This window comes from Eucyclogobius newberryi, unplaced genomic scaffold, assembly GCF_026437365.1.
Source record: "Eucyclogobius newberryi isolate DKJ021-1_F unplaced genomic scaffold, fEucNew1.0.hap1 SCAF_9, whole genome shotgun sequence".
In the NCBI taxonomy this organism is placed as follows: domain Eukaryota; kingdom Metazoa; phylum Chordata; class Actinopteri; order Gobiiformes; family Gobiidae; genus Eucyclogobius; species Eucyclogobius newberryi.
In genome coordinates this window covers 34,054,887-34,105,596 of record NW_027316532.1, presented here as the reverse complement: position 1 = coordinate 34,105,596, position 50,710 = coordinate 34,054,887, and the positions used below count along the sequence as shown (strand labels likewise).

The 50,710-nt window shown below is 40.2% G+C and overlaps 2 protein-coding genes across 2 annotated transcripts; both read left to right on the top strand.

Annotated features, from left to right (window-relative positions):
• Nucleotides 1-9,699: 9,699 nt before the first annotated feature.
• creb3l3a (cAMP responsive element binding protein 3-like 3a) lies at nt 9,700-21,074 on the top strand. The gene is made up of 10 exons (XM_072439292.1): nt 9,700-9,895; nt 10,454-10,570; nt 14,088-14,334; nt 15,257-15,390; nt 16,595-16,705; nt 16,791-16,897; nt 17,494-17,562; nt 18,487-18,571; nt 19,761-19,854; nt 20,507-21,074. The coding sequence occupies exons 1-10, from the start codon at nt 9,875-9,877 to the stop codon at nt 20,830-20,832; spliced, it is 1,311 nt and encodes a 436-aa protein (XP_072295393.1). The 5' UTR covers nt 9,700-9,874; the 3' UTR covers nt 20,833-21,074.
• A 14,146-nt stretch (nt 21,075-35,220) lies between these two features.
• On the top strand, nt 35,221-36,521 carry rxfp3.2b (relaxin family peptide receptor 3.2b). The gene has a single exon (XM_072438604.1). It carries the CDS (start codon nt 35,228-35,230, stop codon nt 36,425-36,427), a length of 1,200 nt encoding a protein of 399 aa, XP_072294705.1. The 5' UTR covers nt 35,221-35,227; the 3' UTR covers nt 36,428-36,521.
• The last annotated feature ends 14,189 nt before the right edge of the window (nt 36,522-50,710 follow it).

The following is a 50,710-nucleotide window of genomic DNA, read 5'->3' as shown; positions in this document are numbered from 1 at the left end:
GGTTCCGACTCCCACAGCCGAGCAGGTGGATGCGCTTCAATTTGCAGATAGACAGTAGAGCTGGAACCATTAAGGAGGAGAAACAGTTCTTCGAGACAGATAGAGCCGTTGGACAGATGAAGAGCCATTCATCTGGAGTAGATACCATTTCTCCAGATAGTTGGCAGTAAACATGGTGTGTTATGAGCATGCCCACTGCGCAACTAGTGACATGAGAAATAAGAGAATAAGAGATGAGAAATAAACTTTCCGATGCACCTTTTGAGAATGCACCTTTGCAGCATATGGACTCCCCGTTAATCTATGCCAGGATCCTGTTTGTGGACTTCAACACCATCCTCCCCGCTCTGCTCCAGGACAAGATCTCCCAGCTCAACGGGCTGGACTCCACCTGCAGACGAGCAGGTCTGATCATTGCTGACTCTTCTCACCCTAGACACAAACTATTTGAGACACTCCCCTCAGGCAGGAGGCCACTCCCCTCAGGCAGGAGGCCACGGTCCATCCAGACCAGAACCTTCTGCCACAAGAACAGTTTCTTTCACTCTGCCATTGGACTCATGAACACTTCTAAACACCTGTCACTTTAACTATAATTTAATCAATCACTCACTGCACTGTTCACTTTCTGCATCTGTAACTTCAACTGTAAATTTTGTGTACATAGTAAGCCTATTTGTATTTTTATCCTATAGCAGATTTAGATTAGATTAGACAGGTTGTTTTATCATTGTTCATCATTGTATGTTGCACCGAATCACCAAAGCAAGTTCCTATGTTTGTGAATTCTGTTCATTAGCAATAGCAATAAACATTTTCTGATTCTGATTCTGAAACACCCTTTACTCAAAACTTTACTTTATACTTTAAACACTAATTTGATTATTACATTTTTGTGTTAATAATACTGCATTTGGGTCATTTCCACTTTAAAAAATAATACCAGTGTCTTCCTGTACCAGTGCATACTGTTGTGTTTGTGGGCCCTTCATATGCCTTTCCTCCATTGTTGACGAACAATGTGGTGTGAATGACTGTGAATGACAGTGTTTGCGTAAACTGTAATGACAGTATGTGGGACCCCAGGTGGAAATTATCCTATGGTTATCCAGCGTGTTTACATGCATGTGTCTCATGTCCATGTCCTTTCTTTTTCTTTAACAGCCACGTCAAATCAATAACATCAGCAGCTTTTTACCATCTAAAAAGCATTGCCAAAATCAAAAGTATAGTGTCTAACCCAGACTTGGAGAGACTTATCCACCAGCACCAAAATATGTCTCGGACAGGTTAGTGCCATATGAACCGCATAGACTCAGGACTTCAGTCAGGACTACACCCGCGCTGTATTAGTATTAATAAGTATTTTCCCACAAATCCAATCTCCCTCATTTGCACATCGATAAGTAGATGTATTTAGTCACAGAGTTTATGTACAAAAGCAGACAGCCAACATGAAGCATAAAGTTTGATCTCAAAAACAAATGAATAATGTCATCAGTCTCTTCAAATTAACAGAAGTGTCATGTGACCGCAAGCCAAACTCACATACAGTACCCACGCTGGTGGCTCCATCTCTCGTACTCTTCAGTTCTGTGTTTTGCATCTTCCTTAGGAGTACCACAGTTTCTCCTGGTGTTCTGAGCATGTGTTTTTTTACGTATCTCTCAGTTTTCTCTTCCTGAGCTCCTCACAGATGTGTTTGAACCTTTGCCGTTGTTGACGAGCCTCGTTTGGAATATCTGGAGCAAAGAAGACGCGCTTGCCTTTGTACCGGAGGTTTCCTTTAACCCTTGCAGACTTCACGTTCAAGACGTTCCTTCACGCGAGCATTAAGAGACCTCATTATAAGGCCTCGTGGTTTATCAGAAGCTGGTCTTGGTTTGCCCGGGCAATGTGCTCTTTTGATTGTGATGGGGGACTTCAACCATCAAGGAGCCATCAAGGAGCTCAGGAATCATCTTCTCCAAAAAGCTTTCTGTATCATTTCCTTCTTCTCCTTCTTCTAAGCTCACAAGCCCCAGATTAGGACGACGTGATCGGGACTCCAAATTCAGAAAAAAAAAAAATCATATTATTGTTCTCCTCCTCAAGCGTCGTCACCCTGGTCCGCAGCGCCTCCATCTCGGCTCTTACTGTCTTCTGATCGTCCATATTGTCTGAAACACGCTGCTCAACTTCCTCCATGCATTCACCGCTTACTCCCGCTGCCTTCAGCTCAGCGGCCAGAGCATTGGCCGCTATCATTTCCGCTCTGAGAGACACCATATCACGCTGCATTTCGTGTCATATTTCAGACATAATGAGCAATAACTGATGGTTTGTCATATTCTCCCTTCCAATGCAAAAAAGTTGCGAGAATCTCCATCTGGGCCGCCAGGACCTTGTGTCTCCGGCAAGGAGGGACTGCGTTAGCATGTTAGCCATGTTAGCCATGTTAGCCATGTTAGCCATGTTAGTCATGTTAGTCACATTAGCTTGTGATGCGGGCTGTTTTCCAAAGGGATCGTGGGCCGTAAGCTTTGTTTGCTTTGGTCCCGTAGGATTAGGTAGGTCAAACAATGATTTTAAAGCAGAGTTTTGCAGCGCCGGTGGGAGGTGCATCAGCTCACAGCGCCGCCATAACCCGAAAGTCTGTTGCCTTAAAAATTGTGCTCTACAAATAAACTTGCTTTGCATTCTTTAAACAAGAGCAGACAAGTAATTCAAACAATAACATTTGCATTTGAGATGCAAGTTTTGTTCAAACTGTTGATTAATCCACTCATACCCCTGATTCATAAATCTTTTCAGACTCCAATGAGATTCTGAGAAAAGTGACATATTTTCTTACAGCATACAGACACATACAGCCGGTCTTAGCATCATCAAGCTTGGAACAACCGAACTGATTTGGAGTGGAGCTGCACCAAACATCAAACATCACATCTGGGTTCTGTGCCGTCTTGATGTTGGCCTTAACATCAAGAGAGTAAATGCTAATGAGCGCATTGTCACATAGCCACAATAATGGTATGCTAATAGAATTTGAAATCCAGACCTTGAGAAGTATTTTACATGCGCGGGAGATGTAGCACTAACAGCCTCTGAAGTATCAAACAACTGTTTGGGAGGATGTTTTTGCCAGTTTTTCTTGCCTGGACATAAGATGTGCTTTGTTTAGATAAGTCGGTGTAATCCCTCATTCGTCCAGGCGTGTTCCATAGTAGAAAAAGCTTCAGTTGTAGTCATCTGGACTCAGTTAGAAAAAATAGACGTTTCGACTCTCATCCAAGAGTCATTGTCAATAAAAGAATTTAGAATCTCGATCTAAATTCTTTTATTGACAATGACTCGATCTAAATTCTTTTATTGACAATGACTCTTGGATGAGAGTCGAAACGTCTATTTTTTCAAACTGAGTCCAGATAACTACAACTGAAGCTTTTTCTACTTTGTTTAGATAAAGCAGTTCTAAACAGAGACTAAACCATAACTATTAGCAGATCCCAAAAATAGATTTTGGTATAGTACAAATAATAATAAACTGTTGGATAATTCTTCAATTTATCTAAAACAGTATACTGCAACAAAACAAAACCAAGACTAATCTGATATCAGTCCAAGACTCCACATCCCAGCGGTACAGGTCCCGCAGTTTGAAAATACCTATTCTGCATGATTACGGTATGCATGGCAACAGGGGGTCAGCAGCAGTGTACAGTTGTTGTCACATTGACATTTAGTATATTGATTGGTATCACACTTTGGTTTCACCTGCTGACCCTCATTAGCACCGTTTTCCTACACAACCTGACACCAGACATTATTTTTGGCAAAACATCCTGATGGGAAATGAATGCTTCCACGAGTAAATCAACATGCATAACAAAAGGAAAAAGCAGCAGCTGTAGTAGTAGAAGATGTAGACAGAAATTCGGACATTGGCAGATTGACTGTCAAGTGAAATTTAAAAACACAATTATAGATTTCATCAGAAAAATGAAGAGTGTGATATTGAAACAGTACTTCCTCCCTCAGACACTATAAAATGAATATTTCACACTTCTGTCAGCCTCATGACCTTATGGTTCAAGCATGTGGTCTCCCAGGAAATGTATGCCATGTCCGTCTGTGTGTAAGTATGGCATTTGTGATATTTCCAGCATCGATCCCCCAACGCAAAAATTCCCATGTCTATAGGAGCTTCTTATATGATATATTATTTCTATATATAATTGGAGACAGAGACATGGCAAGAAATATGTTGAAGTGAAGAGCAGGCACAATAACAAAGAGATATAGGCAAGGCAAGGCAAGTTTATTTGTAGAGCACATTTCATACACAAGGCAATTCAAAGTGCTTCACAGCAGGAAAAATGCATTCAAATCACAAAGAAATGACAGAAACAGAAATACAATAAAATTAACTAAATTAAAAATTATCAATCCAACTGATTTTCTAAACTAATAAAACATCTCTCAACTAAGTAATATTGCAAGAACCATAAACACATTTTATTATCCATAATAATTTTACTTTTAGTATGTACACAAGCAGCTTGACTTCTTTAGCACCTGCATGCTGCAAGTTGAAACACAAAAATAAGTATCCACACAACAGTTACAGCTCTCAATGTTTTATTCTCACCACATGACGTTTCTGGCCACAAGTTCTTCTTCAGACATGAATATGGAAGAGAGCATACTTGTTTTACTAATGCCTAGTGGTATATAACAAACTGGAATAATGATTACATCTCAAGTGAAATACCACAGACAAAAAAGGGTCTCAGATTAAAGTCCTTATTGAGACGTTTAGGGGGCAATATTCCCAGAGTGTAAATCCATAATGCCTCTCTTTTTCGCCACATTGAGTTCACGTCGTCACCTCGGCTGTGCTGCTTGACATGTTCAATCTGAGGGCGCTTAGACTGGGTTGTTTTTGAGTTAAGTGTACTGCCATAAGACGTTTTTTTCAAAATATGCCATGCCACATGAACCATCCATTGTTCAGGATATTCCCCGCCTATAAATAGACCTTGGGATTCTGAGAAATTTCAGTTAGCTAAAGTTAGTTAACTAAATTACTGGGAATAATTCACTTGAACGTAATCTGACAGTGATAGATTAAGAGACCCAGCATCTTATCGGGTTGTGCCAATACTCTTTAGTTTACTGTTTTTTTAATGTATATGTATAATGTATTTTTTATGGATGTTTGGTACATCCAGCCACAAACAGAAAGTTTTTGGTGTTCAATCCCAAGCGCTTTGGATGTTATAAATATACTGCAGCAGCCCCTAAAATGAGTAAGAAGAGAGAAGAATTTGATTTCAATTGACATGGCTGCTTTGCAATTACTATTTTATAACAGCAGAGAAAAGTAAAAGAGAACAAAAAGTGTGCTTTATGTGGCATGCATAGGTGCACCAAAAGTGGTAATTTGTTGGAACAATACATTAGATATGGAACTTGATCATTTGTGTTTGTCAGGAAACAAAAACATGCAAAAATAATAGCACGGATCAAAATGGGATTAAAGATGCATCAAACTCTTATGTAATTGAGCTTTTGTATAACAAAGAATCAGAATCAGAAACGATTTACTGTAATTGCCAATTAATTGATTGAGTTAGAGGACAGGTCTTGGTGGAGCTTTGTACACCAAACGTCTAAAAAAGAACTTCAACTTTTAGAGAGAAAAACAACCAAGTGGTACTGTTTAGTAAGACATGACATTTACAAAAGATGGATAAAAAGAGCAAAGCAATCAGTCAACAACCTTGAACTTAACTAATTTAGTTCCGACACATTCAGGTGAACACCAGTTCTGATGGCAGATATATTGTTTAATTTTTATTCAGTTCTTATTTCACTCAATTTAATCTACAGCAACAATCTTAAAAACTGATCATTTGTATTAAACAAAGCATCCTCTTTACAGACAAGACCTGAATAAGAATTCCACACAAACAAAGTGCACGAATTTTCTTCGAAGCCTTCTTAATTTACGGTAATCTTCTAAGAATATCTCTTGGGAATCTTTCAGACATTGTGACTCTTTCTGATAGTAGTTGCTGTGTATTATGTAATGCTCCAGCAATGGGAAGCAAACTGCTTAAGATAAGATAAGATATTCCTTTATTGTCCCACATGGGGAAATTTCATTGGTGCAACGCAGGTAGATACAGAGGTAGATACAGAAGAACAGATCACTTATAGGAAGTCTGAAAAACACTTTCAGTAGAAGATCTCCTATAAATAAATAAAAACTCCCATAGACAAATAAATAAATACCATTGCATGTGATCCCGACAGTAATTGCACATGAATATGTGTCACGACAGCACATAGATTGCACATGAATTTCACAGTAATTGCACATGAATTGCACATGAATTCCAACAGCAATTGCACATATGACAGAATTTCACATCAGTATTAGGTTAGGTCAGTATTGCGACGGGATAACGTGACGATCTCCGGGTAAGACGACTGTTCTCCTCAGTTTCATGAGTTCCTCCTTTGTGGAAACGCGGTACGGCGCCGGCCGGGGGGCGGGGCCGGAGCCGGGGGGCGGGGCCGGAGCCGGGGGGCGGGGCCGGAGCCAAGACACATCGCAACGACACGACGAAAACACTCAATCCAGCCGAATAAAGTCAAAACAAGTTAATTTAAAGCGATTCCAATGCGTGTCCCGATCGTTCGTGAAGTTCCTCTTTCATATAAACGTGTATATAAACGTGTATATAAACGTGTACCGACGACACGCCGTACTTTAGCGCGGCCGGAGGGCGCGGGGGGGGGGCTGGTGGGCTCACTCGGAGCTAGCTCACGTCACAACAACACAACGAACGCAACGAAAAACGCTCAAATCCAGCCGAAAAAAGTCAAAAACAATTGAATTAAAAAACTATTCCAGCGCGTGTCCCTATCGTACAGTAAAATAGAAAAAATATACTAACTATATTTACAAAATATAGGAGATAAAGCACAATAAGTGTGAGAAAGAAGAGAGAGCGTTTACACCGGGCTGCCAGCTGTACCAGCGCCTTATGACGCCTTATGAGAGACAAAGTGAGACAAAGTCTCATCCATGAACGTGAACTGACCGTTTAACCGTCTATTGAAACTGCTTTCTATTGTTGCACTGAATACAAACAGCAGTTTTTCTCTACCTACCCTCTCACACACACACACACACACACACACAGACACACAGACACACACACACACACACACACACATACACACACAGACACACACACACACACAGACACATACACACAGACACACACACAGACACACACACACACAGACACACACACACACACAGACACACACACAGACACACACACACACACACACACACACACAGAGACACACACACACACACAGACACACACACAGATACACACACACACACACACAGAGACACACACACAGACACACACACACACATACACACACAGACACACACACACACACAGACACATACACACAGACACACACACAGACACACACACACACACAGACACACACACACACACAGACACACACACAGACACACACACACACACACAGACACACACAGAAACACACAGACACACAGACACACACAGACACACACACACACAGACACACACACAGACACACACAGACACACACAGACACACACAGACACACACACACACAGACACACACACAGACACACACACACACAGACACACACACACACACACACACACACACACACAGACACATCACACCACTCTGAAGTTTCTAGACTGTTGTCCCTCTATTTGTCTAATGTCTGTGTTGTCGTAAAATAAATATTTTTTTTGAAGAAACATGTTGATGTCACCTGCAGAGAACCTTTCCAAATAATAGATTGTATTATCTTGTGTAAAGTCATTGCACCCTCTGACTGACCATTACTGCCAGGGACGTCATGCAAAACAAAAGACAATGATTGCTTCAACGTCAACAATAAGGAAACAACGGTATGAATCGGCTTTCCAATTGAATTAACTAACTATGTTTTTAACATCAATTGAATCAGATGTGAATGCCATTTATATTTAATTTCCTGTGTGACCTACAATATGTTTGTCTTGGTTCAGGACTAGTTCTATGTCTGCTGCTATGATCTAATCTAGTTCAAGTCTGGTTATTCATTGACACTGGGTTGGTTATGCGAGTCGTTTGTGGATGTTGGATATAAATAATATAATTGTGGTTTTGTAGTCTGGCTCCCTGGCAGTTGCCAGGGACGTTGAAAAATCTGGCCCAATGAAAAATATAATTAAATAGCCCTGGTCTATGGTTTTTTTAGGAGCATAAAGTCAAAACTACAACACACAAAATAAATGTTTTAGGATTTATTTATTTTTACTTTAAAATAACAGTGAGTTCATTTTTTTTATATAAATATGGGTTGGAGCAAGAATTACTTCAAAATACTATATGACATTAATGCAAACAATGAAATGTAAGAAATGTATATTTTGTCTAAATATATATCAAGATGGCGTTGATCCTCCTCTAAACATGGAGAAGGCAAAATGGTAAACAAGGTGGTCCTTGTTTACCATTTTGCCTTGTCAAATCAAACATGTGGGGTTTACTCACTGTAAACTGTCTGTACTTAAGTGCTCTGAGCCTTTAACTGCAAACATGATTGTTTTGAACTATGATGCAAGCTGACATTGCAGAAGGTACACTTACATTGATAGATTAGCTAGACTTTGGCCTATGGAAGACAGTTGCTTTGATAAACCCCAAGGGGAGGACATGCAAACCCAATCTGAAACAGCGTGAGGTTTGAATAATTAAAGCAATAATGAATACATTCTTCTCTTAGGGTCTGAGCTTAACAAACCGAGCGGCTAATCAATTTAATGAAAACTACACAAATAAATAAATTAACCAACAATTCTACAGTTTAACCAAGAAAATAAAATCAATAAAGTAGTGTGAAGTGAAGTATATACATTCTGTATTATACTATTCATAAAATTAAATCGTTTTATTCATTAATAAAATCAGTTCATGAGGGCTGGGAAAGATTTTTAGCAGTTTTTTTAATGCACTTTTATCCTGTAAAGCACTTTAAATTACTTTGTGTACAAATTGTGCTCTACAAATAAACTTGCCTTGCCTTTTGTCCACAACATGTCAGGGCATCAACGCATTATGTTGAGCAAAGACAGCTTTTTATGAAAGGTTAACAACAACAAAATGTGCTTCTATTTGCACTAAACATTTGGGGATCTTAGAAATCTGTCAAAGCCTCGATTACTTTCACAAAACATATACTGCTTCATGTTGTGTCCCTGGAACATGGCAACATGGCATTTTGTAATGATTTTTTTTTTATGTTTATTTTTTTTATTTTTTCAATAAACTGTAGAGTGATCCTGAAATATGTCTGGATCTTAATTAATTATTCTCTCATCAATCTGAGATGCCCTGAATGTTCAAACTCAACACTAAAGTACCAAAAGCTTGTAGCCTAAATCTTTCCAATACTATTGTGAAAAGACAGGTAGCATGAGAATAATATAGAGTAAAGTTGAAAGCTACAGTACTTATCACTAAACGAACAAAACAAAGGAGAAGATACTAGAGACTTTGAACTTTCTGATATTGAGCGTCTAGAGACACAATGTTCCTTATTTGCAGAAAGAGTGAGTTGTTATTTGTCAGATCAGATTGTGTCTCTTTGGCCAATAGAGTAAATTTAGCTGGGTGTGTTGCGTTGGAGTTTAAACTTTGGACCCTGTAGAAAAGAGCTGGAAGATAGACACTACGCTTGTCCTGAACAAAGCAAATTGGATATTTTGACTGGATTGCTAAAGCTATTTTGGATTGTTACCCACTTAGAGAAATAATGGACCCCAACCCATATCAGGTAAATACAAAAATGTTTATGGAATTGATATATGGGCCGTAAACTAAATAGGGCCAAAGGGAGCAGAGTCGAACACTTGAGCGTACATATTGTCTTTAGCTGAAAGAACATAAGCACTGTTTTTCCCACAGGGTCAGTGAACTGGACAACTTAGCCTATATATAAAACCGTTCACGGAGAATGTCTGATTTAGGATATTGTTGCACTAGCTATACCTGCTAATACTATATTCTGATAATACAGCAACAACTAGTTACAACTAAATATAGTTTGTATCTAATATCAATACAAATACTAGTATTTACAACTGTGTACATGATGGTAAATGGATCAGACATAGCTAGGGCTAAGCATTTTTTGGGGAAAAGTTTTATATTTTTTTCTTTTTGAAACATGTTGCAAGTGTTGTTTTAACACTTGTAGTTTTAAGGGTGGTAAAATGTTTGTAAAGTTACATGGGTAAGTAATAGGCTTCATAGAAATTGTTCAAATTATAAATGATCAGCAAGTAGTTATAAAAACATTCTCTGTTGTTGACAGCTATTTCTCTTGTTTCAGGGCTGTGAAGACATTGAGCTGCTCGACTGGCTCTTCGATCAGAACAATGGAATCCTTCGTCACGAGGAAACTGGTCATCATGGAAACCACCATAGCTGGCCAGTGCAAGACCCAAGCGTGAGTGACATCTTTATTTTCAGTATTATTTTCTCTGGCATCGATTATCTAATGTGGGTGGTCATACAATTAACCATTTTATATTTCTTATTTTATATATTTTTTTCAAATAAAATAAACTGCAGTCCTATTTAATTATTTACCACCTGAAATACTCACACTCTAATAATCAACAAAAACTTAATTGCATACTGTACAATGTGCAATAATTTAATATTTCATTATTTTTTATTGACTTCCTGGTAAAATAGCTGAGTTGACTGTACCGGGCAGAGGATTTCCATGTAAACATTTTGTGGCCATGCAGTTTTCAACGCGTTAGTTTTGATGCATATTGAGAATGCAGTGCTTGAGTGCTCAAGCCTCAAACATTACATTATAATACTCAAACTTGCATGAATCACTCAACAGTTGAGAGCTGTAAAGTTAATGATAAGAGAAAAACATTAAAACATGGTTAAAAGCTCATTATAAAAGCATAATTCTAATATGTCTGCTTTAACAATTATTTTGACAAAATTTTACAGTTTTTTTACGATTGAATAAACACTAAAATATAAAGTTTAGCCCAATTATCAAAACCTTACACTCAAGGAGCAAAACTCAGATCTGCACCACTGTAACACAATAAGTCAGTTCACACTTTGTGCAAAACAATACACACAGTGATTTACAACTCTGAACACACTTGTGCATTTAGACACAGAAGTTTATCAAGATGTCATTTCCTTGCAATTCTAAAGCACTGACTGTCAAATGACCACACCCATGTGCCAAATGACCACACCCATGTGCCAAATGACCACACCCATGTGCCAAATGACCACACCCATGTGCCAAATGACCACACCCATGTGCCAAATGACCACACCCATGTGCCAATCCATTGAACACTGTCATCAGGCGCGCAAACACAAGATTGCTTAATTGTAGACACACCAAACAGGTTTAAGCACTATAAAAATGCAGCAAGTGAGTTCACCAAACTGAACCAAAATGGAAGGAAGAAGAAGAGTGTGGAGGAGCGGGGGAATCGGAGGAGGAGGAGGAGAAGGCAGAGGCTGTGCCAGAGGTTGAGGTGGAGGTAGAGGTCGAGGTAGAGGTGGAGGTAGAGGTGGAGGTGGAGGTAGAGGTGGAGGTGGGGGTAAAGGTGGAGGTAGAGGACGAGGTAGAGGTGGGGGTAAAGGTAGAGGTAGAGGTTGAGGTAGAGGTGGAGGTGGGGGTAAAGGTAGAGGTGGAGGTCGAGGTCGAGGTGGAGGTAGAGGTGGAGGTGGGGGTAAAGGTGGAGGTAGAGGACGAGGTAGAGGTGGAGGTGGGGGTAAAGGTGGAGGTAGAGGACGAGGTAGAGGTGGAGGTGGGGGTAAAGGTAGAGGTAGAGGTTGAGGTAGAGGTGGAGGTGGGGGTAAAGGTAGAGGTGGAGGTAGAGGTGGAGGTGGGGGTAAAGATAGAGGTAGAGGTGGAGGTGGGGGTAAAGGTAGAGGTGGAGGTAGAGGTGGGGGTAAAGGTAGAGGTGGAGGTAGAGGTGGAGGTAGGGGTAAAGGTAGAGGTGTAGGTAGAGGTGGAGGTGGGGGTAAAGATAGAGGTAGAGGTGGAGGTGGGGGTAAAGGTAGAGGTGGAGGTAGAGGTGCAGGTGTGGGTAGAGGTGGAGGTAGAGGTGGAGGTGGGGGTAAAGGTAGAGGTAGCGGTGGAGGTAGGGATAAAGGTGGAGGTAGAGGTGGAGGTAGGGGTAAAGGTAGAGGTCGAGGTAGAGGTAAAGGTAGAGGTGGGGGTAGAGGTAGAGGTGGAGGTGGGGGTAAAGGTAGAGGTAGCAGTGGAGGTAGGGATAAAGGTAGAGGTAGAGGTGGAGGTGGGGGTAAAGGTAGAGGTAGAGGTGGGGGTCAAGGTGGAGGTGGGGGTAACGGTAGAGGTGGAGGTAGAGGTGGAGGTAGAGGTGGAGGTAGGGGTAAAGGTAGAGGTAGAGGTGGAGGTAGAGGTGGAGGTAGAGGTGGAGGCAGGGGTAAAGGTAGCGGTCGAGGTAGAGGTGGAGGTAGAGGTGGAGGTAGGGGTAAAGGTAGAGGTAGAGGTAGAGGTGGAGGTAGAGGTGGAGGTAGGGGTAAAGGTAGAGGTAGAGGTAGAGGTGGAGGTGGGGGTAAAGGTAGAGGTAGAGGTGGAGGTGGGGGTAAAGGTAGAGGTAGAGGTGGAGGTCGAGGTGGAGGTGGGGGTAACGGTAGAGGTAGAGGTGGAGGTAGAGGTGGAGGTGGAGGTGGAGGTAGGGGTAAAGGTAGAGGTAGAGGTAGAGGTGGAGGTAGAGGTGGAGGCAGGGGTAAAGGTAGCGGTCGAGGTAGAGGTGGAGGTAGAGGTGGAGGTAGGGGTAAAGGTAGAGGTAGAGGTGGAGGTAGAGGTGGAGGTAGGGGTAAAGGTAGAGGTAGAGGTGGAGGTGGGGGTAAAGGTAGAGGTAGAGGTGGAGGTGGGGGTAAAGGTAGAGGTAGAGGTGGAGGTCGAGGTGGAGGTGGGGGTAACGGTAGAGGTGGAGGTAGAGGTGGAGGTAGAGGTGGAGGTAGGGGTAAAGGTAGCGGTCGAGGTAGAGGTGGAGGTAGAGGTGGAGGTAGGGGTAAAGGTAGAGGTAGAGGTAGAGGAAGAAGAAGAGGAAGACTTCAAGCAGGAGGGGGAGGAGGAGAGGGAGTTCTTTTTTGTACTGGATCAAATGTAATGTTCATGAAAACTGGGATTTTTTTATTTTTATTTTGCCATGTTGGCTTCAGTTTATGGAAAAAAATAAATGACATTGTCAACAGCATGAGTCTTGTGTCCTGTGTGGTGTCTACAGTACCACACACAAGTGTGTGTAGTGTTCACTTTCACTGTGTGTGTTGTTTTGCACAAAGTGTGAGCAGACATTGTGTTTCCAGTTGTGCAAATCCGAGCCATGTTTTGCAAATTCACGGTGTACTTCATCCACACGACTTTATGCACTTAGAAGGAGGATTAGCCGAAAGTGTTTAAGGTTTTCCACAGAAGCGTGTAACTGGTGCAAACATAGTTAAGTCATATGCAACGTGTGTGTTTCATATGGTAAAAAAATATGGTTTTGATCAATTAGTGTATAGTTTTTACAAGAGTGTTTCATTTTGCAAAGGAGCTAAGGTGTTTTGCTAATTGGGTTTGTGGTTGTGCTAATTGTGTGTAGGGTTTTGCTAAATAAAACAAAACAATCAAAATTGTGTTTATTCAATCGTAAACTCGTAATATATTTAATATTTTAAAGTTATTATGTATGAAACAAGGAGCCAATGGAGAATCCAGAGCCTCACATCTGAATGTGGGACTGCCCGCAGAAGGACCAACTCTTTAATGAAGACAGGGTGAACAGGCTGTTACAGCAGTCGCAGGGAATTAAATGCAGAAATAAGGATCTCAGTTGTATTGGAGTTCAGCTGGAGATGATTATCACTAAGACTATTTTACTAACAGATCATGCAAAAGTATATGGCATCCACTTCAACGCCACAGAATAATGAATGCACTCTTCACCTCCCAGATCCTGCAGCCTTCTGACCAGACGGGTGATGATTTCCTGAAAGCACTTCTCAGTGGAACTGACTCTGTATCGGGCTCTCCACTCTGGTCGCCCTCTCACAGTGACAGTGGCATCAGCGAGGACCCACATTCAGACCACATGGACAGTCCTCTGAGACCTGAGAGTCCCCCTGGTGGAGAAACACAGTTTTACAGCCATGGGATACATACCAAAGCAGCACTAGAAGCATGCATCCCCAGTGTTGTCAGTAAGTAACCTTGATTGTATTAGCATATAAAACATGTCAACAGAAGCCTGATTGTAATTACGTCAAGAGAAAGATGTCAAGATGACAAACGCCAGTCTTCGGGATAGATACACACAAACTAGTGCTCTGTAAAATATAATATCCATGGGTATCAGAATGATGTGAATCTAGGACTGTTGCCATTGAGATTAACAAAAAAACAAAAAAATATATACATTGTATCTGTTGAATGGGAAAAAGCAGAGACATTAATAGATGTGAAATTCTCTATCTGCCTGTTGCTTGGCTAGCTGATGCTAACCACCGGCAGTAGCCGAGTGGCAGAGTCAGTTCCACTGACTCAGAGGTTGGTGGTGCAATCGCAGCTGGCTCGGTGATCACTGCTGCTGTGTCCTTGGGCAAGACACTTGATGTAAAGTGCTTTGATTGGCTTGAAGGTAGAAAAGCACTATATCAAAGTGACCATTTAATTTAATTTAACTGGAGTAACGTCAAAACAAAATTTTCTTAAGGATACAAGATCAGTAATCTCAACTTCAAGTTAGTTATCCTTTAGCATAGATGCCAGTTTTACACCCTAATAAACATCTAAAATAAAACACCAACAGGTTTACACACACTTTTAACGAGGCTTTAACCTCATGCAAATAGCTGTGACAATTGGACTAGTGTCTAAGTGATTGATAGCACCAGCGAACGGCATTTCTAATTCATTTCTATGTGAAAAAGTCTTCCAACTGTTGCATAAAACAGGAAATACATAGACCAATAATGTAATTGCAGAGCAAAAATGATAACGATGTAAAACTTAACTTCAAAAATACAACTTCAACTCTCGATAAATCAATGCCAAACCAAACATCCGCACACTAGTTGGTCCTGGTCATGTCTTGAGCTAATTGTATTTTGTGTATGGGTGCAGGTGGCTGGGACCAAAGTATCTCAAATGGAGGGCCAGGAATTACACAGTATCCCTCTGATGTTAACAGAGGCCAGGTATCCTCAGGGATCGCTCTCACTGTCAAGGACCTCCTGCTATCAGGCACTCCGGATCCAGTAAGTACTTCCACTGTGTAATAATGTGCAGCAGTGGAGGAGATGTAGGTGGAAGAGGATACTCTGACTCTGAAGGTGTATTTTATGTTCAGAGAAAAACAGATTGCGGCGGGCACACTCACGATTGGATGTCTTTTAAAATCGCAAATGTGCATGTACATCTTATACAGGTGGTTTACATGTGTATCCTCAGCTTATTCTCAAGAGCAGCAGCTTGCTATAGTTTTCTCTAATCAACTCTAAAATTGAAACAGCAATCATCTGAGAAAGCATAAGCCATAAACAGCTTGGCTCTTCACCTTTGAGATATTGCACTGTAAATATGAAATAAGAAAAAAATAGAGGCATATATATTTTGTATTATATATGTATATTCTTTTAACATCTTGTATATTCTTTTAACATCTTACATGAATAACAAATACAAAATATATTCCTTTTTCCAATTCATCCATTATAACATTATAATCTCTTTCTAAAAAAAATAATTCACACCATTTATACACATTTTACAGGGTGGATTGAACAAGATCAGACCGACTCTATTGTATTATTTTTGAAGCTGCAAAGTTATCATTAACAATATTAGTACTTTCTATTGTAGAGTAATGTCTACAGTGAATACGTCAGTGCTTTAAATGAAGTAATAAGTTGACAGAGCTTCTTTTTACTTGCATTGAAGTGAAATGTATCTGTACTTTTACTCATGCCGCTAAATGCAGTACTGAGACCGCTTCTGCCCCATCCAGACTAAGAGAGGATGAATTACAGTGCTCTGCAGACAGAAATGAGAAACTACATTACAGAAAATGAAAGCAAAATGAAATGGAATCCAATTAAGAGAAGTGTGACAACAATACTTTGAAAGCAGCCTTCTATTGTGTAAGAAGCAGTATAAAGTAGTAGTATACAGTGATTTAATTCAAATTATAATCTCATTGGCCCCTTTAATAACAAACAAATTAAATAAACAAATTCAGTGACTCTAATGAATATGTTACAGCCCACTCTAAGTATATTGATCCAATCTCTGCATCTCCATTAATTACGGTGAGGTGAGAGGCAAACGTATGTCCTGGTGCTGTAGTTGCTTGAAGTGCCATGAAAAGTGATGGTGTTCTGATAGTTGAAGGGAGAAGTGAACGGCAGATTTATGGATTTATTTATTTTTTCAAATACTAATATTCATAATACATTCCAATAGCCCCCACAGCCCTCACAACACTCCATCCAGGAGTTGGTTCTGAATGAAGATGAGAAGAAACTGCTCATAAAGGAGGGGGTAACTCTGCCCAGCCAACTACCACTCACTAAGGTAAACGTGCTTCGGAGCCATTCACTAAAACAGAGCCAAAAGCTATTGTTGCAGTGGCTCCAAATCAAATGTTTTCTTTTTGTAGTATGAGGAAAGAATACTGAAGAAAATACGCAGGAAGATACGCAATAAGCAGTCGGCACAGGAGAGCCGCAAGAAGAAGAAGGAGTACATAGATGGACTGGAGAGCAGGTGAGGGTTAAAACTCTCAATAGTTTTACTTTGACTGCACTTGGTAGTAAATCACTTAAAAATCAACTGTAATTACTCATAAGTCGCCTTGTGGGGAGTGGATGGGACAAGCCTCATGCTAATGTGCCTCCCTGCATCAAAACTGGCTTCACGTGTCTTTCCAACCGTGTCATCGCCTATATTTATCTTGAAGGCCAAAAACTGATCTGGATGCACGGGTTGGCCACTTATCACCATATTTCTCAATCTTTCACTTCTACTTTAGGGTAATATGGAAATGCAATTGGAGAAGAGATTTTTAATTAAATTATTTCCTTCACTGATAAAAATGTGGTAATGTGAAATTCATCTTGGCACCTCTCGACTGCCCAGAGGCCATTGATTATAGACATTTTAAATAAATGACACGCATGAAATAGTTCTAGGCTTTTAACAAATCAGAGGAAATTGGAAGTGTATTTGAAGTTGCCTCTAAGTTGTTTGCTGTACTTACTATAAATGTACGTACCTAAATACACAAGTTAGATTGACAGTTTTATTTTGTCTTGTTGCTTGTCCTGAACCTTTTGTCTATTTCTTATTATTATTATTTTAAGAATGGCTGCCTGCAATGTGCAAAACCAGGAGCTACATCGAAAAGTTTCCCAACTTGAAAAATGCAACATGTAAGTCTTTTAGCTTAAGGGCTTATAACTGGTAAGACTACACACATTTCACAAAAATTTAGTAAACATGATTATAAGAAACATTTTGCCTAGTTGTCCCCAGTTTGACATTTTTTTGTAAAGTTACACAGCAGTTATGATTTGAGAATAGATATTATGTGATAACACAATTTTGTTTTGAATGGATATTGATGACATGGACAGAGGAATTCTGTTTTGGAACTCAAAAACTGCAACTTCAAAGATGTAAAACTTTGGTCAATATTTAGTCATAATTTGAAGGGAAAAAAAAGAGGAGTTTTTTTAAGGATTTTTGGCCCATAGGTTTTATTCGACAGGACAGTGTAGAGTGAAATGGGAATAAGACTGGGGAATGACATGCAACAAATTGTCAAGAACCGAATTCAAGCTCACACAACAGGGTGCTATCTTCAACCACGAGAGGCATAGTTCTCCTGTTTTTCCAATTATGACTTAATTTGATGGGCTAAAACCCTAGGTAAATATTTATTATAAGTTTACATCCATGAAGTTGCAAGACATTTTGAAAAATAAACATTTAAGATTAAAACTCTGTGTCTATGTCATTAATATTAGACGTGTCGCTGAATAAAAATGAAGGTGTTATCAGGTAATATCTATCCTCAAATCATAACTGTTGTGTAATTTATATGGATTTAGTCCTTGTTAACAGTATGGTTGCTAGGTAACAGTTGTGGAATTAGCTGTCATATTTGCTTCCTATGTCCAATCAGTAAAAACAACTAAAAACTTAAACCAAAGTGAAATGTGTAACTTGTCATATGCACTTTAACATTCACCATTGACCAAAGCCACATTCATATTTGAGGTGTTACAAAACCGACTCATTCTTCCACACGTTCTTGGACCTTATGCCTCATCATTGACTCGTCCTCTCTACAGGTCACTGATGGAGCAGCTGCGCAGGCTGCAGGCTCTGGTCATGAATACAACCAACAAGCCAGCCCAGACAGGAACATGTGTTTTGGTAAGGTGATCTTACTGTGTATGTTTAAAATGATAATACCACAAAACTCAACTTGCACATTTGTTTCAACGTGGTCAGAATAGTTTACATTCACGTTCTAAAACTTGATGATGTCCTAATTTAAGATGTAGGGCAGGGGCTTATACATTTCTATGGGAGATTTACTATTTTGGCAAATATTATCCACAAATGTGGGTATTATCTTATGGCTTTATGTCAAATTACAACAATCCCATCTTTGGGGCTAAATAATGGCACCACTTGTCTTAACTATTGTGGAAAAAGGATCCTTTTGTGTTAAGAAGAAGAGGATAGTGAACTTTGTTCCAGTTTATTTTTTGTGTGATGTTGATAGGCGCACCCATTACAGAGATATAAACCATAAACCAGGTCAATAAAGCTGTAATGTGACAGTAAAACAGTAAATTATATATATGGATCCATGCAGATTCTTGAATGTTCTGATGTCACATGAAAATAACCTCTTGATATGGCTTGGGGTATGTGTGTACTTATTGTAGATCTTCATTAATAGCATTCCTCTCAGCAGAGCTGTTCCTATTTAGCAGGAGAATGCTAGTTTCTCTCTGGTTTCACCTCACATACAGGTTTCTCAGATTATAATATTCTCCACTAAGATCCTAGCACAAATACTGGTCAAGACAGGTCATGTTTATAACATTATAAATGTATAGCCCACACAACTGATATTTCTCAAATGCTTTCTGAACAAAGATAATATTTCCATACTTGGCCATGGTAAAGCTCACATTCAACACAATCCTGAAAGGAAGGTTGCAAAACAGTTCCTCGAGAGGGAAAGTGAATGTGAAAGCCATATAAGTATGACCCTGTTATCAAAGGAACAGAAATAACATACTGGGTTTATTAAATACACATATAGTCCATGGGCCAGACAAAAATGTTGTATCACTCTAGTGACAAGGGCGACCAGTGATTTTAGTGTGATAGACTTTTCAGAGTTTCAGCAGTATTATCAACCTCTGTCAACATGGGTTTTTTATATTTCAAGGGCTTATAGCTGTGATACCCATGTCAACATTACGCTTCTTGCACATGGACTAATATGTTTCTTACCCCTTTGTAGATACTTCTCAATTTTATTCATTCCATTCCCATTTCTGTGTCCCAATCCGTTTATGCTAATTCTTTCTTCACCTCTCTTTAGGTGCTCCTGCTGTCCTTCTCCCTAATCCTGTTCCCTAGCCTCAAGCCCTTTTCCTCCACCAAGGTCACACAAGGAGACTTCAGTCCAGTTAGAAGTAAGTCCATACAGTCTCGGCAGGGCTGCTTTGTGCACCCACCTGCCAGCACTAATCTGGCCCCTCTCAGTCATGGTTGAGACTGGTTAGAAACGCCGTCTTTATTCATCAGCTGCAAAAGACCATCACTCACCATGCTGGCAGACTTACCGCCGCATGTCTCTCAATGTCAAACTTTGAAGATTAGAGCAACACACTGAGGCAATATATTTTCATTACAGGGTTCCCGTCAGACGCGTTCTGATGAATTACCTTAAATTATTGTTTAAGAGCAGATCACAACATTCCTGAGATTTTCATCTTTTTAGAAGTCTGAGGAAAGGATTACAGTAGCCACTATTTGTTACCATGAGGTGTTTGACAACTTTGAAAAGCAATCTGTGTCAACCCTAGACCTGTGGGGTTTAAACAATACTTGCAGTCCCAGATTTATCAACATTTGTTTACGGCTGAACCCAAGGCTCAAAAGTGCACACATAAAATACATTTGAATACATTTGCAGTGGAATTGCATGTTGTGTCAAAGCCTGAATATTCTCTGTTCAAGCATTGACATTAAATACAGTGTCAACAACTAAGCTCCTTGTAACATTGCTATTAATTGACAGTGTTTGTAAACTCTTAACATTATCTTCTTGATTTTCTCTCACAGTCCAGTCACGGTCACTGCAGAATCTGCAGGCATCTCGTGTTTTGCATGTCATTGACCCACAATACATTACTGAAGATGAATCTGAGTCTGCTTTCCCTCGTCACCGTTTCCCTGGAGATGAGGCCATGAACCACGTTAACTCTTTGATGGAAAAACTCAACATGCACAACAATGATGAGCACGATACAGAGCCGTTCTCCCAAAACAGCACAAGTGAGGACGGTGTGGGTCATTTTCACGTAGATCCTATCACCGGCCACATAGCCAGCGTGACTCTAGACCCACATCGCCCTGCCAAACTGCGACCGCACGCTGATGACATGTGAGAAGTAGTAATCCCATGATAGGGCAAAATATGATGTGTTGTATACATACAATACTATTTTGATCAGTTGTTTTTATTAATAGGAATAAAAGTTAGATGCTGTGCTTGCCTGTGGCATAGTGGTATAAGGTCTTGCACATATGGGGCTATTACCACTAGGGATGTCCTGATTGGCTGCCGATCAAGGCCTTTTTAGAGTATTGTCGTGGATCGGAATCAGTGACTAGATTTGCCTGAAATAAGTTAATAGCGCCGCAATGTGAATCCAAACTTTGGTCTAACTTGTTTAAGAGCATGTGACGTGTTCTTGTGATCTCAGGCTTCGCTCTTTTTACAGGCCTCAAACAGGCCCAAATAAGACGGTGAAAAAATCATAACCTAATATTTAATCTGAAGCTGTAGAGGAGTTAAAAAATGATTATGTTTATTTATTTATTTTAATCAATTATTTATTTTATATTAAAACAAATAATTAGGTAGTAAAAAAATATATTGGTAATCATTTAATTAAGGGAGTGTCTACAGAGCCGCGGCTCTGCAGCCACGCCCTTTAATTAAACCGAAGCAAACTTCAGCATTGCATTCTTATTTTTTTTTATGTCACAGCATCAGACTAAAGTGAGGGTAATAAAAACATTAAATAAGAAGATTGTATCAGATTGGTATCGGAAATTGCAACATTAAACATTATTGGATCGGGAGCCAAAAAAACTGAATCGGACATCTCTAGTGACCACATACCGGCCATGACCATTTCCCGTTTGTCTCTACCTTCTCTATCCATTTCACGCTACAACTAATCACTCTAATCCTATCCAGCAAAGTCATGCAAGAAAAAACAAAAAAAAGATTTAAAGAATAAATCTAAATAAATCTCGTTATTAGGACATTTTTCCCATTCAAATATGTTTTAAGTTTAACTGGACAAATTATATTTAGTTGCAGTACATACCGGTATATAGGGAAGTGGAGTTTTTAGTAAGTTGTATCTTTGTAAACATGTATTTTTGTGCCAGAGGCAATTTTATCTTTCATTATTTCAGTGTCTTTCTACTTGTTTATAGAAATAATTATATCTGTCACCTTAAAACTCAGTTAACTTGCCACCAGAATAGTTTTGTAAACATGTAAATATCCAGGTCTTTTTGTAGCTTTAAGTTTGGTGATTGAGTGGAGGTCTGTGTACACTCATGAGCCTGTTAAAACTTTCTGCCACCTTTGAGGTAAATCCTAATATAAAAAAACAGACAGCCTGTCACCGTATGGTCTAGTATTACTGGACACTCACTTTGGTATCAATATTTATATTTAGAAACAATCGGCACAGCTCTATAGCTGGATATAAAGTCTCTTTATGATTTAAACAAAACATTTACCCTATGAACATTGTTTAATCTGTTTTTTCACTGTAGCCCCTCGAGGCAACTGCTGATTTTTACAAAAATAAATGGAATTGAATTGAATTGAATGAAGCTGATGCTGGGATTTCCAAAGATTATACTCAAAAAACCCAAAAGCGAAATCATAACTGAAGGTAAGCTTTTGTCACTCTCTCACAATACGGTAATTAAATTGACCAAACCTTTTACTCAAAAGGAGTAATTAGAAGTAACTAGTAATCCACCTCTGATGATAGCGTCTTGAAGTATGACAGTATTTTGTATTCAGTGGATAGTGTGCTATTATCTCTTGTTGACATGAACTGTTGCCTTGGCATTGATGAAATGCCAGCATGAAAGTGTTTGAGACTGTTGCTCACTAAATGGCACTCTGATGACATGCACACTTGGGATCTCGATGGATAATTTGGCATCAACATTCTGACACATTCTGACTTGTTTTTCAGTTATCACTTGATTTCTTTTTGTACTCATCAAGCTCCTTTGAGATAAAATGAAATAAAGACTGTAATAATTGCTTTCTTTAAAACCATGTAAACCATGTGCCACTCCCAGTGTCCAGTCTTGTATAAATGGAGATGGGTGTGTCTGAAAGGGCAGCCTCTGGATCATAACATATACATAACAAATATACAGCCAGTTTTGAAACAAAAAGAAAATAAATAATAATAATAAAAAATTATGAAAAGGAACAGCCAGCGGCAGATAATTATTTCAATAATTTTGAACAAAAAGTCAATGTACAACTTCTATTTTAAGTTGTTGTTGTTATTGTTGTTTGTTTGTTTTTAGCTATATTGCAGATGAATTACCTATTTTATATAGCCATTATTGATGCCACCTTTATGTCCGTCAACCTGCTCAGACACATTTATGTTGAAATAGGTTTCAACCTTATACAAGGTAGTGAATGTGGAACCAAAACCAACTGAAAACTGAAAAAAAACATTTTAAAAAATAATAATAATTATAAATAATTATTATCACTACACACTATAAAAGCTGCAGAAAATTTAAAATGGTGTGCCAGCATTCATAATAAATTATGCCTTTTGTCTGCAAATATCAGACATTTTAGCGATGAAAAAAAAGGCCAATAGTCCTAGTCCTATTTTGGACTAGCTAGGTTTGACATACTACTGTCATGGTTTGCAATAAGACCCAAATCAGAACATTTACATTAGTCAAAAACAAAACAAAGAGTGAGAACATAAGAACATAACATAAGGAAGCTTCTTTTTTTACAAGACCATTCATAAAGCAGTGTCTTTCATTTTTAGTAGTATCTGCATTATCTCATCTGCATTATCTCATGTTGCGTTGGCAGATCAGAAGTATCTAGACAATAGTATTTTTGATCAGAAAACTGAAAACACAGGTAAAAATGTGGCGAGGTCTTTTTGAATTTTAAACACGGAGCAGAATTATTTCAGCTCAAATCAGAGCAGTACAGTACTGTACTGAAGCTCAACAGAATGGTATAATGCACGGGTGTCAAACATGCAGACCCCCCTGCGCTCCCCTTGCCCTGACCACATGCCACTGTCACTGTCAAGTCCATATATCTTATATTCTTGTTCCTGCTGCAGATTTGTGCAACCATGTCCACAGATAACTGTTATTAGGCTATATCAAGCTATTTACTTCTTATATCTTTTATTGTTTTATTTTTTACGTTATGTTTGGCCCACGACCCAGTCTGAGCGTCGAAATCTGACCCGCAGCCCAACATGAGTGATGCCGGATGTTCCTGTACAAGCCTTATTGGCACATGACAAACAGTTTGGTGGAGGAAATAGAGAATCCCTGGGTAAAATCTGTGCTTACATACAAACTAAACAAATATGTTAAAACCTTTATACCAAACAGTAGCGACCTGAGATTATGGTCTGGATTACAAAAGGTATTTTGACATGCTGAAGGAATCTTTTGTCTTGGAAAAAAGGACTTTTCAACTGTAGGTATTAACCAATAAGAAGTTATTATAACCAAGAAATTGAGCAAAGCAATGACCATTAAAGCCGCAAGCGGCATCCAACGGCCCTCGCGGGCCGCCGGCCTTCCGACTCTGCGCTTTCGACTTGATAAAGATGGCGCCCTTATTGTGTGTTAAATAAAAAAAGAACTTGACAGACGGCGACACATTGGACATGGCCAATCCAGTGCAAATCAACACAAGTGTCAGTCAAATTTGCTGCGCCGCCGCACAGAGACCGTAGCACTTGGAATAAAAATATGGATAACTTTTGATGCCCCGCTTGTGTAGATGATTTTCCCCAAATATGAGCTTGATCGAGCTATTGCCCACAGAGGAGTTCATTAAAGTGTGAAGCGTAAATGTGAACATTTCAGAGATTTCGCTGTTTTCCCATTTCTGACATATATTTGCGGGTCCGCCACACAGAGACCGTAGCACTTAGAATCAAAATATGGATAAGTTTTGATGCCCCGCTTGTGTAGATGATATTCTCCAAATATGAACTTGATCGGACAATCGCCCTAGGAGGAGTTCGTTAAAGTGTGAAGCGTAAAAATGTGGTGATTTGAGCAATTCTATGATTTTCCCATAAGGATAACATGGGATGTTTCTGTCATCGCTACGGTTACGCCGTACAAAATATGACTTTGGCTCTCATACTTTTGTGATCAGGATGGCAAATTAGAATTTTGTTCAAAATATCATGTCATTTGGAAAAACTCTATTGTTTATAGGCCACTCTGAAGGCCAAATAGTCAGAATTCTGGGAAACGTTTGCGGCTCCGTCGCACAGAGACCGTAAAAGCTATCCTTAAAATTTGGATAACTTCAGATGCTCCACTTGTCTAGAGGACGTACACCGATTTTGAGGTCGGTGGGCAAAACGCACTAGGAGGACTTTGTTAAAGTGTAAAACATAAAAATGTGGATATTCGAGAGATTTAGCGGTTTTCCCATAGGGATAACATGGGAGGTTTATGTCATCGCTACGACTACGCCGTAAAAATTAAGGCATTTGTCTGATTGGCTTTTTTGATCGCGACGCCAAAATAGAATTTTGGGTAAAGTTTAGAAAATTTTGGTAAAACTAATTTTTGACCTTCAATGTTAATTTAAAGGTCACTCTGTAGGGGGCGCTATCGCGCCCATTTCAATTTTGTCATCATAAACTGGTCCAAACTAGAAAGTTGAACAACTGATTCAAATTTGGTCCTAATCGGACTTGTTTTGATCAAATGGGAACAATTTTTAGATCTGCAATATCACAAAATAAGTTGTCCAACTTTGCGGCTGCGCCGCACACAGACCGTAAAAGGTATCTCAAAAAATTGGATAACTTTAGATGCCCCACTTGTCCAGAGGACGTCCGCCGATTTTGAAGTCGGTGGGCAAAACGCCCTAGGAGGAGTTCGTCAAAGTTTGACGTGAACAAAATGGCTAACACAGCGTGTTTTCATTTTCAAAGGAAGATGGCGGGCATAGGGTAATTCTGGGGGCGTGGCCACAATAATATTTGTTTTTTGTCCTCACAAGAGGAATGCGTGTTCCGAATTTCGTAGCTCTACGACAAAGTTGACCTCGGGGCGTCTCCCATAGGCGCAATGTATTTTGACTTTTGTCGGTGGCGCTGTCGCGCCATTTTTTAACGAAAAAAAAAATGGCCCAGAAAAAACAAAATTTTTCGCCGATTTTGAATTTTGGGTAAAGTTTGGTGAGTTTTTGAGCATGTTCAGGGGGTCAAATTAGAGCTCAAAAAGCAGAAGAACAAGAAAAATAATAAAAAATATAGCCGCAAGCGGCAATGATCGGCCCTCGCCACGCCGCCGCCACACCGCCGCCACGCCGCAAGAGGAGGGGGCGCTAACGCGCCCCAATTGTCCTTTTATTACGCCTACTGCTGAATCTGAATCTTCTCCCCTTTGTTTTACCATCAAAAAGCTATTTTATTTTGAATTCTTGGCAAAATGTGCGGCTTTGCCGCACAGACACCGTGACTCTTTGAATGAAAATGTGGATATCTTTTGATGGTCCACACCTGAAGATGAGTCTCACCAAATTTCAGGTTAATAGGGCTGACGCCCTGGGAGGAGTTTGTGAAAGTCTAAAGTGTAAACATGTTCTGGCGATTTCCCCATTGGAATAACATGGAAGGTTTCGGTCATCGTTATGGCAACGCCATAACAATTATGACATGGGTCTCATTGACTTTTTTGATGGGGATGCTAAAATTGAGTTGTGTGTCAAATTTCATATAATTTCGAAAAACTAAACATTTAACCTCCATATAAAATCTGTAGGGGGCGCTGTGGCGCCAAATGAATTTATTTCACTTCAAGTAGGTTTAGGGCAAAGAGTTTAACAACTGATTCTAATTTGACGCAATTCGGACTTTATCCGCGCAAACGGCAGAAATTTTAAATATGGGAGATTTCTGAAATTCTAGCTACAGTTTGCGGCTTCGCCGCACAGAGACCGTGAGAGGTATCAATGTAATTTGGATAACTTTTGATGTCCCACTCCTCAGTAGCATTTTCACCAAATTTCAGCTTTTTAGGGCCAACGCCCTGGGAGGAGTTCGTAAAAGTACGACGTTTGGAAAAACTCCGAAGTCATGTTTAGCCATTTTTGAAGCAATATGGCCGACATTTGGTTGGGCGGACGGCGTTGCCGTAATAATATTTTTTAGTTCTCTTGTCACCATCTACCTCTGCGCCAAATTTCATGATTCTACGATCAGATTTTTTTTGGGTCATTTCCCATCTCTCAATGCATTTTTGGTACATTTGGGGGCGCTGACGCGCCAATTTTTTTTTATTTTAGAAAAGGGAAATAGCCAGAATGTAGAGAGGCACGATTTTTAGAGGTGTGAACATTTTTGTGACTTTTCGTCAATGTTCACTGGGTGAAAAATAGGGGGGTTGGTCCCGAGAAGAAGAAGAAGAAGAATAATATTCCGATGCGAAAACAATGTTTCCCATTTTTCAAATATCATAAACTATACATTTTCGGAAAGCGCTCGCGCTTTCCTACCTCATGGTGTGGGTCCCTGGTCACTGACGGGTACTTTCGTTAATTTTGAGTGGGCTCCGCCCACTTTGTGTTTTTGGCCCTCTATACAGTAATAATGTTCAATTTTTGCATTACATGCTTATATGCACGAAACATGCAAGAGATGGGGAACGTATTCGTGAGCTACTTAGCGCAAATGACTGCTTTATATGAGTGAAGGAGTGCGTTAGAGAGTGTTTGGAAGTGGGCGAGCGCTTCGCGCTCGATTTCGTGCGCACTACGTGCGCACTTTCGCAGCCGTGCTTCGCACGGCCTTACGAGATTAATAGGCCTCTCGCCAGCTTGTGGCGCTCGGGCCTAATAATAATATTTTTAGCAAAAACAATATAGCCGTTTCCACTATAACAACAAATTATACATCGTTTGAAAGCTCTAAGCCTTCCCGATGCCGCCATGGGGTGGAATCATCATTACGAGCGCTTACGCGCTCGTCACTCCCTATTCCGTCGGGATGCCCCGCCCACTCCCCATAGACTTCCATTGATTTGAGCAGATACAAGCATGGCCCATGCCTGCGGCATGGATTCTCGCGTACGGGACGATGCCAGGAGGGTTTTTGGAGGAATGCAGCGCTTCGCGCTGCTGTTGTTAACAATGAGTGAATGGGCTACGCCCATTCACTCATTGTTGCCTATTTCTGTCATAGCAGGAGTAAGTATGCATGATCCATGCCTTCGGCATGGGCTAGTTCACTGTACTTGCCAGGGGCGACGGGGTACCAAACATGCGGGCTGCGCCCGCATGTTTGGTCAGACAGTTGCAACGCTGCCGAAGGCAGCGTTGCGGGAGCAATAGGCCCTCCGCCCTGCTGGGGCTCGGGCCTAATTATAACCCTCTGATTTATTAAGGCATATACATTAGACCTCACTAGGAAATAATATCTAAATTATATAAATGCATTAATAATCTGGATAATCATTCCACTAGATTTGTTAAAAATACCGTAATAGGGAAAGTTTGTTTGTTATTTGTTTTGATAGATGAAGAATGGGGAAATGTATGTACATCTCAATGGAGAACCAACAAATCACAATGGTCACCACTCAGGGATCTGCTGACTGCTGGAGAAATTGTGGTTGTCAAGTGGCTCATCATTACCATGTGTTTTGGGGCTGCCCTATTATTCACAAATACTGGACTGAGATCAATGAGGCACTGCATATTGTCTTATTCCAATGTTATTTCAATATTCCATTTAACTTTAGAACTATGTACCTCGGATATAGGACTCTAGCGATGGAGATGATTGATGGATACCTGTCAAGTGTCATTTTGGCTGCAGCAAAGAAGGCAGAAAGAAATGTTTGACAGGAACTGAACCGAATGTCAAGGACTAGACTGAGATATGGTTGGACAATTATAAAAAGTTTTTCTTTGAACTTAATCATGGACATTTTAACAGACATTGGGAGATGTGAGAACCATACATTGAGGGACATGTGCCTGACTAACATTTTATAACTTGTGTCCTTTTGAGTTTAACTTTTTACTCTCTGGTCTTTTTTTGTTGGTTCCTTCTGTTTTGTTCATACTGTATAAGTTTTAAAGAAACACGGAGCAGATAAACAGATTGGTTTAGTATTTAAACTCGTAGTGGTACCAGACCCTACACACTACTAAAAATGCTGTCTGATCTCTAATGGACTGATGTACATGTGCTTTTAATCAGGGTGAAAGTTTCCAAACCATCTAATCAATGCCCTAGTAGCAAATTGCTTATTCCTGGTCCCTGTGGAGCATAGATACAATCAGAAGACTAAAGCCCCAAAGAGTCGATCACGGCTAACCCTCACATTCTTCTTCTGTTGTTTTTAATCTGCAAATGTTGTCTTATTTTATGGTAGTTTAGACCCGGATTGAGTTAATGCAAGGGCATTCCTGGACCAAACTTTTGCATTAACAAAATTGTTTTCCACTTAGTTTACTTTTACTCTCTCTGATAAGACTTTAAAAAGCAAACGTATAATCAATATCTTGCACCTTTTATAAGTGGTGAAGATACTCACTACTTTCATTTGTATTCTCTCTTTTGAGCTATTTGAAAACATGTCCCTCTCACAGAAGAGAAAGATATGTGTGAAAATAGCATCTACGTCATTTTATGTAAATTTGTACAACAGTGTAAAGTTAAGTATAGACTGGAAACCTCAACCTCCACATATCAGCCTTTAGCACAGGAAATTACATGGGCATATCTTTTGAACGCACTGATAATTGAGGTTAGGCGAGCTCCAGTGTAAATGTGATTAATCACAAGCGAAACAACCATATCAAAAACTGGTGCAGGTTTGCATATGTGTCACTTCCTCATGCATACCTAAATATTAAATGCGGGTATGAGGTCTGAACGTGTCGCCTTCATAGAAAGTTATGCTTTGCCCAGTTTCCTTGTGACATGCACTCAATATCTATGCATATAATTATTTTTAAAGAATGATTTGATTAACACATGAATTCATCCAGCTGAAATAGACTTATGCAAATAGAGCTCCAAATCAAAGAATTGCTTAATTAGATTTACGTAAATGTAACTACCTGTATATTTTACAGCAAGAAACTAAAGCTCTTATGTATTATTGCTGAAAGATGACTTTGTACACTATATTAATATATTATATTTTAAATATAGCATGGTTTATCAACACACAATCTGTTTCCATGATGCTTCTTCAGCACTCACATAGCACTTTTTTGCACACGCACACGCGCACGCGCACGCACGCACGCACACACACACACACACACACACACACACACACACATACACACACACACACACACACGCACTACACATCTACCTACACGATCAAATGAGGATTCTTCTTACAAAGACATCCAAGCAATCGTTTGTATTTTCAGATGAACAAAAAGCTCTGGTGGTGGTATGTTCTTGAAGGACAACTGCAGCGAGTCAATTTAAAGGATCACAGTGTGATGTAGAGAGAAAATTCACATTTGAAGGTAGAGTCTGTCCAAATGTCTCCAAAAGTCATTTAAATTACTCAAGTCTATGATCAGTCTGTCAAGGTTTAGAGGGAGCGCCATATTGTGGTGAGCAGTAGACACCTGTCTCAGAGAGCGTCAACTGCAAATTAACTTTAGCACGCTCTCTACACCCTCTAAATTGCTTATGACTAAATTCAATAGTAGAAATAGTATTATATGTTTACAAGGTGGTAGTCATAAGGGAAATGTTTTTTGAGCGTCAACAGTAAATGTATGTTTTGCATATTGCTGGCATTTTACACCTTGCCTGTGACAACAGTTGAAAACTAGCTGAACTACAACTAATACTGGTGCATTTACAGAAATGTTGATTGATGTGCACTGTCCCAGTTCAAATAAACTAATAATATTAATAATATTATTCCCAGAGTGCAACCAATTGCTGTCAGAAGTTGTACCAGTGTGCAATCTAATCTCAGTATAAATACAGCTGTTCTGTGAAGTTCACAGACGTTTGTTAAGGGACTGTTGGGGAGAAAACAGCATCAAGAAGTCCAAGGAACACACCAGACAGGTCATGGAAGTTGTGGAGGTTTAGGTTATAAAAAGATTTCCCAAGCATCTCCACCAAAACTTACGGGAAAACCAAGGAGAGCACTGATCAGAGATGCAGCCAAGAGGCCCATGATAACTCTGGAGGAGCTGCAGAGGTTCACAGTTCAGACGACCACGGAATCTGTACTACACAAATCTGGCCTTTAAGGAAGAGTCGCAAGAAGAGGTTGTTGAAACTCAGCCATAAGAAGTTCACAGCAGAACGGCCCTAAACATAAAGCCAGAGCTAGAATTGAATGGTTTCAAACAAAACATATTTCTGTGTTTGACTGGCCCGGTCAAGGTCCAGACTGTTGATTAACGCTCTCCATCAAATTGGACTAAGTAGGTAGTGCTAATTGTAATTTTCTCAATACTGGGATATATCTTTTGGACCATCAACAACAGTACCATTAATGGAAAGTTTATTCATGTTTTTTTAGTTTGTCTTTATTTTTCTAATTTAAAAACAAAAAATGGAATTTTGTAAAATGCTAAAAAAGATGCACATTTAGATTTACTGATGTACACCTTATCCAGTTTTATTTGGAGTGTTAAAAATTCAGCGTGTTTCGACGTCAGAGATATTTTCTGGCAGGATAGAGAATAAAGAGATTAGTAATTAAATAAGTTTCCTCTTTTTATTTTATTTTTTGTATAACGTTTTTCTCCATAACCCTAACCCTAACCCTTGGAACATGGCCAAAATCTAAAGTGTAGTGTCTAAACCACTAGTGCATCCAGAACGCTGCTGCTCAGGTCCTGACTATAACCAGGAAACACGATCACATTAGTCCTGTGCTCAGGTCTCTGCACTGGCTCCGAGAACAGACTTTAAAGCAGCTCTGCTTGTGTTTCTCAATAGCCTAGCCCAGAGCCGGGACTAAACATGGAGAATCTGCATTTCAGTTTTATGCAGCTAATATGTGGAACAGTCTTCCTGAAGATGTGAGACAGGCTTCTACTCTGACAATGTTTAAATCTAGGCAAGAAAATAATTTGGTTTAGCTGTGCATACGGTTGAAAGGATTTTACTTGCACTCTTCTCTTTCATGTCCTTGAATGTTTTGTGGTTTCCGTCATGGTCCTCCTGCGTCAGGTCCTCCTTGAAGCATATCCCTTGCATAAGCCTTGGCTGGGTTTGCTTTCCCAAGTCTGTGCTTCAAGTCAATGACTTCCAAAAACTTCTTAATGTTCCCACATCAATGTTGGGTAATATTACTTTTAAAAGGAACCCGTTACGTTACCTCGTTACTGCCCTGGTAAACTAACGCGTTATGTTCCAGTGCTACTGTGTTATAAAAGTAACACGTTACAGTACTCTAGCTTACAAATAATTAACATTATTGTATAACCTATATCGTTTGCCAACAAGCCCTTTGCGTTGCAGAACACAGGAACATGATCATTGAAATATCAAGTAAATGCGTTTGACTGAGGTTAATTTATCTTTTATGTTGACAGATTGTCACAATATAATGCCATATAATAAGAACGTGTAGGCCTATCCTCAAGTAATGAAAAACAATGCTAAAAGACCCTTATTGGATTAGCAAGTGCAAAAACGCACATCAACAGAACAGCTTGTTTTAGCTCTGTAGTTTAGTTAAATCAAACTCACTACGTCGCTGTTTCCCTACATTTACTCCTCAGCTACAGAATAGTGGTTATAATGAAGGAGAAGGAGTTTTTCAAAACATACATCTGAATGTTTATTTCTCTTTGGAATCACAAGAGTCACTTGCTGCTGTGGCTGTGAAGCAAACCTGGCTCTGGGTTTGAGGTGAGGAAATCAAACTGGCCCAGGTATGATGAAATAACCAAAACGAATGAGTTAATCATTTGAAACGGTCTCTTGGAGAGTATTAGATTACACAAAATGTATGATAATGCTTTCAATTTCCAAGAGAAAAACAGTTTCATTGAAAGACATTTTTCATTACACCTCGTTTTGCAAAACTGCACAAAAATAGCTGATTTGGGAAAAATAAAGTCACTTTTATCTAATAACTTCAGTTTGAACCAAACCAAAATAAGTACATTTCTGTCACACAATTCACTAGGCATTTGTGGGGATCCTAAACCTTTTCGATGATGGACGGTTTCTGTTGCAGTATTAAAAAGTCAGTTAAAATACATAATGAGACCAGCACGAAGGGGTTCCCTTCACCAGTGTGTTGTGGAATTTCTCTTCAAACAATCATCAAGAAAAAGTAAAGCAGAGTTGTCTTTTCTCAAAAGTGAATTGTTAATTATGTTGTACAATCAGAATTAATCTCTCCCTGGTGTGGATTCGTTAGTCCGTCTCGCACAGAACCAATCCGTCCACACGTCTGTCTCGTCCTACATTGCTCTGATCCCCACCAAGGGATTCACATTCATTTCATAGATTACAGGTCAAACAGGTGGTCACATGACTTACTTCAAATAAAAACATTTACATTTCTTAGAGGCAGGTTTACAGGCAGAAAGGCAAGTGGCGCAGGTACAAGAAAACAAAGGACACAAATGGCAGACATACATTTGCATTATGTCAATTCACACCTCTTACTATTCTTGAAAAACAGTGCCCTAGTGTGGAAAAAACAAAACTAGGCATTCTAACAGGAGGGTACAGGTGAGATCAGGAGCTGAGGAGTCTATAATGTCACAAAATAGAGGGCCAAATTATATTTTTTCCATAACAGGTGCTAGATCACTGGGTGAGGTGTCCATTGTGGTGCATACTGTAGAAGTAACAAGATAGGATAAGCCTTTATTTGTCCACAATATGGGGAAATTTCGGTGTTGCAAAGTAAAATTACCGATAACTTAAAGGAAGCTTTAAAAAAAAAAAAAACACTCTTAATAGAAAAACTCTTATAAAACAAAACTCTTATGGACAAAACCTCTCATATTCTTAATAAGGAATAGAGAGAAAAAATAAAATAACATAAGACAAAAATATTAATAATAATACTTTTGGTATTTCACAGGGCTGGACTGACATAAAACCACTTTTCAGTGTCATTGCACTTGTAGCTTTAAATCACAAAAAGTGGGTCGCCCAAGAATTAAAAACACCAAAGCCATAAGATTTGGTCCCGTCTTTTAAATTTGCTTCCAAACTTGGAGATAGTTTTCGGAGCAAAGGGATAAATGTTGACGTGGGATGGAATAGTTTTTTGTAAGTTGTCTTATAGTCTGTGTTCATGTTACAGTCTCTGCTAATAAAAATCACTAGGGTTTTAAAAACTAAACATCAACAGATGCAGACACTGCATTTACTGTTTGCCGGGGGGAAAAAAGATTTTAATTTTTTTTTATTAATTTCACAAATGAAATCACATTGATCTGTCCATTGTAAATGGTGACAAATGGTGATGAATGGTGATGAATGGTCAAAGCAGTTTTTTCTAAGTTGCATAAAATATATGGACTATCTGTTTTATATCCATTTAAAGTAATACATTTAATATGTATATTGATGTAAAACTACATTTTATTTAATGTGACAACCTTTGACGGCCTAACACCCCACTTCAGACACACAAGTCAAACACGTCTCAACTCATCTTTCTCCTGTAAAGCATGCACGTTGTCCACTGCCCAAAGGACTCATGTGCTTGCAAAGTCCCGTTGGCTGCTGTCGTTATTTGGACAGTATACTTGTGTTTACTGCGGGGTGCATGGAGATGAGTGTCCTCTGGTCGTGGAGGGCTGATAGGGGGGTGTTGAGGCTGTGACAGCTGAGCAAATGTTTGTGTTATGGTGTAAATGAGAAAGTGTCACCCCAAAAATGCAGGAATTATAATATTGGGTTGGACATTATGAGATTAATAACTGCTCCTGTCTGTTTGGGGAATTTGTTCCGCCAGAAGAATACTGTCAGTTAAGAACACATTGTTTGAATGCAAAAAATATTTGTAAAAAACGTGTCATGAAAATGGCCCAATGAACCTGCATTGCAAATTTTCTACTCAATCACAATTCTGATTGTGGAAATATAAAACACAGTGGACTTTGCACACACAGCTGTATGTCCTGAAGCTGAGAAAAAAGTGTCTCGGCAGCAACATAATTGTGAGGGTGGTACAGACATTGTGCCAAGAAGATACTTTAAGCTCTACTCGTGACAGACAGGCTGTGAGACTTTGAAGTGGCTATCACAGCCTGTATTCACTCCAGTTCATGTGGCGAGCAAAAGCGGGGGAAAAAACCTTTGCCAGTGCATATTGTGCTGCAAGGGGAGTCGAGGGGGTGTGTGCGCTCTGATGGTTGGAGGGAGGGCACTATATAAACACAGCACAGCGCTGAGTGCACAGAGTTGTAGAGCGGAGGATGGAAGAGGAAGACGGAGATAAAGAGTGTGTGGGATCTGGGCTAGTTTTGGTGCTCTTTAACATGCTCTAATGTAAATGCTAAGCAGAATGAGTCTACAGCTGAACAATAGCAGGGTCCAAACTCTGGTTCCGGAGTCCTGCCAGGTGGAACTTATGCAAGAAGACCGAACCGAGAACTACTCTACTAACAACCTGTCGCTGCACTGCTGGCTTCAGCTGCTAACCAAGGAGTCCACCATGGAGTTCCAGGGAGACACCGCCAGCCTGGTATTACGTGTTATGATAGCATGTGTATACTCCATAGTGTGCGCTCTGGGATTGGTGGGTAATTCTCTGGCTCTCTACTTGCTACACTCACGCTACCGGCAGAAGCAGTCATCCATTAACTGTTTTGTGATGGGACTGGCCATAACAGACCTCCAATTTGTCCTGACTTTACCCTTTTGGGCAGTGGACACAGCTCTGGACTTCCGCTGGCCGTTTGGTCGTGTCATGTGTAAAATAATTAATTCTGTCACCACAATGAACATGTATGCCAGCGTCTTTTTTCTCACAGCGATGAGCATGGCACGCTATTACTCCGTATCATCTGCAATGAAGATGCACAGCCGGCGAGCAGCAGCAACCAGAGCCAAGTGGACATGTCTGGGCATCTGGGCGATTTCTTTACTGGCCACTCTGCCCCACGCCATCTACTCTGACAGTGTGCAGGTGTCAGATGAGGAGCTATGCCTGGTGCGCTTCCCAGAGTCAGGCAACTGGGATCCACAGCTGCTTTTGGGTCTATACCACCTGCAGAAAGTTCTGGTGGGTTTCCTCCTCCCACTGATCATCATCACAGTCTGCTACTTGCTTCTGCTTCGCTTCATCCTCAGCCGGCGCATCACGGGGGCAGCAGGATCTGAAGTGGAACAAGGCAGGCAAAACCGCCGTTCCAAAGTCACTAAATCCATCATCATTGTGGTGCTGTCATTTTTTTTGTGCTGGTTGCCCAATCAGGCATTGACTTTATGGGGGGTGCTCATAAAGTTTGACCTGGTGCCCTTCAGCAAGGCTTTTTACAATGCCCAAGCCTACGCTTTCCCTCTGACAGTGTGTCTCGCTCACACTAACAGCTGCCTCAACCCGGTGTTGTATTGCTTGATACGCCGTGAGTTTCGGGCAGGACTTAAGGAGCTTTTTCTTTACGCCACTCCATCCATTAGAAGACTTACTCATCTGCTGCCACGCAAGGCTAAGGTGGCTGAGGTACCCCCCGTTCTGGTGCTAGACCAAATGGATGTCTGACCGTACTTTTTAATTTAACCTTTATTTAACCAGAAAAGTCCCATTGAGATTACTTATCTCTTTTGCATGGGAGTTTTGGCCAAAACAGCAGCACAGATTATCACAGAATTACCCAATTCCAGACCTTTCAACACAGAGAAACTGACCTACTGAAATTATTATTATTTTTAGTTTCCAGATTGTAAATGTACTTTAATACTTGGGTTGGTTTGTAAATGTATGTAAACCGTGACCGTTTTTATTTTTTTGAGTTTTGAGTTTTTATACAATAAATATAGACTACCCATTGGGTTTTGCCCTACTTTTGCTCCCTACCCTAACGCTCAGATCACGCGGCACTCTTGTTCTCACATTCGGTTTGTTCTCTTGTTTACGGAATTGGTCCTGACCTAAATGCGTACCGTGTAAATGTCATCTCTGAATGAGATGTGAAGCCTAATATCTGTACTAGACTTCTTGTAACATTTGCGGGAAGAGGTAAAGAAACAAAAACAAAATGAATGAGTTTAAAAAAGGCCAGTGCTAATGAGGGCTGTGTTAAGCTTGGGCACCTTACACACCTTGCAGAAAGAGAGCGTTGCTTATTCCTTTATGAAGAAAGGAAGGCTCTCTCTTCAAAGTAAAACTTTTGAGCATAACTTGAAAGTAACTTATAAATATAGCCGCAAGCGGCAATGATCGGCCCTCGCCACACCGCCGCCACGCCGCAATAGGAGGGGGCGCTAACGCGCCCCAATGGTCCTTTTATTATGCCTACGGCTGAATTTGTGACGCTGTCACATCTTCTCCCCTTTGTTTTACCATTACAAAGCAATTTTATTTTGAATTCTTGGCAAAATGTGTGGCTCTGCCGCACAGACACCGTGACTCTTTGAATAAAATGAGGATAACTTTTGATGGTCCACCCCTGAAGATGAGTCTCACCAAATTTCAGGTTAATAGGGCTAACGCCCTGGGAGGAGTTCATGAAAGTCTAAAGTGTAAACAGGTTCTGGCGATTTCCCCATTGGAATAACATGGGAGGTTTCAGTCATCGCTACGGCAAAGCCATAACAATTATGACATGGGTCTCATTGACTTTTTTGATTTGGATGCCAAAATTGAGTTGTGTGTCAAATTTCATAAAATTTCTCAAAACTAAACATTTAACCTCCATATAAAATCTGTAGGGGGCGCTGTGGCGCCAAATTAATTTATTTCACTTCAAGTACGTTTAGCGCAAAGAGTTTAACAACTGATTCTATTTTGACGCAATTCGGACTTTATCTGCGCAAACGGCAGAAATGTTAAATTTGGGAGATTTCTGAAATTTTAGCTACAGTTTGCGGCTTCGCCGCTCAGAGACCGTGACAGGTAAAAATGTAATTTGAATAACTTTTGATGTCCCACTCCTCAGTAGAATTTTCACCAAATTTCAGCTTTTTAGGGCCAACGCCCTGGGAAGAGTTCGTAAAAGTACGACATTTGGTAAAACTCCCGAGTCATTTTTGAACCAACATGGCCGACATTTGGTTGGGCGGACGGCGTTGCCGTGATAATATTTTTTACTTCTCTTGTCACCATCTACCTCTGCGCCAAATTTCATGATTCTACGATCAGATTTTTTGGGGTCATTTCCTATCTCTCAATGCATTTTTGGTACATTTGGGGGCGCTGACGCGCCAATTTTTTTTTATTTTAGAAAAGGGAAATAGCCAGAATGTAGAGAGGCATGATTTTTAGAGGTGTGAACATTTTTGTGACTTTTCGTCAATGTTCACTGGGTGAAAAATAGGGGGGTTGGTCCCGAGAAGAAAGAAAGAAAGAAGAAAGAAAGAATAATATTCCGATGCGAAAACAATGTTTCCCATTTTTCAAATATCATAAACTATACATTTTCGGAAAGCGCTCGCGCTTTCCTACCTCATGGTGTGGGTCCCTGGTCACTGACGGGTACTTTTGTTAATTTTGAGTGGGCTCCGCCCACTTTGTGTTTTTGGCCCTCTATACAGTAATAATGTTCAATTTTTGCATTACATGCTTATATGCACGGAACATGCAAGAGATGGGGAACGTATTCGTGAGCTACTTAGCGCAAATGAGTGCTTTATATGGGGATGACGTCGCGGTCGTCATCCCAATGTAAAGTGCTCGTTTAGTGCGCACTTTTGCACGGGCTTCGCCCGTTTACAACGGTAATGTTCCATTTTCCTACTACTAATTAGTATGCACGGGGCGTGCGTGAGTGAAGGAGTGCGTTAGTGAGTGTTTGGAAGTGCGCACTTTCGCAGCCGTGCTTCGCACGGCCTTACGGGACTAATAGGCCTCTCGCCAGCTTGTGGCACTCGGGCCTAATTACATATGAGGAGCAGAGTTTACGTCTGAATTTCATTTATCCATATGTTGATTTGTAGAGCTGCCATAGAACACAACAACATGATCATAGGAAAGCATGGACATGGGCGATTGCAATGTTTGAATGCACAGAACAGTAAATTACATAGATATAAATCATTTTATAGTGTACAGGTCGAGTGGCAGTATAATGCAGTGCTCTTAAGGCATATAAATCAGAACTTTCAAGGAGAATAATATCAAAACTACATAAATGCATTAACAGTTTGAACAGCCACTGTACTGAAATATTTTTAAAATAAATGGGAAAGAGAGGTTGATTTTGATTTGACAGGCGAAGAATCACAATGGAGGACCACAAAATCACATGTTTGGAAATAAACCTGTTGGAAAAATGTAACACATGTTGTTTTTTTTTCATAACACCATGTGAAAGTGCTCACTTTTCACAAGGAAATGCTAACTGCTGGAGAAAGTGGGTTGCCAGGAGGCTGTCCTGTTGCTCAGAAATACTGGACTGAGATCAATTAAGTGCTGCAGACTGTTTTTGATCATCATCCCACTTACTATATATATAACTATATATTTGGGCCTCAAAACTCCTGCCATGGACACAATTAATGCATATCCTTGGAGTGCATTCTTGGGGGAAAAGGCCCTCGAAAAAAATTGGATGTCGCAAAATGTACAGACGAATAAACACTGGAGAGAAATAATAAAGGACATTCGTCAAATGGAAAAAATTACATTCGGACTTTGAAAATGAACCATTTCAAATACCTGTACTTTAAATCAATTGCTCTGTGTCATGTTCTTTGTTTTGTTTATATATTATAAATTCCAAATATACATTTAAAACACATATATCTGCTTTTGTATGAGCAACAAAAATAATCATTCACAATTTACATTAGATTTACAGATCAGTACTGCATCTTCCATTAAGGCCATTCATAACATTTCTCAATGGAGACCAGCATTTTATGTGGTACAAATATAAAAAATTATGTAGCAATGTATTTGATTGTGTATGTAACTTTACTTAGAATATCCTTACTGACTGTCATTATAAAAATATATATTTGTTGATTAAAAGAAGATATTAATACACTGTGAATGTATTAAAGTAAATAAACTAATTCCATATAACCCTTTAAGCTCACCAAATAGTTTGTCTTTGTCTACACATGGAGATACTAAACCAGAATTTACACCAGGTACTTTGTGCCAATCTACACCAGAGACGTCAACGCTGTGCATGTCTGTGGACCTATTTCATCCATCTATTTATTTTCAAAAGAAAAGAAAAGAGCGATGAGAGTGAAACAATACAAAAACATACAAGAGCAGGGCCAGAGAAAAAGACCAGATGACATATATAAATACACAAAAAAGGGAATCACATGAAAATAAATATTAAGGCATAAAAGCTTCCAAATAATGCTGTTTGTACACCAAACAGATTTATATTGCATACTAAATGTTGGTCAGATAAAGTACAGAAAATTACAAAAGTTAACAGAGGGACGATGCTTCACATGCAGCAGTAACAAGCCATGTCTTCCCTGTTTGCATTGATTAGGCCACTTAATTCGACATTTCTGCAGTTTCACGCAATGTCTTCTTCTACTGTCTTATGCTGTTTTTGTGAAATGTATATTTGACGTTGTAAAGCATGTGTTCAATATTAATGTAATCAATAAGCATTTAATATTGTAATGCATTAATATACCTTTCATTGTTATTGCATACTGGACACACGCACACACTCCAAATTCTTGCTCTGTCTGCTTGTGTCTGCTTCTCCCCCAACTTCTCTGTCTGGGTCAAGGGTCACATCTCACGACCATATTAGGATGTCCTGGAAGGTACAGCTTGGTACGGCTGGTGCCAGAGAGGATCCACCTTCTTATGAATATTCATATTCTTTGTCCTGTGGGTGAGAAGCCCCCAGATGAGGAGCAGACCGGTCTGGGGGAACTTGAGGGACAGGCGTGTTTTAATCTGTTAGTTTTGTAATTGTAGGGAATAAATTATTTTATTTTAATGACCATATCTTGTCTTGTTATTCTCAGTATATTAGAACCTAACACATGTTATATTTCTATTTCAAATGTGACAATTAACTTAGTCCTAGTCCTTCATGAATCACTCCCCAAGATCCTGGATGCAATGTATGAGGCCCAGGACGCGTTCAGGATGTGAGGCATGTTATTATGTTATTGTATTATTACCCCAGGCTGTTTATGCGGTGGATAGCTCTCATTAGGACAGGAGCTGTACTGTTGCGGTCACCGGCTTTGATCGCACACTCGCAAGACTACGTGCTCAAGCTATAACTAATTATTATTACAGGGAACAGGCTTGGCGGTAGGCTCTAGCGTCCGAGGAAAATTTCAATCCAACGGCAAGAATCCAGAGTGCCGCTGCACCTCCGCCGGAACCACCGCACTTCACAGCGTGCAATCTGATCTCCTCTCGTACTTTTGATGCTACGGAAAGGCAGTCATGGCACCAGGGCTGGACCGTGTGCAATGAGCCCGGGGTTAAAGGCGATTCCAACACATGTGCTGCGCTGCCTCGCTAACACGCTGTAAATGCATTGGTGTAAATTGGGGATAACTCTTAAGGCATGCTATACGTCCTTGTAATTAGCAGAACCCCAGCTAATATACAATCGAACACATTTCAGGAAATCAAAATGCACTTTCACCAACTTGCAAATATGGTCTCAAAGGGCAAATGTTCAATACCACAACTGTAATGTACATAACGATATTATACACCTCATGATGTAGCTTCTATGTATGTATGTATGTATGTATGCATGCATGTATGTATGTATGTATGTATGTATGTATGTATGTCAATGCTCCTTTGCCTGGACGAGGGGGTGTCCTGTCAGTGTTTGATCTTTTTTTGCTAAATTATTATTAATATTGAGTGTCTGCGTCATAAAGCAAACACTATATATTGTTGTGTTCCCATTTATTTTTCCAAATCAGGATTTTTGACGCGTTTCAACTCCTTAACACTTTCACCAATTTCAACAACTTATACCTCTTTCACCGTCTTAGGGATGCTGTTGCTTTTGACATTTGTACATCTGTACTTTTTTTCAGTATTCGCAAAAGTAAATTGCTAATTAGCATTAGCATCTCTGTTGCTAGGCGACGGAGGTACAGGGAGGAGGGGGTGCAGCCGGGTCACCGAGGCTCTATCTCCCTTTCTCCCTGCTCAGGTCTGCGTTCAGCACAATCTTGTAATTTGTCAGGTCAAACAATTATTTGAGTCGCAAACTACGCAATCAACTGAGCATGCCGCAAAATGCAGCAGAAAACATGGATGGGCGGAAGGGGGTCGCACGGGAAGGCGAGAGCCATCATCGCCGCTAGCGCGGCTTTAATGTAATTTGTCAATTAAATCTGACTTTTTATCTTAAGTAGTACTATCAGTACTACTTACACACATGTAGTACTCTTACACTCTTTTACGCAAGAATGCAGACACTCGCAATGGCTTCAGCCATTGCACATTATCTAGTTATTATTGATGTGTATGTGTATGTGGGTGCATGTGCGTGTGCGTGTGTGTGTGTATATATATATATATATATATATATATATATATATATATATATATATATGTATATGTATATGTATATATATACTTTTTTTAAACCTTCCATCCATCCATCCATTTTCTACCGCTTGTTCCCTTTCGGGGTCGTGGGTGACTGGAGCCTATCCCAGTGACTTCGGGCCTTAGGCGGGGTACACCCTGGACAGTGGCCAACTTGTCGCAGGGTCAACAATTTTTTTTTATTGCTCTAATGCTGTCTCTGACCCACTGCTAAATGGGGATGGGGGGGAGAAAATGTCAAAAAATAAACAATAATGCTTAGAATGTTGATCACATGCACAACCTAATTAAACACTTGATCACACACACACACACAAAAAAAGGTTTTAAAAATACAGCAGCAAAATACAATGTTTTTCTCTGGCATTTGTGATTGTTCACATCTGTGCGGCTGAGATAAAGCAATTTCAGAGGTGTAATAAATGCTACTGGGCATTTCACATAATGGTTAAATGTTAGCCTCATTCTAGAGTCTAGAATCTGACCCCATCGTCAGCAGCTATATGACCGGACATAAAAACTCTGCATGCAGCATTGGGAATCATAATGAAAACTGCAATTATGCATTTATGTATTTTCTTTCAAAATTCTCTTTCTAACTCCATTCAGACATATAAGGTCCTTTATTATGGCTGTCCTGTATTTATTTTATTTTTTTGCATGCATTTCACACTAATCTTCACACTGCTTTGGCAGCTGGCCCACACTAATTTAGTTTGGCATGTTGTTCGAGGGCTTCCTTCTGATACACTGATACTAAAGGTAACTAAATATTGCTGTAGCCACGAGACACAATTAATGGAGCCTATCCCAGTGACTTTGGGCCTTAGGCGGGGTAAGGTAAGGCAAGTTTATTTGTAGGGCACAATTCATACAAGTCAATTCAAAGTGCTTCACATGACATGAAAAAATCATTAAAATAATTAAAATCACAGACATGGCAGAAATCACAAAACATTTAAAGATATAAAAGAGAAGAAATCATTTCAGTCACATGCATAGCTAAACAAACCATTTTTAGCTTAGATTTAAACATTGCAAGAGTAGAGGCCTGTCTCACATCTTCAGGAAGACTGTTCCAGATTTTAACTGCATAAAACTGAAATGCAGATTCCCCATGTTTAGTCCTGACTCTGGCACCAGCAGGAGGCCGGTCCATTTTTAGTCCTGACTCTGGCACCAGCAGGAGGCCGGTCCATGTTTAGTCCTGACTCTGGCACCAGCAGGAGGCCGGTCCATGTTTAGTCCTGACTCTGGCACCAGCAGGAGGCCGGTCCATGTTTAGTCCTGACTCTGGCACCAGCAGGAGGCCGGTCCATGTTTAGTCCTGACTCTGGCACCAGCAGGAGGCCGGTCCATGTTTAGTCCTGACTCTGGCACCAGCAGAAGGCCGGTCCATGTTTAGTCCTGACTCTGGCACCAGCAGGAGGCCGGTCCATGTTTAGTCCTGACTCTGGCACCAGCAGGAGGCCGGTCCATGTTTAGTCCTGACTCTGGCACCAGCAGGAGGCCGGTCCATGTTAAGTCCTGACTCTGGCACCAACAGGAGGTCGGTCCATGTTTAGTCCTGACTCTGGCACCAGCAGGAGGCTGGTCCATGTTTAGTCCTGACTCTGGCACCAACAGGAGGCCGGTCCCTGAGGTCCTCAGAGTCCGAGGTGGTTCATATGGCTCTAAAATGTTCGAGATGTGATTAGGCGCTAGGCCATGGAGAGACTTGTACACAAGTAAAGCTGCTTTAAAGTCTATTCTCTGAGCCACAGGAGCCAGTGCAGAGACCTGAGAACAGGACTAATGTGATGGTACTTCCTGGTTCTAGTTAGGACCAGAGCAGCAGCGTTCTGGATGAACTGCAGCAGTTTTACAGCTCGTTTGGAGAGGCCAGTGGGTCGTTACAGTAGTCTAATCTACTGGAGACAAAGCGCATGGATAAGTCTCTCCAAGTCTGGTTTAGACACTATATTTTTGATTTTGGTCATGTTTTTTAGATGGTAAAAAGCTGCTGATATTAGTGATTTTACGTGGTTGTTAAAGTTCAAGTCTGAGTCTATTATTACCCTCAGATTTCTAACTTGATTTGTAGGTTTTAGAATGAGACTCTGGAGGTGACTGCTAACACTTTCTCTTTGTTTCTGTGGGCCAAAGACGATGATTCAGTCAGAGTTCAGCTGGAGAAAGTTGTTTTGCATCCACACACTGATCTGTTGGATGCAGTGACAGAGTGAATCCACTGGTCCATATTCACCTGCCTACAGTAAAACATAGATCTGAGTGTCGTCTGCATAATTGTGATTGGACACATTTTCACTGCGTATCAGCTGACCTAACGGCAGCATGTAGAGGTTGAACAGAAGGGGACCCAGGACTGACCCTTGGGGCACTCCACAGGTCAGGGGCATGTGGTCTGAGACACAGTTACCAATTTTAACAAAGTGCTTCCTGTCTTCCAGATAGAACCTTAACCAATTTAAGGCAGTGCCAGTGATGCCCAGCCAGTCCTCTAGTCTCTGTAAGAGGATCCCTTGTTCGACAGTGTCAAAAGCAGCACTCAGATCTAACAGAATTAAGACTAAGTTGTTTATTAAGTGAAAATCAGTGAGCTGTTGGTAAACAAGAGGGCCAGTAGTTACTCAGTACTGCGGCATCTTCTTCTGGCTAGATTCACATCTATGCTTGACCATGAGTGCCACCCCCTGCAGGACACTCTGTCCGCTCTGGAGAGCAGCTTCAGTGAGAGACTGGTCCACCCTCGCTTTGTGAAGGAAAAGTTTCGCAGGTCTTTCCTTTCTGCTGCTGTCAGACTTTATAACAAACACTGTTACATTACCGCCACCTTTAGACTTTATTCTTTAGACTTTCTTCTTTAGACTTTATTCTTTAGACTTCTCTTATTTTATATCAGTTTTTCCAAAGGAAAAAATTCCAATACTAGCCTATTATATAGAGGCAAAGAGAGTGCGGGAAACTTTCTTCTGTCTCGCCTGATACTCCTTTCCCTTTGGAATGAGTTCCCTGCTGCATTATCTGATCAACAGCTAATGTTGCTTATGCATTTACATAGTTTCCTTCATCAGCTTATTCCTAGCCATTTGGGTGCCCTAAGTGGAAATGCTCATTGGTGACCCAGGCCCCCAACCCACTTTGAACGTGTAAAGAATGCCTATAATACAAATTTAAGGTGACTATTTCTGAAGATAAATTTTTATAAATAAAATTTTATATAAATATTGTATAAATCACAATCATGAGTGGCCCTAAAGTAAGGAGTATTCTGGTGCATTTTATATGTTATATTATTAGCAACTTGTTACTCAATTTATTATGAGGGCCCCCCACAGCCCCCCAAAATCCCTGCTCCGCCCCTGCCCCAGAGTCGTCCAAAGCCCTTCTCCTGCTCTTCGGCAGAGCAGATCAAGGCTCTAGATTAGAAAACACCACAAACTATTGACGCTTTCTGTGAGTTAGACGTTTGTAAAAAGTTGACAGATTGCACGTCTTATTTCATTTTCCCTTTTTCACGGCCTCTAATTTAATATGGGGCCAATGTTTATCATCTGAATACCGTTTTGCATGTGGAGTCTAAACTACTGTGCCCCTGATCTGTCTGGGTCTGTTTAAACTGTGGCTTATGTAGCTGCTCCTGCGCATCTCAAAATTGCTATAGAGAGAGTGCGCGACGAAGTCCAACTTTTGAATTGATAAAGGACAAAAGACAGACCTACTACAGGCTCCTTTTTTAATTGCAAACAGTGCAGCTGCTGGTTGGTGGGGCCCCTCGGAGCACTTAATGCCCTATGCACTGTGTGTTGTGTGCGTGTTATGTGTGTAATGGGAGTGGTGGCACTGGCCTTCATTAAATAAGACATGTATGCGGCATGTTTTGGGGGCTGTGGGTCATCCACGGTGAAGTAAGTGGGGAAAAAAGGCTATCGAATAAAACAAAAGGTGGTTGGGTCGCGAGAGCTAACCAATTAGAAAAAGTGAGTTACCAGAGAAAGGGTTTTCAGCTGGTAAAACATAGGAAGGAGGCAGCAGTGTAAAAATAAGCTGCAGATGGCTTTTCAAAATAGGTATATCTAAAAACATGACAGCGGCTTAAACAACATGCATCCTATCCCGACCTTGGCAAATGATTCATGATGGACTAGGATGAGTTGATTGTCAAATCAAAGAAAACATGCTTTACAATGTCAAACAACTTAAGACAGGAGAAAGCATGACTTGAAATTGCCAAACCTTTGAAGGTAAGTAGCCTAACTAATGCAAGCACAGGTGCCAGTTTGTTATTGCTTAACGTAAAGCATTGTTCCTCTTACCATCTTTTGTATAGTTTTGAAACCTACTTCATTCGACCAACACTTAGTATGTAAGCAATGTAAAACATTGTTTAAACAGTGTACAGGAGCGAATTTTATGTCTCTGGTTTAGACTGAAATTAACTGACTGAAATATGCATGTGTATGCAACTTTGTCTATGTTACGTGTCACTGTAGCGCCTGGTGTGAATTCCGGATTACTCCCCTTACTTTGGAATTCACCATCCCACATTCCTCACACTTAACCCTCGTGCTACCCTCAAAGATTGTGCGCGGGTTGAAAACACGTCCTTTTCGTACTATTTTTTTTTTTTTAGATAAAACAACAAAAACAAAACATACAACAAACAAGCAAATGCACACAAACAAACACTTTTTCATGTTGTGGAGGGAGGGGGGAGGTGTTCTACTACAGACACCTGTGGGTCATCCTGACCAGAAGATAGCATTAAGGTTTCTCTAAATTTTCATTCCACAGTGGCTATTTAGAATGATGAACATAAAGCAGCATTTTTAAATTATCACACTGGTAGATCAATACTGTGTGTTTTTCCTTGGGGAAGGAAGCATCATAGGTTGTGTGGCACCCTTGGCTCTGACCTTTCTGTATTGCCTAATGAGTTCTCAAGTGTTTAATTGTCCCTCATTAGCAGTACAAAGACACAGTGGATCCACTGGGTTTTTATATAATGTAAATATTTAAGACCAGGAGAGAAACAGAGGCTAACACCATGTAGTTTACATCAAAAGCTCTCAGCCTGAGTTATTCCCTGTTTCATTTACATAGGCTAGTAGGAGCCACGGCACCGTCCTAGCACTCTCGCCTCGACTCCCGGGCCATACCGGGGATTTCTGAGGTGAGTTTGCATGTTTCTCCCAGTGTCTGGGTGGGTTTCCTCCAGGCACTCCCGTTTCTCCCCCATCAAACCCAAACCAGTGGCACCTCCAGGATATCCAGACAGGGGTGGCCAGAATAGGGGGATCTGTGGGTCCTCCCCCTGAAAATGTGTTTTTAAACAAGACTTAAAATCATCAACTGAAAGTGCAATCTTTATGTGAGGAGAAAGTGCGTTCCAAAGTTTGGGACCGACTACAGAAAAGGTTTTTGGGACAAGAATTGTTATTGTTATTACAGGCTCGGGCTCGGCCTGGATCCCCAAATATCTCAAGCTTCCAACAAAAGCTAGGAAAATTAAGATTGACTGTGCAAATGTGGCATATGTGTTAGGATGATAGTAAAGAAAAGTAATTGAAATTGAACACTGGGTCAGATTAAAACTATAGGTAGACTCACTGAGGTGCGTGTAAGTAATAATACTCAAGATACCGGGGTTTGGTGCCTGTGCCGTATATTAACAGTGAATTTGACATAAAATCTGCAGATATCATGTTCCTTATACTGAAGTGCTTACATTTTTTATAATTACGAATAGTTTCAACAACTTCAACAAGATGAAAATTAAAGGTCCAGTTCAAATACGCTCAAAGAAGAAAAAAACATTTTTTTCCATCCACCCTGTGATTTCTTTCAAAAGGGCATGAGTTTTTTGTTTGTTCTATTGTGTTCAGTTTTTTTGGTTCCTATGTTAGTGTTCGATCAGAGAGCTGTGTAACAAAAGTAGATTTACAAGAATGATTTCAACATGGCTAATACATTGGCATCTGAAAAGTTACGAATAGCATCTTTTAATGTTAATGGCAGATTGGGTCAAATTAAATATCAAAGATATTGACAAAGATGAGAGAAAATTTGAAATATATACCTACAAGAAACCCATTTAAACAGCTTGGAACCTTAAAAATTTACTAAATTGGGTTACAACAGATTTTACTATTCCTCATACAGGGGGATACATAAGAGGGGTGTGACCATTGATCTCAAGAAGAATAGACTTTGAACAGAGTTCTTAAAACAAAGATAAAGATGGCAGATGTGTATTGGTCAAAGGAACTATTAATGGAAGTGAATTTATTTTGAAACATCTATATGTTCCACCAGGAAGCGACCTCACTTTCTATACTGAAGTGCATCTGATTGCAAACCACTCTGAGGGAGCCCTTGTCTGTGGTGGTGACTGGAACTTACATGTTCAGTCGACATTGGATGTCTCAAGCTCACAAAGTACTGCTATTTCGTAAATTAATACATTATATAGTGTTGATCGATATCTGGAGAGATAAGATAAGATCTATACTAGACTCAGAAACGTTTTATTTTTAACAATGATAGGTCCTAAATTACAGAGGCAGACATAGGTACAATAGATTTAATTGATCATGCTCCTATTTACATCACTGTAGATCTGGAACAGAAACAAAAAAAACACACTTCGGAGATTTAAAGGCGTAATGGACGATTTTTTTGCCAATTTGAGAACTCAAGTGGAAGTGCGCATGCGCACTCCCCCGTGCGCATGCGCACTCCCCCGTGCGGACGCACAAAAAACACACGTGCGTTTGTTTATTAGCGCGATGGATCGCATCACATCTCTTGTCTCCCATAGATTTCCGTCTGTTCTGAGCCAGCTCGAACAGTCTTTCTCTGTCTTAATTTTGTCCCGTACACTGAGGGAACTATATTATGATAGATCCATGCGCTTAGACACGCGGAAACATGCTGCTCTCCTGGGGACGAGCCGACGCGGCTGCAGGTGAGCAGTAGGTGCGTTTTATGATTGATACGTGGCAGGACTAATCGGCAGTCCACGCCACGAAGAAATGAGACTCAGATTTGGGCCAAAAAATCCTCCATTACACCTTTAATGCTAATCTACTCAATGACCCACAATTACAATGACCCACAAAATTATGACGAAGGACATTGAGACAAATGTAGTGGAAAATGTGGAAAACGTGGCTCCATTCTCTGGGACGTTACAAAGGCAGTTTTGTGGGGCAGGGTAATGGCTGTTGCCTCAGCCAAAAGAAACGAAGGCAGAAAAATGTATATGATTTACAGAACAAACTAAAACTGTTCAACATGCCGAAAACAAGAATCCTCAAATGCTACTGTGACCTGACCTCACAGGAAATATTTTTTTTAAATGCTCTTCACCAAAAGAATTTTTTTGGACAGTCTCAATTTACCTGCCATGACAAAACATTAGGAGCTGAAAAAACAACTACTGAAATTCAAAGTGCAATCAAAAGACTAAAAAACAATTAATATCCGGGGAGTGACCGGTTCACCTCAAAGTGGTATAAAGCTCCAAAGGACACTTGGAGGGCAGCCATAATGCCTAAAGAGTGGAAGGATCGACGTGACTGTGTCTCATACAAACCAATCTCAATTCTGAATGTGGAGAATCGTGTATACACCTAAATTATGTTAAAAAGAATTGAACAAATACTGACATATTTGTATTATATTGAAGCTCTTTACAATAACCTAACGTCAAGAACTAAACTTAACGGTCACTTGACAGACTCACTGACTTTGGAGAGAAGGGTAAGGCAGGTTTGTTCGCTTTGTACTTGGATTCATTGGCCCAGTATATTGTGTTAGACAATCGGAAACAATATATGGTGTCTCAATTGATGGGACAGAGCATAAAATTGCCTGCTTACTATATCTAACCAAACCAGATTTCCACTCCTAACGTGATGCATTTCCTTCATGTTATTGGTCCAATGTCTGAATACAAACTGACAAAAAACTTCAGAAAGACACTGAAGGACAATTTGGTGAGGAGTAATCCACCCCCCACCTGCTCCACCACCTGGCTCAGGGGTCGGCAACCTGCGGCTCGAGAGCTCCCTGGAGCTTTTTCAAAAATACATGGAAATAGAAATAGATGGGGGGGATATATTTTTTGTTCTAATATGGTTTCTGTAGGAGGACAAACATGACGCAAACATTCTTAACATTTTCCAATGCTGTAAACGTTTACAATAAATATTGAATTTCAACATTTCTGTCAACGAAGATTTGCATCATAGCCTGCAACACATGTCTTAGAGGATTCAGAGGATTCAAGGAAGAATGGACCGA

Bases quoted from the DNA above. Each gene is read 5' to 3' on its own strand.
- creb3l3a (XM_072439292.1), top strand. From the start codon at position 9,875: ATGGACCCCAACCCATATCAG. The intron at 14,335-15,256 runs GTAAGTAACCTT...GTATGGGTGCAG, and splicing joins ATGCATCCCCAGTGTTGTCA to GTGGCTGGGACCAAAGTATC. The intron at 16,706-16,790 runs GTAAACGTGCTT...TTCTTTTTGTAG, and splicing joins GCCAACTACCACTCACTAAG to TATGAGGAAAGAATACTGAA.
- rxfp3.2b (XM_072438604.1), top strand. From the start codon at position 35,228: ATGAGTCTACAGCTGAACAATAGCAGGGTCCAAACTCTGGTTCCGGAG.